This window comes from Heterocephalus glaber, unplaced genomic scaffold (genome assembly GCF_053883595.1).
Source record: "Heterocephalus glaber isolate CG9 unplaced genomic scaffold, H.glaber_assembly_v1.0 deba00000470, whole genome shotgun sequence".
NCBI lineage: Eukaryota > Metazoa > Chordata > Mammalia > Rodentia > Bathyergidae > Heterocephalus > Heterocephalus glaber.
Window position 1 is genome coordinate 18,554,903 of NW_028258145.1, and position 72,089 is coordinate 18,626,991.

The 72,089-nt window shown below is 38.5% G+C and overlaps 1 protein-coding gene and 1 non-coding gene across 2 annotated transcripts; both read right to left on the bottom strand.

Annotated features, from left to right (window-relative positions):
* Nucleotides 1–3,500: 3,500 nt before the first annotated feature.
* LOC101700626 (CD2-associated protein) lies at nucleotides 3,501–36,129 on the bottom strand. The gene is made up of 3 exons (XM_004844752.3): nucleotides 36,034–36,129; nucleotides 7,555–7,693; nucleotides 3,501–5,907 (listed from the first exon to the last, which is right to left on the bottom strand). Exons 1-3 carry the CDS (start codon nucleotides 36,127–36,129, stop codon nucleotides 3,785–3,787), a joined length of 2,358 nt encoding a protein of 785 aa, XP_004844809.2. The 3' UTR covers nucleotides 3,501–3,784.
* Nucleotides 27,598–27,704, bottom strand: LOC147829799 (U6 spliceosomal RNA). The gene has a single exon (XR_015448566.1). It is a non-coding gene; the product is annotated as a U6 spliceosomal RNA (small nuclear RNA).
* Nucleotides 36,130–72,089: the final 35,960 nt, after the last annotated feature.

Sequence of the window (72,089 nt, forward strand, 5' to 3'; positions counted from 1 at the left end):
GAGTACAGTGACCCCATGATCCAATCACCTTTCTATAAGTTTCATAATCCAGTCAAGCTGATGATTAAGCTTGACTGTCACAAGATTCAAACCATAGTAGGTAGGGTGATTCTCATCCCAGAGGGCATGAACAGTAGCATAGGTTGGCAATAACCTCTATATCTTCCATATGGCTTTGAGTTTTATTAAATGTGATTATGTGGCACACCCCTCAGGGAGAAACCAATTTCCTTGGATTCTTAGTACAGCATCTAGGGTAGTGCATGCCCTTGACATTTTACTTTCAAAGTGATTATCACACTTGTGTTAATCTATAAGCCTGAAAATAATCCTCAAAGTCTTGATGCAGCGCAAGATCAATCTCATATTTCACTTTGTCAGCAGTGAATGTCTGGCATGGCTGAATAGGATGGGAGTGAAATGAGCTATTGGCTTATTGAACGAGTGCCCTCTGGAGTCATCTGGGAATTCATCAGATTTTAACTAGAAACTGAATTTTTGTTGACTACAGATCAAGAATGAGATTAAAAAGTCTCTCATTTGATAGCTTATAATGTATAGTTTATGGAGAATGATGTAACTAATGAGAAATATTTGGTTAGAAATTTAAAAATTCTATGTTGCAGTAATAATCAATTAGATGTTTATGACCCTTTTCCCCATACTTTTTCACATGTATTCTGTTTCCTCAAGTATCTCCCTCTAGTCTTGTTTATTTTTTTCTCATTCTTCTCAGCATTTTTGGAAAAAGTAGTTCTTCCTCTTTTTTCATGGCATTAGAATGGAAAGGTCAGTTATTTACCAAATATCGACTTTCTACCAGTTTCTGTGGAAGGCAGTGTTGAATGCAGCACTTTTCCTATCATCACAAAGTTTTCAGAGTAGGGAAAAGAAAAAAATTGAACATTTGGGAGCCAACTGTACTCTGTAAAATGACTGGTACTTCAAAAGGAGGAACAAAAAATGTGAGACATAGAATGGTCCAAATTTAAAACTTGTAAGGAAGATATACAGGAAAGGCATGAATTGGCTAAGAATTGGGTCCCTGTGCTGTTGCTGCTATTGCTGCTGCTGCTTCTGCTGCTACTGCTGGTGTGTGTGTGTGTGTGTGTGTGTGTGTGTGTGTGTGTGTGTGTTGCAAGGGATCGATCTGAAGGGTTCTTTTAATTGATCAGAATGTCTGAAAACTGAACCATGGGCAAAAGTTGAGAGGAAAACTGTCATGATAGCAGACATCACACTTCAGTAATAAACACTAACCCTGACTAACCCTGACCTGACCCTAACCCTAACTTTAATAGTTATTTTTCTTGCTCTTGTGATTTATCTATTTCAGGTTAGCTGTGGCTTCTGTGCCAGTGTTTCTTGACTTCTGGACCCTTGGTGTTACCCTTGGTGTCACCATCTTGAATTCTGCCAGTTGTCTTGTCAGTGAGTTTTTGCACTAGCCATTAAATGCTTATGATTTACTAACAGGACTGGTCATGCAGGCTCAAAGAGCTCAAGCTCATCTGAGAGTGCAATAACACCAAGTGTTCTGACAATAGAGAGCTGGAGATGTTTGGCATCAGTGACAAACTGAAGTACAAAACTTGGAAGAGTGAAGCTAGAGACTAGTGAAAAAGAATTCAGTCTCTCTCCCGAGTTCCAGGAAATAGCAGTGAGAAGTAGCAAAATGAACACAGGAATTAAAGTGAGAACTAACAAATTTTAATCTCAAATCAGCAGCTTGACCAAGTTTTCTGAGTCAAAATTTCCTTCCAAGACCAGTTTTATAGGACTGGTTCTTTAAGCCTCATGACTGGCTCTGCACAACAAATTGTGAGTATTTAATGGCTAAATTTATATGATTATTCTGACAATATTATTAAAGTTTTACGTATAATAAAGGTGAAGCAATATATTAAGAAGCCCATCAAGGTTTCTTGTTCTTTTCTGCTGTAGTATTTTCTCCTGTTCCACCTAATTACTTGTGTTTTCTCTTAGGTAAATGAAGAAACATAGCTTCAGTTTGTCTCAGAAAGTAGTCAGGCTGAGTCTGAAAAAGGAAAAGGAAATAGAAGGCTGAGTGACAAGTGAGTGGCTGTAGTTCTAATCTAGAGATGTCTCTACTCCTGCCAGTATGCCTTCTCCCTGTGAGGGGAGCATTTTGCATATATATATATATATATATATATATATATATATATACACACACACACACACACACACACACACACACACACGTATTTTTTTTTTCTTTGGTGCCAGGGATCAAACTCGGGTCCTTGCTCTTGTGAGCCAGGTGACAGAACCACTGAGCTAAATCCCCGGCCCAGAATTTTGTATATTGACAATGATTGGAGTGCACTGTTGGTATTTGGTAAGTGCTGAGCATGGATGAGCTAATTTTCCTGCAATGCTCTGGGTAGTCCTGCACAATAAAGAATTGCATGACTCCAATTACTGGTGATTGAGAAAATGAATGGTGGAAGAAGCCCCTGTGAACTGCCAAACATGTTCTTCTGGCTGTGAGCTCCAAGAAGCCTTACAGTAAAGTTAATCAGCTTTGTGAGATTGTGGTTTCAGACTTCTTTTATTTCTTAGGAATGTAGCATTGCAAAACAGTGATTGTTCAATGAAATACTTGATAAGCAAGTACACAATCTACTGTATTCCTTGCTCTTTAGCTGCTCTTGCACAACAGTGTTCCTTAAGATGTTTACAGGAATAAAAGGAAGACTTAGGTGAACTCATAGATAGTATCAGTGATAGTTCAGCTTAATTGTCAACTTGACTGGCTTAGGAGCCACCTAGGAGATTAGTAAAGTGCATTTTAGGGTATGTCTATGTGGGTCATGGAGGCATGCCTTTGGGGTCTGTACCTGGTCCTTAGGCCCTTCCTTTCTGGACTGTTCCCCTGCTTTGTTTCTTGGGCTCCATGAGCTAAGGAGCTGTCCTTTGTGATATTTTAGCACCATGTTTCTTCCTTGGAGCCAGTGGGCCATGTACTAAAACTTTTGAAACTGTGAGCCAAGTTAGCCTCTCTTCTTTTTTTTTTTTTTTTTTTTTTTAATGTTTAACAACCCAATATATTTAATCAAATTCCTTTTATCCTATAGTGCAAGCAATAGAAAATACTCTAAAAGTTGAAATTCTTATTATTTCATTAGTTATTACTTATGCTTGGGGGAGTAATCTAGTTTATAACTAGGAAACTCTGATTTCATCACCCAAAATATAAACAGCACTGCAGACAAATGGGCACAACAGTGTCATCTTGGATAAGAAGCTTAAAGTAAAAATATATACATATGTATATATGTATATATGTACACACACAGTTTATATCCCTTATGTATTATGGGGAAAGCAATGACTATATAGTTACTATAAAGCTAATTTGTCCCTCTCAAATAGTTTATCTTACAGATTTGGAAAGATATCACCATATTTATAGTATATCTCTCTTTAAAAATAATACTACAAGTTTCAATAAAAAAACTATTACGAATTTTCTTTCCTTTTTATACAGACTCAGCAGTATTTTCAAGCAAACAAACAAGCAAAAATGTTCGCAATCCCAGCACAGTAAGAAATAAGGCCTCGTTTCATTTCATATTGGCAAAACAAAATATATATATAAAAATTTTACCCTCCCCCAACTTTTCAATAGATATTATAGTTCATATACTCATATTTCTGCATCACATCACCAACATTGATGTTTTAAAGCCCAAGTCAGTTGAATTCATAGTGTTGCTTCTGAATCCTTGGAATGTTAACACACTGGGTCCATGCCACCTCAAGAAGATAAGACAGCTTTTTTTAGCTTCTCTATTTCCACCTCTAGATTGCTTCTCAGTGCCTTCTCTTCTTCCAAATCTTTTCTCAGTTTTTCCAGTTCTTTCCCATGATCCTTTTTCAGTGCTTCAACAATGCACATCAATTCAATAATCTGAGCTCGAAGTTCATCCACAGAAATTTTTTTCCCATCATCTGTTTCCACTTTAGCTTTGACTTCTAATGGAGTGAGGAAACCAGCTGCACTGGCTTGAGAACCACTTGAAGGTGTTGAAAGGTGCACAGAGGGCTTCGGAGAGTAGCACGTGTCCTTTTTGAACTCAGATGGTTTTAGGTTGGCACTATCATCTTCTTTTGGTAACTTCAAGGTTTTTTCTGGGCTGTGAGTTGGAGAATGTCCACCATTGAAGCGGCCCGGGAGCCTGCGGCCAGGCATCTTTGGTCTATTTGCAGTGAGATGTAGCAAGTTCTGTGAGGAGGCTATGTCATCAAAATTTACAACATCTGTTTCTTTAGAGCTTCTTGCTATAAGTGAATCAAGGTCTACTGATTTTGGTCTAACTGACAACTGTTCAGAATCTAGCTTTGGTTTTGATACTGGCTCAGTTTCAAATTTTGATGAAATGGTAGAAATTTCTCCATTAATCTTGGCTGAAGGAGGTGGTGGAGGAACTGGTTTTTCAGGCCTTTTTGGGAAAACTGTTCCAGGAGATCTCAACAAACTGTTGGCTTTGGTGGGTGGAGTAGGCTTCTTGGGTGGGACTTGTGGAGCAGCTGGTTTAGGTTTCTGCTCCAGCAGTGAGTTTTCATCTTTTTCTTCAGGCTTTATAGGAAAAAGCTTCTTTTCTGCAGCTAACGTGTCAGGCTTTGGAGCTGGACCTTTGGTAGGAGGTGGTGGTTTCTTTGGTTTAGGAAAGTCCTTATCCAGGTCACCGATCTGAATGGCAAAGTTGTCTGGAAACACTCCTTCCTTCCCATTCAGCTCACCCTTCCACCAGCCAGCCTCTCCAGTCTCCTTACTTATCAAACGAATTATCTCCCCTTCTTTAAAAGAAGGTTCATCTTCATTAGAGCCTTCATAGTCAAATAATGTTCTACAATATTCCTTAGCTTTAATTTTACCTTTGGTGTCTGTTTTTGTTATCTCCACATTCTGGGTTTTGGGTCCTAGAGACTGCATGATTAAGGGCTTTTCTGGCTTTTTCTCTTCTGTTTCACTACTGGATGTTCTTGTCCTAAGTTTCAAAGACCCATCTTTGAAAATGTCTCCAAACCCAATTCCTCGAATTTTCTTTGGCTGAGTGACTGTTCCTGGTGCAGTCTCACCACCATTCCCCGGGGAAGGTAAAGGCGAGGTTGGCGCAGTCAGAACAGAGTCTGGCTCATCCTGGGCTTCTAGAGAATCACTGTCGTCTGTGTCCTCCAGCTCCTTCACGAAGTTTGAGGGAAACAATCCCACCTTGTGGTTCAGGGTTCCACTCCACCAGCCTTCTTCCACCTCTTCATTAATATCAGTGATATCTCCCACCTGCAGCTCCAGCTCGTCCTCATTCTGTGGAATGTATTCAAAGAGAACTTTACACTGACGCTTCTTGGTCTTCTTCTTAATGTTTTTGGTTTGTGGATGAGGCTGAATTCCTCCAGCTGGAAGGCCATAAGTGCGTATTCGTTGTACAAGACTTGCTACATTTCCATGCCTTTCCCGTTTGATGGGCAAATTGTCATCCTTAGTGTCTGTTTCTCGTTTAATTTCCTTGACAAAATTATCAGGGAACATTCCTCTTCTCCCATTTAGTTCCCCTTCCAGCCATCCTTCTTCTTGTAGTTTTTTCACATTCCTGATGATTTCCCCAACTCGAATAGTTAATTCATCATCATGTACAGCATCACAGTCATACTCCACAATATAGTCAACCAAGCTGGGGTCCGCGGAGTCCGCCGCCGCTCCCCTCACAATCCGGCCGCTCAGAGTCAGGCGGGCTGAGCAGGCGCCTCCATCCACACCGCGCCGCCCGCCCTCGAGCCCCGAGCGCCGCCCGCCGAGCCCCCAACTCTGAGGAGATTGGAGCGCCGCCGGGAAAGTGCGAGCGCGCTCGACGCGGAGGTCTCGCGAGAACAACCTCTCTTAAACTGTGGGCATTAGGTAGTCTCAGTGATGGGAAAGCTTGCCAATACAAAAACTTGGTACCAGAGAAATGGGGTCATTGCTGTGACTGTAACGGACTATGTGGTCAGAAGTCTTTGGAACTGGGTTTGGAGAGGAGTTTGAACAAGTTTGGGGATATGGGTTAGAGAAGCCATAGAATGTTGTAATCAGAGTTTGATGAGTGATTCTTGTCAAAGTTCAGATGATGAGAATGCTGATAGGAATGTGAAAAGTGAAGGCTAGGCTTATGAGATTTCAGACAGGGAAACTTTTGGGAGTTGAAGTAGAGGCCGTTTATGTTGTATTCTGGCAAATAACCTGTGTATATCTTGCCCATGTTTTGAGACTTTGAGGGCGGCTGAGTTTAAAGGATATGGATTGATTGTTCTGGTAGAGAAAATTTCAAGGTAACATAATATTCAGGTTGTGCCATGGGTAGGTACTGCTAGCTTCTTTTACCAAGATTTATAGTGAGGATTAGAAGCCAAGTGCACAGCACTTTAAAAAAATTTAGATGTTGGTCCAAAAAGAAGCTCATGTAAAGTTTAGGCCAAAGGACGTATGGTTGCTGAAGGGGTTAGCACCCTTAAAAAAGACATCAAATACTTACAATCAGGATAAGAAGAAAATACCTTGAGGGTATCTCAGGAATCAACACTTCCCCACTTATTATAGGCTCAAAGGTATAATAGTATAAATCTTTCCTTTGAGAAGAGAGATGTTGACACCCAGCTCAAGAAGGCCTAATTAGGGAACTTGTTGCACAGGGTTTATTTCATTGTGCTTAGCCATCCAGCACCTAGAGGCTGCTGAAGCCATGGTCCAAAGGGACCTGGTTAGTGCATGGGCTCATGGCACACCTTGGTGTTTTCCATGTGATGCTGGTTGTTTAGGTATGCATAATGCAAAAGTTGGGGTTGTAGAAGCTTCCACCCAGATTTCAAAGGAAGGCCTAGAAGTCCTGGAAGGTGAGTGCCTAAGGCTGTGTGAATGAAGCCAAAGATGCTGTGGCGACCCCAGGGAGTTGGAGATGCCAAGAATGTGGAATGCGTGTCAAGCAAAGCCATTGAACAGTGTCTGGATCCAACCCAAGAAAGAGGCCATGTGGGCTACAGCTATCAAAGGCACTGCCTAAGCCCTCTGGAATTCACCTCTTACCACCATGTGCTCTGGATGACAGACATGGAGCTATAGGATTTAATAGTTGCCCTGCTGGTTTTGGTCTTGCTTAGGTCCTATTACTTTCTATCTGCCATTCCTCCCTTTTATAACAGGACTCTTTACCCTGTGCCACTGCATCTTGGGATAAGGTACTTTGCCTTTTAATTTTTTAAGTGCTCACAGCTCAAAGTTTGCCTTGATTCTAAGCAAAGATTTTGGATGTGGACTTTTGAGGAATGCTGGGACTGTTGGAAATTTGGGGAAGGGACAATTAAGTTTTCAGGTGTACTACTTGTATCATGGTAGGCAGAATTATGAATGTTTTAACATCTTCATTTGGAGGTTAAGTGTGGTTTAAGGAGAAGTGTTTGGGTGTTATGGTGACAAGGGGTGGAATGTGTCAGTTAAGTTTAACTGTCAACTTAATTTCTTTAAAAGTTATCTAAGAGATTAGTAAAACATACTTTTGGCTGTGTCTTGGTGGATCATTGGGTCTATATCTGGCCTCTGGCCCCTTTCTGAATTCTTCTCGTGTTCTGTTTCCCACCTGCTATGAGCCAAGTGACTTTGCTCAGTTGCACCCTTCTGCCTTGATGTTTCTACCTTGGAGCCAGTAGACCATGAGCTGAACCCTCTGAAACTGAGTCAAATTAATTTCATTTCCTTCAAATTGTGGGTATCAAGTATTTGGCCCTAAGGATGGAAATGGTGACCAATACATTACCTATAAGTATATATAATTATTATTTATCAATTAAAAATAAAGTCAAACTTTGAAAAGAGTGAAGATGGACATCTGGAACATATCATTATTGCTGCCTGCTTCTTGCTGCTTTGACTTTTTATCAGGAAGAGGACAATCCTGGAGGGACAGAGCCTGATCCTTGGCCTGGGTTCCTTTTTTTGGCCTATGTATTTTCATTGATTTGTTACCTCTAGTCTTCTTTTCAAACTACTGATTTTCAATGTCAAGCTCAATTATGATTCAGGAGGGAAAACTTTGATAAAGCCCTGAGCAAATCACAATCTCTGTCCTTTAAATACCTGCCTCATTTATTATCTGAAACATCCATCTGGACTGCCTGCTTCTTCTGAGAGATCTTAAAGAAAAGATGAGATTTGAATTTAGGAAAATTTTATTCTGCAGGTAGAAGGGAGGCTAAGGGTTAGAAATAAGAACCTTACACTTCTAGATATAGTTAATTCTGCTGTAATTATTGTTTTGAAAATGTCAATTTGTTCCAAAAAGATTGAAGAATTAGGGAACAATTTGAGCATAATGCAAATTTTACATTTATTTGTGAATGACTGAGTCCACAAGAAACACTACAAGAATGCAGAAGCTGTCCTCTGCTTAATTGAGTTGTGGTGAATATATAAAATGGACACATTCATGTCTACCAGCTCCCTCAGCTCACCATGTTCATTATGAGCCACATCCATTCTCATCTGGCCTTTCAACATTCAGTCTGATTCCAGATAATCCTTCATCTACCATTTTGTAATGATTCACAAGCTATATCCTTTCCAGCACCCCATGTTCATAGGCAAAATCAGGTTGTTGTCAAGGTAAGCAGTCATAATTATTGCAATATTTATGTATTTCTTGGCCATTTAACATGAGAATGGCTGACATTTTTATTTGGTTCCTATCTTTTGCTTATATGTCACTAACAGTGTTTAAATTTTTGCACCCCTAGTTTCATTTCCCCCATAAACCCTGTATTTTACTGCATAATTCTGCATAGCCTGTTGATTTTTAGAAATGCATATGTCATATGATAACAGAATTGACTGTATTTTTGCAGTTTGAATTTGAGGCTACCTTAGATTACTCAAAAAGAGAAGAATGTGGGCTACAACTTTAATCCTGCTCAACATCGGCAAAACCAGATTACATAGATTGCATAATAACTAGTGAAGATCTTTATCAAGAAGAATAAAAGAGAGAAATTATTGGGAAAATCAAACCTATGGATTGGTTCAGTAAATATATATGAAATGACTAAGAAATTACTCTGTGATGTATATGATTGCCTTCTTATTTTTTCTTTATTTCACAAGCCAGGGAAGAGATGACCCTCAACTCTACATACCTGTCAAAAATTCCTCTATGGAATAGTCTCATCATGAGTTCTGGTTATTCTTATTAATTTATGTCTTTGAGATACTGTATTATTTCTTTACATATATTTCATATATGACAAATTATAGAATAAGAAACAGTGCTTAAATGCACTCTAACATCATGAAGACAATACATAATAAAGACCTTTAGTTTTGAAATCACACCTAAATTTCATCTTTTGCCTTAAACGATATGACAGTGCAAGTTTAGATATTGAGTTTGTTTTATATAGCAAATGAACTAAAGTCCATTTAGAGTATAATAGAAAAGTCTAAGAGTAGAAGACTGAGGCGTGTGGAGTCCTTCTTCCAGCCCAGTTTCTGTTTACTCTTTCTATCTACTTTCACCTTTTCCCTTTGAGCTTTGTCCTCACAGTCTGATCCCCAATCTATTTGGTTAACAGTTTCAGTCTGTGGTTGGCTGACTCCAAGGCAGGAGCACCATGGTGGAAGAGTACAGTGGAACAAGCTGCTCACTTCACATCAGGTGTGAAGTAGAGCACAGAAGAGCACCAGCAGGAGGAATTGTACTCTCCCAGTGACCCAGCTCCTTGACCTGGGCCCCACCTCCTAACAGCACATTCAGCTTTGAACATTAGTAGATTAATCCACTGATCAGGTTAGCACCCCTATGAACCAATCATCTGTCCAATAATCTCTTAATCCATTCAACTTGACAATTAAGATTGACTGGCACAATCTGTAGGTATAATATTTTCTTGTTGATATTTTGGTAAAACTTGCAAAAATGGCCAAGGAGAAAATAATTATTTGACTAAAATTTATACACACACGTGTGTGTGGAGAAAGCATGTCCCTGCACATGATATAAAGACCCATGTCTGGAAGCAGGGAGATGGAACCACACGTGTACTATATCCATTTATTTGGTCATCTTTGGCCAAGAACATTCCTATGAATTATTTGTGTAAACTTGGGGTTTCAGATGGAGTTTTACTGGAAGTATGAAGTCTTCTTGAGAGTAAAGAAGAAATTATTACAGGATAGCAAAATTAAAATTAAACATTATAATTTTATTATATTATTTAATTTTATATTGTATTATAAATTGCAAACTTATATATAAATTAGTTATAAAACTAGTTTATAGTTATAAAACTATAAATTAGTTAGTTTTCCTCTTTCTAACTAGAGCAACCAGAGCTTTGTGATCAGAGTCCTGATCCTGCGTAAAGGTGTAGAGGAAGCTTTTTGTATGAGATTTTTCACTGTCTTGAATGTCTGGCGATTACGTCCACAAAGCATCATTTATGTTCCCTACTTTATCAGAGCCTTTATGATGGGGGTCACTTCTTTTTCATCTTAATTTTTACAGTTTCATTTTGTGTTAGTCATTTGAAGAAAGTGTTTTCCATTTCTTCTTATTTGCTAGGAAAATTGTTTTTCTGTAGTTTTTCTAAATTGAATATGGAACTACCAGGCCATGGGGAGTACACACATTGATGTAAGTGAAATATTAGACATCAAGATGTGGTGTGTGTGTGTGTGTGTGTGTGTGTGTGTGTGTGTGACACACAAAATACATCTAGTGCTTACTGGCAAGTGCTATTCATTCCAAACTGATTAAGAAACTACAAGATGTAAACAGAGTCTCTTTAAAGAAAAACATCAAAAGCCTCTCCTTTTTGTCCCTTTTGATAATGGTGATTTCTTTTGGTTAATGTATTGTACTGTATGACAGGCAGTTGAATTCTGATCAGGCTGAAATGAAGGAATAATATCACAGGATGTGTAATCCACTATATTTTTGAATAGTGTTAGAATCCTCATTTTTCTGTTTCCAGGTTTGGCAAAAGCACCATCGGGCCAGTTGATTATCCTGATTTCCAGACTAGACTGGTTCCAGAGTGGCCATGGTTCCTGTTAGGAGAGAATCCTGAGGAAGTTAACAATAGCCATTATTATAGGAAGAGACCTCAGGTAAACTCTCAAAGATCATTTTCCTAGTTTAAAGAGCTTTCATTGTTTATGAGTTATTTATTCATTCAGAAAACATTCACAAGTGCCTATTTTATGTCAGGCACAACAGAAAAGAAAGATATCTTGAGGTCTTCACACATATCTAAGCACCATTTACATAGTTAGAAACTTGAGCAGCTGCCAGATGAGTTTAAAAAAAGTCTAGATAATAGCAAAACTGAGGTTGGATATTTTAGGGACCATGAATGAAAAGATTCATGGTGTTGCTATGTCTTCCTGCTAGAAAGTGAGTAATTGTGTCTTTCAAAAATATGCATGTTGAAATCATAACCCTCCATGTGAATTTACTTGGGAATGGATCTTTTGAGAGAGTGGAGCCCTCATGACCTAATGAAGGTTCCCTTTGTTAGGGAACCTTGGATGATTTTCTCACCCTTCGATCACTGAAGACATGGGAAGATGACTATCTATGAACCAGAAAGCAGGCTCTTACCAGACTCGAATCTGTTGGCACCTTGATCTTGGTATTTTTTTGGGTGGATCATGGAGGCATGGCCTTGGGTCTATGTCTGGTCCTTCACATCTTTGTTCCACCATGCCTTTCTGCCATGATATCTCTTCCTTGGAGCTGGATGATAATGGACTGAAACAATGAGCAAATTAAACCCAGTTTTTACATTGCAGGTATTTGGTATTGTGTATCAGCGACCAGAATGATCTGAGATACATGGAACACTACACCATTTTCTAGAGTCTAAGGAAGAAGATAAAGCTCATTGTGGAATTTAGCCACAATCATAAAGGGGAAAGGAAAGCACGAGTGAGAGCACACGAGCACTTTATGAGCACACTTAAGGAATCCTATCCCATATTGGTAATTCTTAGGATCTCCAATGACTGCAGGAACAGGAATCAGGAATCTCTAGATTTTTGAGCAAAGCTTGCTTGGCACACCAGTAGCAATCTTGTTATATTGCATCAGCTTTAGGGGCTGGGAGAGTTTTCTGCTAAAGACAGCTGGCTGACAGGAGCCCAGTAAAGATAGTGGGGACCTCGGGGAGCTACCAGCAGCCACTCAAGGTGTGGCTAAAGTATCTCTGTGCTCCATGTGGCTGGCGTTGGATTTCTCCTTAGGACATAGATATTGCAAGATGCTGAGCATCTTCCAAACATCATACAGGACTCCTTTGAAATATCCCCAAACTCACCATTTGTGTCAGTTCCAATAATGCTTTTAAGTAACTGTTTTTTTAAAAAAAATTTTGTTAGTACATGTTTTCAGTACATGACATTTACGTTTACATTCATCTTAGGGAGTAGGTACATGTACATAGCATGGCTTCTTTTTTTTCCCCTTTGTCACCCACCTCCCTCCATCTTTAACTCCTCTTTCCCCATTTTCATTCTTATTATTATCTTAATTCATATGTTTATGACACATGATGTTTACATGCTATGTTTGTATTTGTTATGGATGTGCCCTCTTGGGTAAAATTTTTGGGTTTGCTGACAATGGACCAAGGCTTGGTTTGCATAGGTGCCTAGAATGTCTAGGACCTACTCAATCCTTGTCACAACCTTGAGTCTCTTTTTGGGCATCATCCTTTGAATCTCTGGAACCCTCTCTTGGGCCCACCCTTTAAATGTCTCCTTCTGCCAAAGCCACTCTTCCTCTCTCAACTCAAAGACAGCACTTTTCTGAGAGATGGGCATTGTGCGAGTCAGGAAAGTGGTGCAGAGTTCCTCCTGATCAGGAGGCTTTTCCTTCCCTGCCACTCTCCTCTTCCCACCCTTGAGATTTTTATCGCAAGGAAGTGAGGACACAGTGAATTTCAGCTTCATCCTTGCCATTCTGGACCTTTCTCCCTCTTCTCAGTGGTGACACAATCTCTTCTTTCCTGGGCAGCTGTGCTCCCTGTCCTCAATCCTCTGCACCCAGCGCTCTATTCTTTCTTTCTTTTTGGTAATGGGATCGAACTTGGGACCTTGTGCTTGTGAGGCATGCACCGGAACCACTGAGCTAAATCCCTGGCCCCATTGCTCTATTCTTAAATCACAAGTTTTGCTCTGGATATGTAGATGGCAGCTTTTGGAACATTATTTTCTCCTTCAACACAGTGAGAGTTTAGAATTACTGTTTTACCCTTGACTCAAAAAAACCAATTTGAAACTCAGTGTCAGACTTTCCTTTATTTTAGACTGGGTCCTCCCTCTCCTGATTCAGAGGATGGTGGAGAATAATAGAGCAATAAAATTTTAGGGAATGGAGGACATTTTAATTTCATCTCTCAACATGTTATCAGTGAAACCAAATTTATGAAATACTTGTTAATTGATTACTTTTCAGATTCCTTAGAGATTTCAAAGCTTCTTCTGAATGCTAAGGCTGGCCCTTTGAACAAGCTAAAGCGGTATTTCTTCAGCTTGAGTAATGTGTCACATGTTTGTATTACTGTGTTACCTAAATATGTACCCACATATATTGTACTCTAAGTATAAGCTTCTTATATTGGTAGCTCTTGATTCTAAATGAACCCTTAAATGGAAAGAATGCATTAATTTTACACATTCAATTGCCATTCTAATAACATTGAGAATACTGTTAATTTAATATGGTTCATAATGTTTTCACCAAATGAATCTACTGTTTATAAGCTGAATATGGCACCAGAAATATAGTTTTAGTTTATTGTGGTTGATAATGTTTGTTGAAGCTATCACCTATAAGATGACTATGACACTGATGGCTATAGTTTGGATTATTTGATAGTTTGCACTTGGGAAGGTCTTTCTACTGTTCTGTGTGAAGACTTAATTATCTCATTTATGTGTGTTTGAGCTACTGGAAAACATTGGTTTGTGAAGTACATCAAGCCTCCACTTGGCTCAAGTACCTCCTTTACACATTGAAACTGTTATGTTAATTTATTGTTAGACACACCAATTAAAAATTAGACCAAGTACATTTAATTTTCTTGATGCTCAAGAAAAAGTGTCAGTGTGATGAGAGGATTTCTCAAAAGGTCATGAAGTTCCCTTTGTCCTGATATTCACACCCTTGTACAATCCCCAGTGCTTGTTTGTGGATTGGATCTGGTGACTTGCTTCTAACTGATAGAACACAGCAAAGATAATGAGATGTCACTTCTGTGATTAGGTTACAAAAATCTGTGATTTCTATCTTGCTAGAAAACTCTATTGCTTTTTTGGTATGTTTACTTTGATTCAGCAAGCTGCCAGTTTGCAGAGGTCCATGTGGTAAGGAATTGAGGGGTCCCCCAGCCAACTGCCATCTAGCAATTGAGGTCCTCAGCATAAGCTTAACAGTCACATTCATGCAAAACTCCCCACAAGTGACCATAGAAGATAAAATGGGTTTCTGGAGGGCATAAACCCTGAGTTTTCACATTGTCTCCTATTAGTGGTGTGACTCTGAGCAAGTTCCTAAAATATCCTGCACTTCAGTTCCTTCATCTGAGATGCAGTGATAATACTGGTATAACTTCACCATTCTTGTATTAATTCGTACATTTACTAAATATTTATGAAATATCTGCAATGTGCATGGGACTGACTTAGGCACTGTGTATAAGGAAAAAAAGAGTTCCTGTCATAACAGAGAGAATTAAGTAAGATATTTGATGAAAATACTAAATAATTTCTAAAGTGTAATAGTTAAGAAAATGGTCACAAATAATAATGACAGTGATATTATTTTAACAGTGCAGCCTCTGACTTTTTCAGATAGCTGTTTATCACCCCATCCCTCCATGTAAGTTTGCTGAATATACAAGATCAACAATTTTTTCCTTTGGAGCAGAGATCACATTTTCTATGTCAGTCTGCATAAACTCGTTGCAGCTTCTGTGTTTATAATTGTCCCTGGAAAGGCTCTCAGGGCCCCAGCGCCAAGCATGCTGAGGTTGTTAAGATGTGTCTCCCCTCTCTCTCTGTCACACAGATGAGTGTGTCATTGTTGTGTAATTAATGACAGGGGAGCCAGGGCCCAGAATTAACACACACCAATCAAGGCCTTGTCAGCCTGGGTGGTGTCGATGGGATTTTTGTTCTTTTAGCAATATTTATCAATACAAAATGTTGCACAGTCTAGTGGGGGAAGGGAAGTGCCTTTGTGGCACTGGTGATGTGGTTGTTTACAGCAAGCCACAGGGGCAGCCTCAGCACCATCCACTGATTAATTCAAGGCTCTGCAGGCTGAAGTGGATGAGGGAGCCAGAGGAAACATCTTCAGTTTAAAATGTGTGTGGTGAGCAGATTCCCTCTGATTCTGAGCAGGTCTTAACCTCTGCAAGCCCAGGGATTTAAAATGTTTTGCTCACCCCAGGAATAGGTTTTTACTGAGCAGTTTTTGGGTATCTAGCAGTGAGACAGGCTTATGGGCAATAGAACAGGCTGTGGCTCTTGAGTTCACAGATTTAATGTTTAGTTGATGAGGAATGTGATTCCCTGCAGATTGGGCAATCAGAGCTAGAAGGAATCTTAGAGTTCTTGCAGGAATCCTTTCCATGGAGTGACATTCAAATGCTTATCGTTATTTTCTTGGCTATGGTTGGGTTGGTACAGAAGAGGGTCATAGCATATTGTTCTAATTCCTTATGTTTGGGAGGAGACAAAGAGGAGTGTGAAGTGAGTTCACTGTGCACTGGTTGTCAACTTGTCTTAGTCCAGTGAGACAGAACATGCACACAAGTTATATGAAGTGGATTTACTGCCTACAGATAGACAGTGAGGAGCAACAGAAACCTGATTCATCAGGAGCTCATCTTCCAATGCTCAAGAAAGCTGCTTTAGGGCAGATGGAATCTTAACTGCATGTGCCCCAGTTCTACCTCAGCTGAAGGACTCAGAAAGCAACCCACCCGGGGTTTTAAACCTTGGGAATAATGTCATTTGCTAGGCTAAATTATTCATGAACAATTCTGTTTCTAGTGGGGACTGGAACAAAGCCCAGGCTTTCCTGGATAACCTTGTATTTCAGAATGCTACATTCCTAGTACTTTCTGCAATTATTTTTGAGAACTGCAAGTGACAAAGAAGGGAGAAATGGGTTGGTTCAAGGCCTCTTTCAAGGAGAGTAAGAAAACATGAAAGAGAAAAAAAATGACACCTTCCTCTTCTCTGAAGACTCAATGAGAACCAATATATGATAATAATAGACTATTGTGTGCTTCAATTCATAATTCATGGTCATCACACCACGTATGTTGGGTTGTTAAGTTCTGGGGCATTGACAGCACTCTCCTTGCATAACTATATTTAGGTCCTTATCACCCATTAATACATCCATATTTTAAATGTTATGCACAACTTCACCATTTCAAAACAAAAACTCTTGTCCCTTTCCTACTCCCTCCCCTGTCCTTCCAGTCATATTTTTCTGTTTTTCCAGAGCCACATTGTATCACTTCTGTCACCCTCTTACCATGAGCCTGCCTGATTTTCTTACTCCTTGGGCCCTATGTTACAACTTCCCAATGCTCTCCCTACTTGTGATCCATTCGGCTATCTGCTTCTCTTCTCTGGCTCCCAGATAGCTGTGTGCTGTGTAGGTGGGGAAAGCATACGAATGTGCAGGTGTGGATGCTAATTTTAGCTCCGTTCTCAGTGCAGTTCTGCAATCCTCTGATGTGGCCCATTTGGTACCCTCATCTGTTGCTCACAGCAGTTCTTATACAACTCTAGCCACCCCAAATTTCTTCTGCACTAATGGCCTTGCTTCTCATTATTGTAGAGTATATCGCGCCTATTAGCCATGAGCTATCTCCATTTTCCTCTCCCCCTTCACTGACTACTGTAGATTAACTCATGTCACAAAGTGTCTTTATTAAAATTTCCTCCAAATCAGTTCCTGAGGGAAGGATTATAGTGCTGCAGAGTATTTGGGAGATGATAACAGGAAACACTAGGAAGTAGACAGGAAAGAAAACTAACAATGACTGTGTTATCAAGCAAATTTCCTTTATACTGGCGCATAATTCTATTGGGAATTCTGGGAGCCAACACAGAACACATGCTTCAGTTTCCCATCAAGGGATGAAGGATTCTTATGCATTGATTCTCATCAATCTGCAAGTGGAGGCTCCACCAGGGACTGTTAGCTTTCCACAACCCCTGGTCTGATGCAGTTTTCTTCTCCCAGAAAGATTTTGTGCCAGCTGTTTAAACTTTTGGAATTGTCAGACGGGACCTAGTAGCTCTGACATAGTCTGCAGTCTTTTTCCAATATATTATTTATCTAGAAATATAAGGCCTTTTCCAGTAGGTGATAGTTATGAAGATAAAAGTCAATATTTTTTAGATAAGAAAGAACATAATTCTCCATCAAGTACCTGGCTCTTGCTTTGGAAAGTAATGGCTTTCAAAATTCTCTCTCTCTCTCTCTCTCTCTCTCTCTCTCTCTCTCCGTGTTTACAAAAGTTTACAAAGGTTTACAAAAGTCTTGGTTTTCAAGATTATCTGTGTTTTTGTATGTATGTATGTGTGTGTAAGTACTTGTATGTACTATAATTTACAAAAGACTACTTATTGCCTGAGCCTGTATTTTATCTTCTTGGAAGTAATTAACTGTGCCTATTATTTTGCTCTACATTTAATGTAAGAAGGGAGGCATATAATGATGATGATCACAGTGAGGACAACAATGGTGATGAAATAATACTTGAGAATACAATAAATTGGGAAGTACTGAAAAATATTATTTCACCATTTTTTCAATTTCTTTTAAAAATTTTTATTAGCACATGTTTGTAGTACATAATGATTACATTCATTGTAAGGAATTGGTATGTGTACATAGAACGTCTCAATTATTTTTGCTTCCTCTCCATTTCATTTATTTATTTAGAGACAAAGTCTTGCTATGTAGTTAAGGCTGGCCTTGAACTCACTATGTAGCCTAGGCAGGCCTGGAACTCATGGAGATCCTTTTGTCTCAGCCTCCCAAGTGCTGGGATTACAGGTGTGCACCACCACTCCTGGCTTCTCCCACTCCATTTTATTCATTTATTTATCTTATAAGTCATTCTAAAGTTAATTTTCATATATACAGATTAACAAGCAGACTAATAGATAAAACAAACATATAAAACTAATAAGACAATTATACTAAATCAAGATACATTTTTAGATACATTGTCCATGCTGAATAACAATTTTTTTCTCTTTTGTCCTATTATCTATCTTTTATTTTGCACTGTATTATATGTTGAGTTTTTCAAATAAGAAAATCCATGTGGTATTTCAGTTGGGGTATCTGATTTACTTCACTTAATATTTACTTCACTTAATATTTCCTGAAGCAGGAAACAGTGAGGACCCCAGCACAGATAACTCTTTAACATGAAGAGTGGAGCAAAAAGCAGCTTTTAATGATGCCTGCAGCTCAGCGAGTGACTCCTGTCAATCTCAAGAGCCCCAAATAGAAGTTTGTGCTTTCTTATATATCTCTTTTTTACATCTATGAGGCTTAATTCCATTGCAGTTTCCTTGGGAATATAGCAAGCAGAATATACACAAAGCAGAGCAGTGGAGAGAGGGAGAGCAAAGAGTTCTGGAACGGCTTTCTGAGTCCATTACCTTCCAGATTACAGAAGTTGTCATGCCTACTCAGGTACATTCCACAAAGAGCATAGTTATCTAATTAATCCATAGTTGCTTAATGCAGTTGATGCATAGTTGTCCTATTCCACATGGAGGGGTGGCCTCCCCTCTCACTGTGAGCCTGCCCCTGCTAAGCATGTCACTGATGCTGACAAAGACATGTGCTGGACCAAGTGCTGACTCTGAAACTGTGGTCCACCAGTGTCCCAGGTGATGCTTAGAACTAATTCAAAGCTACTCCTGTTCTGAGATCTCTATGTCTTGCAAGATTTTGGACAATCATGCCTTAAATTTTATTTCTATTTTTTGCTTCTAGCCCTTTTTCGCCTTAAGAGTTAGGGACTATTTACAGTGTATTGCACACTATGACCCCTTCTTGTTCAACAACTTTCTTTCCCACTATTGTCCTTTAATTTGTGAAGTATTTCTCTAGAGGGTGGTTGGCCCTGCATGTAAGAGGCTACCATCAGCTCCAGGCTCTGCCACCTGTACCTTCCACATGTCTGACTCTTAGTGTGGGCAGAGCTTACTACTTTCCTCCATCTTCAAAAGAAGAATCTTCCTTTTTTAGTTTTCTACACTTGTGTCCCTTGATCCTCTGTTCTGAAAGACTGCTCTATCAATTTTCCCCTCTCTACTACATTCTTAATTCTTCTGCTTTTCTGTTGTACCACCTTCCTATGGTTGATAAACAGACTCAAATGTTACATTTTAGGAGCAACTCTCCCTCCACTCTGCTGCCACTTTCAATTTTCCTCTTTTCTTCGCAGCGCAATTCCTTGAAGGCATAATTTGCACATACGGTCTCAACATCCACATCTTTCACTCACTCTTCATCATTCAGCAATCTGGCTTCTGTCCTTCCACTCAATTGAAACTGTTTTAACAGGAGCATCAGCAGCCTCCTTGAAGCCAAATCCAATTGACTCTTTTTCTGCCTTTGTCACATTTGACCTTACCACAACACCTTACACTGTCAACCATTCCATGATTTGTGAAGCCTTTTCCTTTCTTAATTTTTTTCTCATTCCTTTGTGATCTCTTAAATATTCCATCCCATTACTTTTTGTGATTTCTTTTCATTTTCTAGAAATCACCCATACTTTTCCCTTTAGGGTTCCGTCCTTGGGAGGATTTGCCTTTTGGTCCACTTGTCATTCTGTATGTTCTCTTTGGATAGGCTTCAGCTTTTCCTGGGTCATCTTGCTTCAGATCCTGTATGTTGATCATTTTAAGTGTGTGTGTGTGTGTGTGTGTGTGTGTGTGTGTGTGTCTTCATCATCTCTGCTAAGGAATCAACTTGAGTATGCAACCACCACCTGGGTAATACACAGGCAAGTCAGCTGGAACACAACTAAATATAAACTTACTGACTTTTGCTATATTCTTGATAATTCCCCTTTATTACTATTCACAATGTATTAGCAGTCAAGTTTAAAATCTCAGACTAAATAATTTTTGGTAATTTTCTTTATGAAATGACACATGTAAATGGTACCCAAGCCTGACCTCTTTGGTCTCTGTGCTATTTTTCCATTAAGGTTACAATTAACTAAAATAATCAATTTCTAAAAAGAGAAAAGTTTTGTTTTGGTTTATGGTTTTAGAGGTTTCCATTTGTGATTGATCAACCTCATTGCTTTGGGCCTTTAGCGAGGCAGCACTTTATGGAATCAACACATGGCAAAGTGAACCTCTCACTTCACACCCAGGGAGAGGAAAGGAGGAAGAGGAGGGGCTGAGGTCTCTTCAAGGGCATCCTTAACTGTGATCTAAAGACCTCCCACTTGGCCACACCTCTTACAGTTTCCATCTCCTACCAGTTGGGCCACTCTGGAGAACAAGTATTTGACCTTTGGGGGACACTCCCTACCCAAACTATCTGTGTATCTCATCGTCCTTGTATTCTGGTGTAGATTTCCATCACTTCTCATCATTTGACCCAAAGTAGGGAGATGAATAAGTGATTCATTCACTTTGTAAATAAATAAGTAAATAAATAAAGTCATTCACTTTGCACTGTGCTGGTATAGAATGTGTTCACCAAGTACCACCCACTAAATTATGCCTCATAATTAGTTTTCCTTCACTTTTCCAACCTGTTCTAAAGTCTTGTCTAGAACAATATTTTGAAAAGCTTAATAAATTATGTATACAAAAGCCTTTCATGAACTCTAGAACTTATAGAACAAAGAACTAACCTATGTCCTATTCATCTCTATGTCTCCAATTCTTAGTATTATGTTGAATAAATGAATAGATGAAATGTATTGGTTACAAGCTGACATTTATCTAGTTTTGCAGGTCAAACATTTCCCATTATTTTGCTTAGTCCTAAACTTGCTCCATGCAAAAGTTCACATTTTTAGGGCAGTAAAACAATTCTGTATGATGCTATAATGGCAGATAAATGACATTAGACATTTGTCAAAACCCATAAAACTGTTTAACTTTGTATAAACTATAAGTTTAGTTAGTATTAATCTATCAATACTAATTCATTAGTTATAACAAATGTACTAAATTATGTAATATGTAAAAATAGGACTAATTGGAAGGGCAGGTGAAGGAGGTAGGGGATATATGTGAATTCTCTGTACTTTTTGTTCATTTATTCTATACATCTAAAATTGCTTTAGAAAATAAGATCAATTAACAAAGAATAAGTGCCTGAGGCATTTAGGGCTAGAGAGTTTTGTTACCTGTAAATCAGAGAAGTGATGTGATTTTACACAGTTAAAAAGAGACAATATTCAAGTTTCCTTACCACCATACTTTCCTTTAAACCATATCCTCTATTATTTCTTTCCTGCATTAAGAAAGGTATGTTGTTAGTAAAAAATGACTTTTAATCTCTGTTCAACTTTTTGTAAGGAACATGGTAATCTCATCATTGATATTCTGCTTTTGGCATTTTTGGAAAGTAAAGTCTTAGGCAGAGTGGAGTTTATTAGGGACTGTGAGAATACCCTTCACAAGACTAATTTAGAGTCTTTATGACTCAGTGGAGGCTGTCAATCCTAAGTTATTTGACATTTAATTTCTGCTGATGTAAATTTTATATGACAAATAGTTTCATTTAATTGTGTCACCTCTGGCTTATATACACCGTAAAAGATTTCAATTTTAAGAGGCAGAAACAAAAGAGCCCTCCTTGGTTGAGAGGGGTAATGTCAAGAAGTCTTGCAAGGGCATGGCTGGTTGGGAAGGATGAATGGTTCTCTGGGGGAAAAGACCTCTGGAAGGAGGCTAGGCACCTTTACCTGTGCCTCTGCTCAGAGTACCTGGGCTAGCAAGCATTGCTTCCTCTCAGGACCTTGACTGATGTACTCTTCTTCCCAGGAGCCAGTGCATACACCTGCACCTCTATGGGTCTTCCTTTTTGAAAGATTTCCACAGAGCATGTTGCTGTACATTACATTCTGGTACACATTAATAACCACATTTATTGAACATTCCCTGACTCTTGATATTAGTTTCTCCAATTAAAACCACTGTGTTAGAGCTTATGGCATGAATCATTCTCATTAAATATTGGGAAAGTACTGGCTTCTATTTACATATCCAAAAACTTTACTGAGCATTTACTATATGGCATGTTCTACAGTAGATACTCTGGAAAATGAACTATGTCTACTCTCAAGAAGCTTTCAGTTAGCTAGGAAGATTTGATATACCTAAAAAAAGAGAAAACAATATAAGGCATATGTGTGCACAACACTTCATGGTTTGTTACAGATTCTCACTGTCTCTTCAAGAGGGATCACTGGGTGAGGAGAACAGATATCACTTCTGCATTGTATTGGTGAGGGCTCTGAGGTTCATGAGATGAAAGCTGCTATTCTGCTTCTGAGGTCTGATGTGCTTTCTCACCACACTTTGTGGGTGTCTATACACACTTACCATGAAATCCTCCAACAAAATATGAGCTCTTCCAAGGTGTCAATAACAGCAAACATGCTGTTTTTGTAGATGCCATTGCTGACAAAGCCTTGGGCTTGTTGGTGGGCATTTTGTACATTTCTAATGCTAAGAAAATCAATGTCAAGAATGGTTAATATTGGTTCAGTTTATGCTAATATAAACATTAATATCCCAATAACAAAATACATATAAATTTTACTAGTACATTCCATATGTTAGACATTTCTCATTTTCAGTTTCATATTCCTTTATAGAATTAACCTTTGACTATTTACTAGTTCTATTCTCTATGTGAAACCTGTGATACCTGATGACTCTCAGTACTTGTGGGAGTTGCTCTACCAAGCTCATTGTTCACCTTTTTTCACACTTCCCTGCCTTGTTCTCTGCCTGGGGAGGGTGTCTGCTATGAATCCTGTCCTCTGCAGGCTCTTGTGTCCCCAGGAGGAGGCATTGTACTGCATTTGGCCAATGGGGGTGGCTAGCAGGGAATTAGAGATGAAATAGAGTGAGGCTGAATGTTTATTCCCAGGCCCTATTATTTTGAGGCCATCATGAGCTGGCTTCACTGTTCCTCTGAATGTGGTCTCCACACCTTCCTGGCTCTTCTCTTTGTCCCTTGTTAATCTAAGGACATTAACAGCTATTTACAAGAAAATATGCCAATTAACAAAGGAAACACATTATTTGTAAACAATCTCCTTATTAAATCTCTTGTCTAAGATCAGGATATTTCAAGGAGGATTTAATAAAGAGACTGTTTACAATGTGTTTCCTTTGTTAAGGGAAAAAATTGATGCTAGAAATATATATATATACACACATGTATATACATATATATGTACATTTTCTATGAATATAGTGTATTACATTTATTGATTTGTGTATGTTGAACCATCCCTGCATCCCTGTGAGGAATCCCACTTGGTCAGGGTGTATGATCTTCTTGATGATCTTTTGCATTCTATTTGCCAGTACCTTATTAAGGATTTTTGCATCTATGTTCATTAGTGAGATTGGCCTATAGTTCTATTTTTCGGTTGGGTCTTTCTTTGCTTTGGGGATCAAGGTGATGCTTGCTTTCAGGAATGAATTTGGGAGTATTGCTTCCCTTTCAATTTCATTGAAGAGTTTAAACAGTAGTGGCAGTAGTTCCTCTCTAAATGTCTTGTAGAATTCAGTGGTGAAGCCATCAGGGCCTGGGCTTTTCTTAGTTGGTAAGTTTTTAATTATGTTTTCAATTTCATTGATTTATATTGGGTCGCTTAGAATTTTTAGGTCATCTTCATTCAACTTTGGTAATTCACACATATCTAGGAATCTGTCCATTTCTTCTATGTTTTTCATCTTATTGTTGTATAGGTTCTTGAAGTAGGTATTGGTGATCCTCTGGTTTTCTGCTGGGCCTGTTGGAATTCCACCTTTTTCATTCCTAATTGCATGGATTTGGACCTTTTCTTTCCTTTTTCTGATAAGGTTGGCTAAGGGTTTGTCAATTTTGTTTATTCTTTTGAAGAACCAACTCTTGGCTTCATTAATTTTTTGTATTGTTCTCTTAGTCGCCATTGCATTGATTTCTGCTCTGATCTTTATAAGTCCTCCTTTCTATGAACTTTGGGTTTGTCCTGTTCTTCTTTTTCTAGAAGCTTGAGGTTCAGCACCAGGTTGTTTAATTGGGCTCACTCTGTTTTCCTAATATGAGTATTCACTGCTATGAATTTCCCTCGTTAGACTGCTTTCATTGTGTCCCATAGATTCCGGTATGTTGTATTGTCATTGTCATTTAATTGAAGGAACTGTCTGATTTCTTCCTTAATTTCCTCTGTCACTCATTGCTTATTCAGAAGTGTGTTCTTCAATTTCCATGTGTTTATGAAATTCTTGTGGTTTCTTTTGCTATTTATCTCCAGTTTCATCACATTATCGTCTGATAATATACAGGGGATAACTTCAATTTCTTTGCATTTACTTAAATATGTTCCATGAGCGAGTATGTGGTCTATTTTGGAGACTGACCCATGTACAGCTGAAAAGAATGTGTATTCTGATTTTGTGGGGTGGAACACTCTGTAAATATCTGTTAAGTTCATTTCTTCAGAGTTTGATTGAGTTCTAGTATTTCGTTGCTTATTTTTTGTGTAGTTGATCTATCTATTTGTGACAGTGGGGTATTGAGGTTCCCCACTATGATTGTATTAGTGCTTATATGATTTTTCATGTCTGTTAGTATTTGTTTTATATCATTGGGGACACTAGTGTTTGATGCATAGGTATTTATGATTGTCATTTCTTCCTCTTGGATTGTTCCCTTTACAAGGATATAGTGTCCTTTCTTATCTCTTTTAATCAGTGCTTGTTTGAAATCCACTTGATCTGCTTTTTTGGGGGGATTCCTGTTGCATGGAGCATTGTTTTCCACCCTTTAACTTTCAGTCTATGAGTTTCTTTTTGAATTAAGTGTGTTTCTCATATGCAGCATACTGTTGGATCTTGCTTCTTGACCCATTCTGCCAGTCTATTTCTTTTGATTGGTAAATTGAGACCATTAACATTGATGATTATAACTGATACATATTGACTTATCATTGTCATGACTTTTTCTTTTTGTTGGATTCTCCCCCTTTACCTTTAATTTCCTGTCACACTGGATGCATTCATTCTGCTGGGCTTCCTGTGGTTGTGATCCTCATCGTCTTTTCCTAGGATATTGTGTAAAATTTTTTGGAGTGCTGGTTTGATATTCATGAAGTTCCTAAGGTATTCTTTGTCATAAAAGTATCTTATTTCTCCACCAATTTTGAAAGATAGCTTTGCAGGGTACATCAGTCTGGGTTGGAGGCTGTTTTCTTTTAGGGCTTGGAATATGTCACTCAAGCTCTTCTTGCTCTGAGGGTTTACATTGAGAAGTCTCCTGTGATTCTGATGGGCTTTCTGTTGTATGTGATTTGCTTCTTTTCTCTAAGTACTTGTAGAACTTTGTTCTTCTGTTGGGTTTCTGGAATCTTAAGAATTATATGCCTATGTGTAGATTTTTTTGTGGTCAAGGCTATTTGGAGTCCTATATGCCTCACTTATCTCTATGTCAAGTTGTTTTCCCCTGCTTGGAAAGTTTTCTGCCATTACTTCTGTGAATAGTTTTTATGTCCTCTGCACTCTCTCTTGTTTCTTCATTGACTCCAATCAATCTTATGTTATTCTTCTTTGCATCATCTGGCAGCTGCTGGATTGATTTCTCATGGTTTCTTAAAATTTTAAAGCAATTTTTCTTTTCCTGGTCATTAATTGCACTCTTATCTTCTATATTTGAAATTCTGTCCTCACATTGGCTCATTCTGCTGTGTAGCCTTTCAATGGAGTTTTTAGTTTCCTGGAAATCTGTTTCCATCTGTTTTATGGATTCCATTTGTTTCTTATGTTGGGATTCCATCATGTTCCTCAGCTCCTCTCCAGATTTATTAATCATGTCTTGCACTATGGGCACAACCTCTGCTGTTATCTGAGAAATTATTTCTGATTTCATTTTTTCCAGATCCTCTTTTGTTGCTAGTTCAGGGAGTCCAGGTGGTTTAGTATCAGAATGTTCCATCTTGTTTCCCTTTGGGGTTGCTGTAGGTGATCTGCAAGTTTGGTTTTGAGGCTTATTACATGTCTTCTCATTTTGACAGGGGGTCGGGGGGTGCTGCTGGTGCCAGCATGGCTCACCTCCTCTGTGGTGGGAGCAGTGCTACGGTGGCCCAGAAGCCTCCTCCTCTGCACTGGGAGTGGTGGCATTTCGACCCAGAAGCCTCATCCTCTGCGGTGGGAGTGGTAGTACATTGGTCCAATATATATATATATATATATATATATATATATATATACACACACACACACACACACACACACATATATATGTATATATATATTATATACTTCTACAGAAAATATATTTTTTAAAAATGCAGTTATATCACAAATAATAATAGGGTAGATATATATTTTATACACTGTTACAGAAAATATATTTCTACCTAAAATATAATTACATTACAAATAATAATAGGAAAACATACCATTTATCAAAGACCTATGGAAATATTATCTGTATTTTATAGATAGGGCTATTGAAGCTCAGATAGGATAATTGATTCTTAGCATCAATTTTTTTCCTTAGGGAAAGTTCATTTTCTTTTTGTGTCAGACATAAGTAGTATAGATTGATTAATGTTCACACTGAGATTTAGTTCATCCCAAATTATTCATCCATCAAAATCTGACTATCCAAGCTAGGGACAATCTCAGTTGATGTTCCTACCATGAGGAACCTTTTAGATTAAGGATTCTGGATTGATAACACCACATTGTATCATTAAATGAATCTCTCAGCAAGATGTGAAGTAGCTGAATGTATATTCCAGTTTTGCAAATCCCTGTGTTAGATACTTCCAAAATAAAATTAAATAGTCCTTGGTCATTGTCTTTGAGAGGACCCAAGTCCAATAAGAAAGAACAATGAGGAGGTGATCTATCAAGATTATAGTTCTTGTCTTATTGTTTGTCTTTCCAATGTTAATATAACTTCAGCCCATTGCATCATAAAATTTTGTTAAATTTGAATAAATTAATTATGAGCAACAGCAGGCATGAGATGTAAAAACATAAAGTAAATTAGAAATTGACAAAACAGAGAGCTCATTGCAGCCTTAAAGTTTCATGGAGGTGGAGGAAATTGATCTAGGCCTTAATAAATGTGTGGATTTGGGTAGACATAAAGGGGCAGGGACCAGATCAGAGGGGATTATCTAATTACTTGCCTGGTATAGACTCGTAAAATTTATATTATCAAGTGAAATAGTATGAATCTTAATAGAAAATCATTTGCAGACACAAATTTGCATAGACTTGATTTTTTTTTTTTAAATATGGAATGCTTCACGAATTTGCATGTCATCCTTGCACAGGGGCCATGCTAATCTTCTCTGTATGGTTCCAATTTTAGTATATGTGCTGCTGATGTGAGCACAACATAGTCTTGATTTTAATAAGACTCAATTTACATAGACAATCCAGAAGGTCATATTATTTTTTTTTGTTGTTTTTGTTTTTTTGAGATAGAGTCTCACTATGTAGTTCAAGCTGGCCTTGCACTCACTATGTAGGCCAGACTGGCCTCAAATTCATAGCAATGCTCCTGCCTCAGCCTCCTGAGTGCTGGGATTATAGGCATGCACTACCATGCCTGGCTCATGTCATTGTTTTTGTAAAAACACAACCAGCAGCATTTTATGTAAAAACCTGCTGTTTACCATAACTGCACTAGCATAGCATGCTATCTTTTAAAAATATTTGTTCATCATAACTATGACAGGTCATATTATATCTTAATTTTAAAAAATATATTATGTGAAAATCTTAAGCAAGTGCAAGGACAAAGTGAAATAAAAGCAGGTTCTGAATACACTGAAGAAAGGAGTGACTAGAAGGGTTAAAGAGGTATAGCAAAGGGGAAAGAGGGCACTCTGAGTAAGTGTAGGCCATGTTAAAATGTCTGTCTGTGATGTAGACAGCAGGGGGTTAATAAGCCATGGTAAATGGCAAAGTGCAATTTTTAGAAATCCTGATGTGAAAGGGTGTGCTCAGTGGGTGTGAAGGAGTGGTCATGTTGAGTCTAAACATATTTGCTCTAGGCTGTGAGCCGGAAACTCTGAGCAGGAAAAGGCTTGAGGCAAGAGTTACTGCAGGCAAGAGCACTAGTGGCTGAGAGAGGAGAGGTCAGATGCAGCTGTCAACAATTGAGAATGAATTCGGATATCACTTAGTGCCAGCAAATGGCAGGGGTGCTTAAGGAAAAGTCCTGGCATTGTGGGGGAGAAATAGGACCTAAGATGAAAGTGGAACATTGGAGAACAGAAAGTATGGCTTAGAGGAAGAGGCTACAAGAAAGAGTCTGTACTGGGATGAGGTGGTATAAATATTAGAAAGCCAGTAGTTCGTAGAGGCTAAGTATAGGGCTTGCTCCTCTATTTATTATTGATTTGATTTTGGACAAGTCACTTTAACATTTCTGTTCCAGTTTCTTCATGTGTAAAATAGGATTGTTGTGGAGTTTTAAGCGAGATGTTATGTTTAGTAGGAACAGAAAATCAGAATCAGAATAATCAGAAACAGTAGAAGGCATAAATTTCAGGTTTACATTTGTTAGGAAAGGTGTTTGATTTTCCTCAGGTGACAAATGTTTACTTGTTCTCCTTATACTATGTATGCACATAATGTTAGAAAGTTTGGTTGATGGTAGTGTTTTATTATTGTGACTGGAAGTGATCTTTTTTGTTGTTTTTATTGTATTGTTATTTTTGGAAATGATGTCTATATATTGTTGGTATTGTTTTTCCAAGAAAAAGGAATGGAGTACAGATTCCAGGACTTTTTAATCCCTTCCAGAAATCGTTGTTGGAAGAATGTTTCAGTGTTCTTTCTGGGTATCTCACTGAACCAGTATCTTCTGAAAACTCCTAAGTTCTTGGAACTGTGTTATGAACAAAGTAACTGCTAAGAAAGAAGCAATGCAAGGATCAGAGCAAACCTCAAATGTTTTCTGCAGTGTCTGTATTATTGAGAACAAAGAAAGAAAAACCTGGATTGACTTTTTGAACCTAGCCAAAATATGACTCTTTCTGGTAAGCAGCTATGGATATCAGCCTGACTTCTGCATTTCATGAGGTTCAGGGATCCCTAAATGTCCATCCACAGCCTTGGCTTAATCTTGACTTTCTGCTCTTCTACGGGAGTGGGGGGGGGTGGTTATGTGGGTGTCATTTGTTTTTATAGGCTTCGCTCCATAAGGTGAGCTTATGAGCTTTGCAAAAACATCAGCCTCTGTTTTAGTATGGTTTGGCTCTTCAGTTTGTCGTTTCTGTTTATCTGTTTAGTCATGTGATTTTAGTGTCCTTGCTTGGTGTGACCTGAGGAGAACAAGTAAACATTTCCTGACAAGTGTAAGTTCGGACTTCATACCTCGTGTTGTTTCTCATTATTCTATGTGTAATAGCCAAAGCTGTGTGGGATCCCTGTTTTGTAAGGCGACAAAGGCTTTTATCTATTGGATGAACAGAGATAGAAAGGCCAAAAGAACTGGAGCCCAGACTCAAGGTCTTCATTTTAGTTGAGGAATGAGAAAGAGCTTCCCAACTTTGGGTTTCGGATAGTGAGCCCTCCAATGTAGATGAAACACGGTTACAGAGTACATCAAGCCCTTTTTCAGCTGTATTCATCTTATAAATTAGTTCATAACATTTACTCTCTTGGAAGCATCTTAGCAGCACAGGCCATTTCTGACAAAGAGAGCCTGACAAGGTCCCAGACCTGCCTAGGAAGAGGGCGGGCATATCCTTGCCACCAATTGGGGGCCCTTGGGAATCAAAGAAAATGTGACACATTCTGTGCTTGCCTCTGTTTGTGTTGGGGGTCTGCTTGGGGGAAGAGGACTAAAAAAGGGAAAAAGAGGTTTGGAAAGATCATCACATATTTTAATTGACAATGTTGATCTCGCAATATGATTGTGGGTTATCCTCAGATATATGAAATCCTTTCAATCAATCATCTTGGATGATTGGGAAGACACCTGGTGAGGAAGGGCTAGATCTGGGATTATCACTAAGCAGTTCTTTGCCTTACAGGTTCATCTGAAGGGAGGGAGCTTGGCCTTAAGAAAGAGCAACTTAGGAAATACTGTATGACAAAAAGGTGTTTCTTTCACAGAACAGTTATGATTTCTTCTTTTCATTACTCAATGAGCTGATTTATGTGTTCACAAATTGTTTTGTGGGTTCAGTGGGTATAGGATTGGGATAGAATATTTGCCTTTCAAATGCTAGAAGCACAATCCATTGGATATTCATATGCATATATTTTATTATATGTGCTCTTATATATTATATAAAGCCACTGTTTAAATATTCACAACAGCTAGACTAACTTATCTCCAGACCATACTTTACTCACCCCGATTGCAAGCTTTTTTTTCTGAGTTCCATTTTCTACACAATCTTACAAATACAGTTTGCTTTTTCCTCTATTGATTCATCCTGTAAGTATATAATTGAGTTTCTTCAGATCTAAAAATCTTTCTGTGTATGTTCCAATTTGTAGTTTTTTCTTCTTGAAATGTGAGGCTTAAATTTAAACACAACATATGTGGTCAAATAAATGTTTATTAAAAAGAAAACAGAGTAATCATTTTTCAACCTTCAATATTATGTTTCTGTTGATGTCATTGAAGATGGGAGCCACAACCCACAGTGAGTTCTTTGCCCACTAAAACTTCTGGAACTTTTCTGCACAGCCCTCTTCTTACTCTAGCCTGTTGTGCAGGTGAGTGTTTAGATCCAAGTTTAGGAATTTACATTTGTCTTTGTTGAATTGATGGTATCTTGTAAGCTTCAGTTCATCACCCTGGGGATTATAAAAAATTATTCTCCTTTTAGCCTAATGCATTTGATGATCATGGTTGGGAACTTATACAAATACTGAAAAAAGATGTAACTAAAGATACCTTCCTTCTAGAAGGCTGTGCTGATGCCACTGGCCTTGAGTCCCAAATGTCGTTTAGGGCTTTAGCAATCCAAGGAGCACTGAGCTCCAGCCTGACTTGAATTTCCAACTCCTCTACTCGAGCCCTCCACTCTCTGCCCTGACCACCCTCCCTCTCTCCTCTGACCCTGTGCTCATGTCAAGGACTGGCATGCCTCCTCCTTATGCTGCACCCTTCTTTTGTGGATGCCCACATGACTCAAGCCCACATTAATATCAAACATTCCTTGACCACTCTGTTTTGCTTTTTTAGTATTCTTGGTACTAAAATGATTACACTTATAGTTATTAATATTGCCTGACTCCCCCCTTAGCATGTACTTTGAAGCACTGAACATATTATATACACCATTTCATTTATTTTCATAGAATATCTGCATTGAATTTTATTAGCGGGAAATCTGAGACAGTTTAAGGCATCCATGAAGCTTACTTGAATGGTCATGACTTGGATATAGATTTTTCTGATTTTCAAAACCTGTACTCTTTTCACCCCACCACCAACTTTGGGTGGAAAGAACATTAGCTGGTTGGTTATAAAATGCAAAAGTTGAGTATAAAGATTGACTTTACATTTCTATTTCCCCAAATAATATAGATGCCTTAAAAATGACTGTGAATGTACATGTATCCTTAACATGTATGTATTGCTTGAATAAGTAAATTAATGAATGAAAGAGATGTTACACAATATTCTTTTTCTTCCTGATAGTATGCAAATTTTTGGAAGTAAGACAGTTTTCAAGGTAAGACAGGGGCCAGGGATTTAGCTCAGTAGTTCCGCCGCCTGCCTTGCAAGCGCAAGGACCTGAGTTCGATCCCCAGTACCAAAAAACAAAACAAAACAAAACAAGGTAAGACAACTGATAATATGTGGTCACCTTGAGTACTGGCAAACAAAATCCAATGAGCATCATGAAAGTTTCAGAAAGTACATCTTTCTTGGAAACTTTCATCAAGTTACACTAATGGATTTGATACACACTGGAGAGAAAAATCAATTTTCCCTTTGGATGTATTTTTCTCAGCAGTTTGATCTTTTCCTTTCAATCAAGTCAAAAGTATTTTAAACATTTGGGGGTCTTTGTTCCATTCTGAAAGTAAAATCAATGAAATTAATAGGGTGAAATAGGGTTTGTCAATTGAGTAAGAATCTTATTAGGAATCTTGCATATTACCTCCTCTATTTTGGCTCTCTGAGCATATTTTACTTAAAAGCATTTATGCTTCGCATTTGACAAACTTGACATCTAACATGTTGAAGAGTGACACTGGGATATGGCATGCCTAGGTTTTATTGTTACTCTATTATCAGGTGCCAGGTTCAACCATATTTCTTCAAAATCTGTCATTTGTATGGAGATATAGTTATTTTTTTATGCCATTCAGATATACAAGCCCTGCAAATTTTGTACTTTTCAATTCAAACTCTTTGGCTAAGGTTTGGTCTCAAAGCCCAAATTCCCTGGGAGGGTTATATGACATGATTTTTACCTTAGCCTGACTGAAAGTTTGTGCTAAAGGAAAAGAAATGTAGTAGCATGAAAGCCACCAAAAATGAATAAGGGAGTCTAGAATTGGAAATCTTGGGTTATATAAGACAAACTGTCCCACCTTACAATATTGACCAAGGTGAACTTTTCATTAGTGATTTAAAGGATGCTTAGGTGAGGTCTGTTATCGGGGAGCTATCATCTTCCACTGCGGTGGGGGGTGGGGACTCCTTGAATTACTTTCCACTGCTGTGTAAAAAATTGTTGCAGACTTAGTGGCTTAAAAAACCCACTCATTTACTGTTCCATAATTCTGTAGGTCAGAAGTTATGTGGGGTTGGCTAGGTTCTTTGCAGAAAGTGTCAGGAGGCCAATGTCAAGGTGTTGGCTGGGCTGGGCTCTTATCTGGAACTTCTGGGAAGAATATTCTTCAGGCTCTGCCAGCTTGTTGGCAGCATCAGTCCCTTTCCATTGTAGGTCTAAGGTTTCCATTCTCTTGCTTGGCATCAGGGAGTTGCCCTCAGCTCTTGGGGCCTGTTCACAATATTTCTCATGTAGTTTCCTCTATCTTCAAAGCAGTAATGATGCACTGCATCTTTCTTACATTTCTATTTTCATGACTTCTCCTTCTTTTCTTTTTTTCTGAGGAGAAATATCTATGATTTAAAGTGCTAATATGTTTAGATTAGATCTATCCAGAAATTTTCTAAATCTTAAGGTTAACTGAGTTGGAAATTTAACCACAATCACAAAAATCTCTTCACAGCAGTGCCTATGTGACTGAACAGAACTTTGTTTTGGAGGGGATGACTTTAAATTTTTGCCTGTCATACTCCTGTTAGTCATTGCTTGGCCCAGCAAATAGCATACTAAGCTCTGTCTTGTGCCTGCACTCAAGGAAATGAAGAATTAATCTACTGGTTGCTCACAAAGCTCTGGAATCTCATCAATTGTGATTTACTTTGTAAACAAGCAGTTTGTAGTCCACTTAATTTTCTCCTTTAAGACAACTACAGAACAATTTGATTTTCCTATATGATTTATTTTTTCAGGACTGCCCTTTGTAAAGGATCGTATTTGTGCATGTGAGACAGGAGAGAAGGGTCCAATGTTCTCCCTAGAGGTACTTTTTATTTTTTTTCTCTGAAGCGTCTTCAGATGTCTCACAGATGGTCATGGCTGCATCAGACACCCTATGTCACTTAGGAGACATTTGCCGTGGCTCTAGCAAACTTCAGTCATAGCTCCATCCCAGATGACTCCATGTTACAACCTCTCTGGATGACTCCTCTATACAGCTGTTCTCAATCAGGTATGTGAGAAGCCCCTTCCCTACTCATAGCTAAACAGAAAGTCTGACACTGCATATGTGTCACCCCACTTTATTTTCTTATATAGGCAACCTTCTATATCCTTAGTGAGTCAGTCTATGTACTGTTCCCCCTTAAGCTGCAGCATAAATCTTAATAAAACTTTGTCTTCCTGGCATATTTTTGCCTATTAATTATTTCTATATTGGGTAGACAGGCTGAACTGAAAAGCTTGTAATACTGAAGGGACATGGTGCCAGAAACTGCCAACAGCTGGGGGAGGTAACACTGAAGGAGGCTGGCAGCTGAAACACAATGGAAATCAAAAGAGAATTGTTGGGAGGAGCTGCCATTTCTGGTCACCAGAAGAGTCCCCATGGCCAGTGGTAGCTGCTGGTTGCAGCTATCAGGACAAGGGTAGAGTTCCACTAATACTAAGAACTGATGGCCACTGCCTTCCAAAGTTCAGGGCTATTAACACTAAAAAAGCTAAACTTTGCCTATTTGTGTTTTCTATCTGAATTGAGCTAAAGGACTCTCAGCTAATTAGTGTCACATGTATGGACTTGTAGTTCTTTCATGATGTACCAGAGAGGCTCCCATGCATGTCTCTGATTTGTATTTAGTAATGTCCACTCTGTCCCTGAATAATGTCTGAAAAATGGTAATTCAGACTTTCTTCTTGGGTGCCTGGCTTCCCATAACTACATAAAGGAAGTTTTTCCAGTATAAACAGTGCATCCACTACAATAACCTTACTAAAACTGAGCCAAATTTGCTTCTCATTGGTCTGTTATAGCCTTAAATAGAAAAGGCCATTCGAACAGGTCTTTTCTTTCCTTCTTATCCCTTCCTCCTCACCTCTTCCTATTACCCTCCTCTCCTCTGTTCTTCCTCCTGTCTTCCTTCTCCCTTTGTCCTCCTCCACATCCTCCTCCTCTTCATTCTCCTCCTTCTACTTATAGCTCACATTTTGCTATTTTTATTTGCTGGAAAACAGCATACATTTTAGTCAGCTGAATTTCAAACCATAACCTCTCTGTCAAACAAAAATAAATGCTGCTGCCTTAGATTTGTTTTCCTCCTCCACAGGTGCATGTGACATTCTTTTAATGCAAATTTCAGTCTGGCTCAATAGAAGTAGTAGCTGATGCTGGTCACACACATCTAGAAACCTGCTCAACACACTGGGAAATGTGCTCTGTTGAGCTGCATGGGTTTTCTGTTCACCTTTCAGAATTGGATCATGCTGTGGATTGAGGGGAAGTCTATGAGGAACACACTCAGATGATATGCACAGGGTGGGCCACATGAGGCTCCAACATTTGCCTGTAAGAGGAATTCTGGGATGGCAAAAAAACCAGGGATCCTCATAAGTGAAAAACCACAAACTTATATTTTTGTGTAGTGTGAAATGAAAGATTAATCCAAGCAGAGGCTGAGATGATAGGGGGAATTTCAGTGCCTTTGCATCACAAACAGGCCTTGAAATATTTGTGTATGTAACATTTTGTGTACTCTAAACTTCTTGTAGTTAGAGTGTATGGCATGCATTTCAGATGCATTGAGATGATGGGTGGTTGGGGTGACTATGACAGTTGTTGGCTGATAGCTCTTAAGCTGCGGGACATGAGTAACTCTGTCTTAACACTATGCAGGCCATCCTGGAGGAAATTCAATAACTTCCACATGATTTCTGTGAATTCCTGGGGTTGTGACTCAGCACTCAGATCTGAACATCACCCTTCTTCAATTTCATTTCCTGTGACTGTGGCTGTCCCATTCCTTCTGCTCTGTGCTTATCTAGCTGTAGAACTCAGCATCTTCCCTTGCTCTCCCCCTAAAACATCACAAAGCATTAAAAATGTAGAATATTTTATGGAGGCAATGAGGAGAGGGCTACATTAGTAACCTTAATTGGGATATTAGCTATCCCTGTTCCTAAATATCATTCACTTACCCTGTCACTGATAATTTCTTGCTGGCCACCTTCCTGCATAGCCAGCTTTCTGTCATATTTCTTTGCCCTCTTTCCCACTCCATTCTCATCCCCCATCTTTACTTCTTTCCAAGTTCCCCAATTCCTGTTTGTCTGGTTTGTAAAACTATTCAGACATCAGTTTGATTCTAAGTCATTTTCTAAGCCATGGCCTCAATGGGTGTATTCAGAGAAGCTTTCCTAAATATAGTCCTGCCATTTAGAATAAATCTACACATAAGACAGTTCCCTTATGGGAATTCTTTGAATAAAATGATTTTCATCCACTACACATTACTTATTACCCGAAGGGCATTTATTATAAAGTTGGATAGCTATTGGAGGTACAAGTTGTTGATGGATTGCTCTACCTAGACTGTGAGGTTTCTTACTCCTGAAACCTTCTGTAACATCATCTGTGAACCCCCTCATAGCTCCTAGTGCAGGGATGATGCTTAGAATATTGTTATGGTTTATATCTAAATGTCTCCCTAAACGCTAATGTAATCATAGGTGGGATTTTTGGAAGGTGATTGGATTATGGGGGGATTATAGCTGACTTGCTGCTAGGGGCTGGTCAGAAAAGGAGGCTCAGTATGGGTATGACCTGTAAAGTTAGATCTCCCTTCCTGGCTCCTTTTGTGACTCCCCTTTTTTCCTGGCTGCCATACATGAGGAGCTATTCCTCTGCCATGCCCTTGTGTCATGGTGTCCTGCATTGGAACCAGCCAATTATGGACTGAAATGTGAGCCAAAATAAATTTTTCCTCCAAAATAAATTTGTGGGTGTCAGGTAATTTGTCCTAGCAATAAAGTGAGTAAGACAAATAAGTTAAAAGTGGTTTGACTAGTGTTCTCTTTCTTGATCTCTGTGGTTGTTATATGTGCTTATTCAGTGTGTGATAATTAATTGAGTTGTGTACTTCTGATTTGTGTACTCTATGGAGCATCCCTTTTATTTTTATTCTTATGCTTTATAAGAAGTACACAAGATATCACAGTCATTAACTGACAGGCTTGAGTCTGGGGGCTGTCAGTGAGGAGCTTCCTTCATACTGAGCCACCCCTCCTGAGGCTGTATAGTGGGTTGCAAATCTTCTCTAGGGATGTGAGACTCTACATGACATTACCAGAGTTACCTTGCTTCCCTAGGGGTCTCTCCTGTGTTCACCCACATCACTGCCTGGACCTGATCTTCAGAGCCCCTGAACTTGGCACTTTGGTTGCTCTCAGAGACTTTGTTCACATCCAATTCTTCAGGTGAGCAGTATTCATTTAATTTCTTTTCTTGAGTATTATTATTATTTTGGCAGTTACTCCACCTCCCTCCAAGTTATGGAGGAAGGGTGTAGGACAACTGATCAGAGGCTGTTGTCTGCTCCACCTTGGATAGGGGCTGTGAACTTTGGTTGCATTTCAATCACCTGGGGAGCTTTCATAACTTCTGAGCCCTAGAGCTTCACCCTTCTGTTCTAGGTGCTTCAACTCTAGTTGGTTTGAGCTACAAGTTTTAATAGGTTCTAGGTAGATTCTCATGTGTGGCCAAAGGTGACACACTGGTCTTGGTTTAATCACTTCATAGTATGTGTTGCATAATGAAGATGTCAACTAGAAGTGAGGAGTAAGGTGTGGAAAAGTAACATCTGAAGTTTATCTCTGCTTGGGATAACTCCTGCTGAGGCTGATGGAGAATTATAGGTTGTTGCCATAGTGGTGAGTAGGTCAGTGATTCCTTGTATTTTGTTGAATCCTTGCCCATGGATCAAATTGAGCTGAATAGCTTATAGCAAATTCGGATGTATCTCTAGGTGCACAAATGGCTCTTTTTATTTCCTTTGCTACTTTTGTTCATGCTACTTTGAGTTATGTTTTGGTTAGTCACAGGAGTGAGTTAGGAAGAAAGCTTAGCCTCCCTGGGATGGGTGGGCAAGGAAGGGAGATAGGATGCGTGAGACAAACAGGCTGAAGGAAGGTGACTCAACTGCATAAGAAGGTCATAATGTAGTTGGAAGTACAAAGCACAAAAGCCATGACTTAGGCACATGATCACTGCATAAAATATAACTAAGTGTAATGAGTAACCAGTGCAGAGCATGGCCAAGCCTGTGGAAGCCATGCAGTCATGTGTATGTGATATCTGCCTGTATGTAATCAGCTCCACTTGCAAGGTGGGAAAACAGCTCCCTGGAGAGAGTAGGGCTTCAGATCAGGTCCAAGCCAATATCAGGGCAGGGCCACCATGGAAGAGGGGAGCAGGCAGAGAGGGAACAAGACTGTGCATATCCAAGACTGTGGATTCAAATGAGACCAAGGCAAGTGGATCACCAGTGGATATCCAGGGCTTACTCAGCACTTTAAGTCAGGTATCAGCATGAGATCCCATGAACTGTGGATGATATTCCACGTCTAAAGTTAGGACTTGTACTAAATTCTGAAACTCACGAGATCCTGTCCCTGCTGCTGAGCACAGTGTCTGGCAGGACTGGCCTGTGAGCAAGGCCAGCACCAGGACTTCAGCTGAGTCCACTGGTGGGACCAACTGTAGTGGGACAAGGCAGCAAAATGTGTCAGAATTGCTATGGGAGTGTAGATGAAGCCTGGGGTTTCATCATCTCTCAGGATTGGACTCAGTTGGCTTCTTTCTTTTACCTCATCTTCTAGTTTTTAAATGTTTGCCTGTCACCTAGTGACTGGAATGCTCTGGTCAGTGATGTCTGTCTCAAGTGCTGGAAATGTAGCTCCCTCACTCATCACATAACGTTTTAACACCTGTCAAACTTCATTCACTGATCATCTTGCCTTGGGTGGCCATTGAAGAGTTGGCAGGAAAGACTGAAGTTCTGTGTGTGGATTTCTGGAGCAAGTTTTAGGTCACTGACCTGCCTCTTAAAGTCTTCACCGAGCCACACCACCCATCCACATGGCTCCTGGGTGTCCTCGTGGACTTCCTCTTTTCTCTTCTTTCTCTTTCTCTCTCCCTTCCCCTAGTCCTTGCTCATATAATGGAGGAGCTATGTCTTTTCTTTAAAGATCAGTCTGTAAACACCTCTTCCAAGAAGCCACTACATATTATCCTAAGTGGGAATTGCCTTTCTCTCCTTCTTGGCAGCACAGACTAGAGTTTCATCATAGTGCTGGCTACAAGCTGCTCTAAGACCAACATTTAATGAGTGTCTACAATTTACTAATGTAATCATTAATATAATTAGCATTACAATGTAGCCAATGTTAGTTACATTGTGCCAAGCTATTAACTACTTTTTCCAAAAAATCTCATTTATTACAGTCAACAATTCTATCAAGAGGGTATTAACCCTATGTTACAGATGAGGAAAGTGAGTTTTAGAGATTTAAGTGGCTGCAGATATGGTATATCAATCTAGATGCCCTTGTCTGCTCCCTTGGCCTAGGAAGTCACAGGAATATGTTTTTATAAGATTTGATGAGTATTTATTGCGTCCGCTAGAGTTCATAGTATTGCTGTTTTGAGTGACACTATGACCCTGTTCCTAAATATGCATACTGTTTTTTGGATTGTTTTCTTTGACTTATGTAAATGAGGATCATGCAGTCTTAGGAAAATGTAATGATAAATGGTTCTAGTGAAGAAGGCTTGAGTGATTTGCTTATTCAAGTTTAAAATGTATAGTTGAGATCCCTGTACAATTTAAGGCTGCCTCTAGGGTGTATGGAAATGAGAATGTATTTTTAGTGGGGTACTTATTTATGTAAATAGTTTGAGTCACCCCAAATCAGCTTGTCAGCTCCATCTGGCAGCCCAGTCTTGTGCGATCCCACAAAAGGAAAACCATCACAGGCAGCAGAAATGATCTACCCTGAACAGCAACTGAAGCCCATGGAAGTCTCAGGCTCAGGGTACCTCAGCTCGGTGCCCTGACCTTGTCCTCACAGAAGGGTCTGAGAAAATGTAGAGAAAAATGCTTCAAAGCAAGGAAGTTTCATGAGATGGGGGTCAGCAAGATCCTGCTTGCCTTGGTGTAAAATATGGTACTGCCTGGAAATATATAATATACAATAGAGGTTATGATAAGTGTGAGAAAGCTTTTCTATATCAAACTGTATTCAGTAGTTACTTCATAAACATGAAAATTGCTCTAAGTTTATAATCAATCTCTTGCTTTCTGACTTAACAAGATCTGTGATTGGACAAACAATTGGCCAGAACCTGTTTTCCTCATACATATGAAAACATCAATGGCTTTTTGCCAGGGTAATGTACAAGAGTGCTATTCAAATTATAATAGCCTGCATTTATTGAAACCTTATTGTGTAGCAGATCGTTTTGCCATACTACTTGGATCAGTGATTCTCAACCCTGGCTACATGGTAGAATTTTTGAGCAGATTTTAAAGGTACCAGTGACCGTGCCTCACACCCTCACTCCAATTTAATTGTCCCAAAGTGAGACACAGGCATCCATCCTTTTCACCCTTCCCCAGGTGATTCTCATGGCAGCCAGACTGAGTACTAATAGAGAGAAAGAGTCTGGCATCTGGCAAGCTTGTGTTGAATCTCAATCAGGGCGGCCCAACCTTGACAACAGCAAATAAGTAAATGTACCTGAGTGCATTTCAAAACTAAGTTCTTCATACATAAGGAATTCTCTGATAACTATTTTACCACTGTGTATCTATTAAGCTAGTTTGAATTCAGAATCCCCTCTGTTCATAGTGTTGACCATAGTAACAAATACATGGGGAAGGGAAGGATGGGAGGTTGGGGGCAGATGATGGGATAGTGCAAGTGGTCTGCTATGGTGGAGATGAGCAAATCACTGAAAATGTCTGAGTGCCAGGAAATGGTGATAATAAAATACACACTGACTCTTATTTGGTTTTATTATTCTTAAAATTCTCCATAAACAGTGGAATCTCTTGTTGCTCTCACCTGAGAAGGACCACCCTTATCCTGCTCCCTTGGTATCTACCACTTGGTATGTTACCACTGTTGCTCTTAAATGTATTTCTGAAATGGTAAATGTGCATACGCTAGTATAAAAATAAAATCATTCCTGCATTACATATACTACCTGTGGTAAAATAATGTTTACATATATATTATTTGTATACTTAGAATTTATTTATATACTTAAATACATGAAAGTTATACAGGCAAAATATTTCCTATGATAACTTTTTGAGATCACTTCCCAGACTTAGTGAAGAATTAGTTGAGGCAGAACTTGGCCCCGAGTTTACTGTGTGTGACACCATGTTCTCAAGCCTCCACAGTACTGCCTTTATCTAAGGGAGTGAGAGGAGGAATCCAAATATTTTTCAATATAGTACCCAAATTTATTCTCTCCATGGTCCTTTTTTGATTCTTTCCTCTTTGTCTTCAAAGTCAGGTGTCTATCAGTGATGCACACAGTTCTTTGGACCCCATTTGACCCTGTGATCTGCACAGTTGTGGTGCCTCAGCATATCAGGAACTGGACTCTACCTCAACCCCCGCCCTTCCATCTGTAACTCCCACCATTAGAAGCCTGGTGAACTGCATCAGCATCCAGCAGTCTCTCACACGCCTCCTGCTTTTCATCTTGGGATGGTTATCCTCAGGCAGAGCCATGGCTGCAGAGCACATAGAGTTGGCACTAGTGCACTCTCTCCCAATCCAGTTCCATCTCTGGAGTGCTGCTTTGGTTGTCATAGCTTAAATAATACAAAAAAGGTTGATAGTATTAAGAAGAATTTGATCTAAATTTAATGGCTATGTGACCTTGGAGAGGTCAGCAAACCTTTCACGTAGATCCTTTTGTTTGTAAAATGGGGAAATGTTAAGACTGAATAGAAGGGTAGGGTGGAAAATATGGTAGAAGATTATTCATTACCAGGGCTACACCTTCTTGCAGGAGAGGCATGATGTATTTGTTCGCCTGTATTTTTCAGTATGAGATGAAAGCCTAAAGTCTGGAGATTTGTATCATGTCATCTGTGTTTGAAATTAAAAAAACTAAATGATCACTGTTAAGGACTGAATTGTGCCACCCACCCCAAGTACAGTGAACCCTCGAGTTACAATGACCTAACATAAAAACAACTTAGGTTACTACCAGAATTTTAGTTTTAACTTATGAACAAAGTCTTGAGTTAGACCTGAATGCTGGATACTTATGCTTCCAGATGGTCTCAGATACAGATTTAACCCTTAAAGAGTTTTGGAAGGAACATTACAACATCCTTTCATGTGTGGAGTTCATTGAGAAATTCTGGGCCAAAGTCTCTCTAAGGACACTGAGATCTGCCTGGATAAAGGAGAGAGGCTTTGAAGCCTGTGTAGAGGAGACTGAGCCTTCAATTGACCAACTTGTGTTACAATCAGCCCTTGGGAATCAATTGAGTTCGTAAGTCAAGGGTCCACTGTAGTATGTTGAAGCTGTTCCCCCAGTGTGACTTATTGTGTGTGGAAATAGGGCTTCTAAAGAAGTCATTAAAGTTAAGTGAGATCATAAGGCTGAAGCCCTGACCCCTTACAAGAACATAAAGAGAGAGCAGAGGTGTATGTATGTGTACAAAGCCAGGTATGATTAGTATGAACATGGGCAAGAAGAGTGCCCTCAGGGAAATGAAGCCCAAAGACACCCTGATCTCAGACTTCCAATGTTCTGACTTTGAGAAAGTGAGTTTCAGTTGTGTAAGCCAGCTAGCCTTGACAGCCCTAGCAAATTGATGCAGTCACCTTTGTGCTACAGATCTTCATAGGTGAGTGTATTCATTTCATCATGGCCAGGCAGCAGCCCTTAGCTGAGAAACCGGCAAGGCTGGATACGGCAGTGCAAGGTAATTCTCATTTCATTATAAGAAAAAAAGAGGTCACCTTAATGTACATGAAAAGATTTGCATCTTTCATGACCCAAACTGCATAAATACCACCTTTTTGAAAGAAAAACATATTGGTTTTCTCTTTGTACTACACTCCTGGTCTTTTGTGTCTTTTAATGAGTTCGATTCTTTAAAAACACCTTGACCTTTGTCCCAAATTTATTTGTTATTCAAGCTTTCTGCCTGGCATGGATCCTAGGTGGAAGCGTGTGCCATCTCCCCTTTTAATTGGACTTGGTATTGAATGACAGATCAAATGATCTTAAATTATTAACAATGACAAATTGCCCTCAGGTGACACTTGTACATAAAAGGAAACACTTCCGTTAAATAAATGTTATGTCATCAAGAAACTCATTAATTCTTCTGCCAGTGATCTTAGGTGTATAATTTTTCTCATCACTGTTAATAACCAGCAAAGTTATAATTGCATATGGAGCTTAATTAAAATTTTCATCTTATTAATGAGTGCCCGTGCTTCAGATCTCCTATTAAATGATTTATAAAATTTAGACCATACTTTTAAAAAATTTTTTGGTACTGGGGATTGGACTCTGGACCTTGCGCTTGCAAGGCAGGAGACAGAACCACTGAGCTAAATCCCTGACCCTAGACCATATTTCTTGAGGTGCCAGTTATTAGTAGACATGAGAAGATATGGACAGACATGAAGCTGGATTATCAAATCTCAGTATGCTGCAATTATTAAATATTGGATATTAGAGAATTGGCCTTATACATTATTTAATTGATATTTCAAGCTGATTTTTATTTTACAAATTTACATATCAACATGCAACTTGACATAAATAGTAGAATGGATTGCCTATTTCCAAAATAAATAAAGCTTTTACTTATCAAGCAAGCCTATGTCCTAAATAAATCAGCTTTGTTCGCTTTTACAACTTCTTCCTTTCCATTTATACAAACAGGAGCACAGATTGGCTGTGAGCACATGAGCCTCATATTCTCTTCTTCCTTCTTCCTGGGCACTCGCCTACACTATACCTGCATTTCCTTCATGAAGATGGAGAGAGGAGCTGTGTGACAGGTTATTGCCAATGTCTATGAGCAGAAGTCATGTTTGTCTTTATAAGCAGAGGCAACAAAGACAGGGAAGAGTTCTCCACAGACTGCCTTCTGTCATCTGCCTTCCAGATGAGAGAATCTAGAGGTTGAGGCCCTAGGAAGCAGTGGAACCTCTAGTTGTAAGGATCCTGAGCCCTTGAGTCACTCTGTGGAGCAGAGACCACCTACTCCCAACTGTGATGGAAGTGAGAGATTAGCCTTTATAAGTTTTAGCCAATGATACTATAGGATTATTTTATGGCACTTAACCAGTCCTGATACATGTATTTACTTAATTTCACAGGTAGTTATAATTTTTTATTCTTTTTACATTTGACATTACTGGATATAGTTTATTTTTTTTGAGACAAGTAATTTTTAGTTTAAATTTCCAATGCTGTTGTAAGGTTTGCAATAAATGACATTCTTTTTTATAGATTTGTACCCTGAAAACTGTAAAATGCTGCCAAAAGAAATTCAGGAAGACACAGTAAGTGGAAAAACATCAGTGTTCACAGAATGGAAGACTTAATATTGTTAAGATCTCAATACTACCAAAGTGTTCCATAAATGCAATCAATTTTCTTTCATTTTTAAAAAAATTAACTTTATTGGAACATTTTAGGTATACAATATAATGACATTCATCATTGGAGATTTGTAGTTACAAAATATGTCTTGATTCTTTTTTTCCCACTTCCCTTACCCTCCCTTCAACTCTTCCTCACCATTAACAAAGACTTTGTTTCCGTTTTTTCCTTTTCTCATATTAATTCTCTTCCCCTCTTTCCTTTCCCCTACCCCTCCTGCTCCCCCTTCTCCTTTTCACCTTTTCTTCCTATTTCACATTATCTATTATACATTTTGATCCTTATTTACACTTTCATCTTCTCACACCAGAGAAATTATTCGGTATTTATACATGTGCATTCTATTTATTTCACATAAGAGTATCACCTCAATGTGCATCCATATGGCTATAAATGTCTCTAATTTCTCATTTTTTATGGTTGAATAGTACACCATTTTATTAAAAAAACACATTTTCTTTATCCAGTCTTCAGTTGATGGCCAATTGGGTTGCTTCCAAGTTTTAGCTATTACAAATTGTGCTGCTATGAACATGGGTGCAAATATATCACTGTGGTATGATTGTTTTAATTCTTTGGGGAAGATCCCCAGCAGGGGAATAGCTGGGTCAAATGGGACTTCCAGTCCAAGTTCTTTGAGGTATCTCCATACTGATTTCCACAGTGCTTCTACCAGTCTACACTCCCACCAGCAGTGGAGTCAGGTTCCTCTTTCCCCACTGCCCTGCCAGCATCTGTCATTGGTTGATTTCATGACGGCAGCCATTCTTTCTGGAGTGAGGTGAAATCTCAGCGTTGTTTTCATTTGCATCTCTCCAATGACCAGTGATGTTGAACATTTTTTTCATATGTTTGTTTGCTATTTCTGTTTTTTTGTCTGAGAAATATCTGTTCATTTCAGAGGTCCATTTTTGGATTGGGTCTTTAAATTTGAGAGGTCTGATTTTTAAAAATTCTTTGTAGATTCTAGATGGTAGACCTTTGTCTGAGGGACAGCTGGTGAAAAAGTTTTCCCACATTGTGGGTTGTCTCTTCACACTGTTGGTGGTTTCTCTTGCTGTGCAGAAGCTTTTTAATAAGAAGAGATCCCGCTTGTTGAATGTTTGTGCTAGTTCATGGGCAACTGAGGTTTTGTTCATAAAATCTTTTCCTATACCAATGTCTTCAAGAGTTCTACCTAACCTCTCTTTCAGCTGGTTCAGTGTTTCTGTTTTAATATTTAGATCTTTAATTCATTCTGATTTTAGTTTGGTGCATGGTGAGAGATATAGATCTAGTTTTAATCTTTGGTAAATTGAAATCCAATTTGTCCAGCACCATTTATTAAAGAGGCCGTCTTTCCTCCAGTGAGGGTGTTTGGTTCCTTTGTCAAAGATGAGGTGACTGAGTGTGTCTGGAGTTGTTTCTGCATCTTCTAATCTATTCCACTGGTCCTCAAGTCTGTTTCTTTGCCAGTACCATGCTGTTTATTTTTAATCACAGTAGCTTTGTAGTATAGTTGCAGGTTGGGTATTGTGATAACCCCTGCCATGTCTCTGTTACCTAGAATTGCTTTTGTTATTCTAGGTCTCTTCTTATTCCAAATGAATTTTTGGATTGTTTTCTCGAGGTCTATGAAGTATGCTGTTGGGATTTCAATTGGAATTGCATTGAATCTATGTAGCAGTTTGGGAAGTATGGCCATTTTCACTATGTTGATTCTTCCTACACAGGAGCCAAGGATGTCTTTCCATTTTCTGATATAGTCTTCAATCACTCTTTTCAGAGTGCTATAGTTTTCAGAGAACAGATCTTTAATTTCCTTTGTTAGGTTGATTCCTAGGTATTTCAGTTTTTTGAATGCTATTGTGAAAGGAATTGTTTGCCCTATTTCTTTCTCAGTGAATCTGTTGATCATGTAGAGGAAAGCTATTGATTTTTGTGTGTTGACCTTGTGTCCAGATACTTTACTGAACTTGGTTATAAAGTCTAGAAGACTTTGGTGGAGTTCTTAGGGTCTTCTATATAGAGTATCATGTCATCTGCAAATAATGACAATTTGACTTCTTCATTTCCTATCTTTATTCCTTTTATTTCTTTCTCTTGTCTAATTGCTGTGGCTAATGTTTCCAAAACTATATTGAACAAGAGTGGTGATAGTGGACATCCTTTTCTTGTTCCTGATTTTAGTGTGAAGGATTTCAGTTTTTGAGCATTTAGCATGATATTGGCTGTTGGTTTTTCATAGATGGCTTCTATCAGTTTGAGGTAGAGACGATCTATTCCAATTTTTTGTAGGGTTTTTATCATAAATGCATGTTGGATTTTGTCAAATGCTTTTTCTGCATCTATTGAGATGTTCATATGGTTTTTGCCCTCAACTCTATTGATATTGATTTATTAATTTGCATATGTTGAACCATCCCTGCATTCCTGGGATAAAACCCACTTGGTCAGGATGTATGATCTTGATGATCTTGAGCATTATGTTTGCCAGTATCTTATTGAGGATTTTTGCATCTATGTTCATTAGGGAGATTAGCCTGTAATTCTGTTTTTTGGTTGGGTCTTTCCCTGGTTTTGGAATCAAAGTAACACTTGCTTCCAGGAAAGAATTTGGAAGTATTGCCTCCCTTTCAGTTTCACTGAAAAGTTCGAACAGTAGTGGCAATAATTCTTCTCTAAATATCTTGTAGAATTCAGCAGTGGAGCCATCAGGACCTGGGCTTTTCTTTGTTGGTAAATTTTTAATTATGTTTTCAATTTCACTGATTGTAATTGGGTGTTTAGACTTTTTATATCTTCTTTGTTCAACTTTGGTCATTCATATTTATCTAGGAATCTGTCCATTTCTCCTGTATTTTCCATCTTATTGGCATATAGGTTCTCAAAGTAAGTATTGATGATCCTCTGGATTTTTGCTGGATCTGTTGTGACTTCACCTTTTTCATTCCTAATTGCATGGATTTTAGCCTTTTCTTTCCTTTTTCTGATAATGTTGGCTAAGGGTTTATTGATTTTATTTATTGTTTTGAAAAACCAACTCTTTTGATTTGTTGATGTTTTGTATCATTCTCTTTATCTCCATTGCATTGATTTTTGCTCTGATCTTTATAATTTCCTCCCTTGTACAAGCTTTGGGTTTGTCTTACTCTTGTTTTTCTAGGAGCTTAAGATTCAACATTAGGTTGTTTATTTGAGCTTGCTCTGTTTTCCTAGTGTTCACATTCACTGCTATGAATTTCCCTTGTAGAACTGCTTCCATTGTGTCCCATAGATTCCTGTATGTTGTATTGGCATTATCATTTACTTGAAAAAACTATCTAATTTCTTCCTTAATTTCCTCTGTGACCCATTGGTTGTTCAGGAGAGTGTTATTCAATTTCCATGTATTTGTGAAGTTCTTGCAGCTTTTCATGCTATTCATCTCCAGTTTAATTTCACTGTGATCTGATAATTTCACAGGATAATTTCAATTCCTTTGCATTTACTTAAACATGTTCTATGAACTAGTATGTGGTCTATTTTATAGAAAGACCTGTGTGCAGCTGAAAAGAACATATATTCTGATTTTGTGAGGTAGAACAGTCTGTAGACATCTTTTAGATCCATTTGTTCAAAAGCTTGGTTCAGTTCTAGTATTTCGTTGTTGATTTTTTGTCTAGATGATCTGTGTATTTGTGACAGTTGGGTATTGTGGTCCCCCACTACAATTTTATTAGTGCTTATTTGGGTTTTCATGTCCCTTAATATTTGTTTTGAATACTTGGGGGCATTAGTATTTGGTGCATATATATTTATGATTGTCACCTCTTCCTCTTGGATTGTTCCCTTTACAAGGATGTGGTGACCTTCTTTGTCTCTCTTAATTAGTTTTGGTTTGAAATTTACTTTTTCTGGAAAAAAAGATAGCTACCCCTGGTTTCTTCTAGGTTCCTGTTGTGTGGAAAACTATTTTCCATCCTTTTACTTTCAGTGTATGAGTTTCTTTTTGAACTAAGTGCGTTTCTTGTATACTGAATATTGTTGGACTTTGCTCCTTAATCAATTCTGACAGTCTATTTCTTTTGATTGGTGAATTGAGGCCATTAACATTGATGGTTATAACTCATATGTATTGACATCATTGTCATGTTATTTTCCTGTTGTTGGCTATTTTTTATTTTTTCCCCCTCTCCTTTTAATTTCTTGCCATGCCTGATGAATTTGCTCTGTTGGACCTCATGGAGTTTTGACCTTCATTGTATTTTTCTAGGATATTTTTTACATTTGTTTGGAGTGCTGGTTTGGTATTCATGGAGTTTCTCAGGTGTTCTTTGTTATGGAAGTATCTTATTTTCTCATCAATTTTGAAATATAGTTTTGCAGGATACATCAGTCTAGGTTGGAGGTTGTATTCTTTTAGGGATTGAAATACCTCACCACAGGCTCTCCTTGATTTGAGGGTTTGTGTTGAAAAGTCTTCTGTGATTCTGGGCTTTCCTTTGCATGTGATTTGTTTGTTTTCGCTAACTGCTTGTAGTATTTTGTTCTTCTGTTGGGTTTCTGGGATCTTTTTTCCCCATTGTTTATTGGTACATTTTTGGTATAAAATACAGTTACATTCATCATTGGGATCTTGTACTTTACATGATGTATCTTGGTTCTTATTACTTTTTCCCCTTCTCCTGCCCTCCCTTCACCCCCTCCACCCTTCCCTATTTGCAAAGGCTTTGTTTCCATTTTTTTCCTTTTCTCATATTTTTTCTTTTCCCTTCTTTCCTTTCACCTACCCCTCTCACTTCCCCTACTCCTTTGACCTTTTCTTCCTATTTATTACACAATATCATTTATACATTTTTAAAATTACAATATCAAAATTTAGAGGACATTACCACAGATTTTACAGAATTTAAAAGGATATAGAAAGCATATTACAAAAATTTTTTTGAAATCAATTTGACAACTTCTAAGAAGTACCTTGGAAGACAAATTAATGAAACTGACTCTGGAGGAAATATAAAATTTGAATAGCACCTATTAAAGAAAGTATATTCCTTGAGGCTGGGGATTTAGCTCAGTGGTTTTGCCTCCTGCTGCACAAGCACAAGGACCCGAGTTCGATCCCCGGTACCAAAAAAAAAAAAAAAAAGAATGTATATTCCTAGCTTGAAAACCTACCTATATGACAACAACAGGCTCATATACATTTTACCTGATGAATTATACCAATCATTTAAAACAGAAGAAAGAAGGAACACTTCTCCCCTCATTTTAGGAAATCAACATTGTGCTAATACTAAAACTGGATAAAGATAATAGAAGAAAAAAGTATGAACATAGATAGAAATTTGTTTAACAAAACAAACTATTGGAAGTCAGATCTGGCAGTATGTAGAAAGTGGTTTTATTATAGGTATGGCAGTGTTGGTTCAGCATTGTCTGGGATCTTGATTATTATATGTCTAGGTGTTCTTTTTTTTTTTTTTTTGATCATGACTAGTTGGAGTCCTATATGCCTCACTTATCTGTATGTTAAATTCTTTTGCTCTGTTTGGGAAGTTTTCTGTCATTAATTCTGTGAACAGTTTTTTTTATGTCATTTGTACTTTCTCCTGATTTTTCATAGACTCCTATCAATTTTATATTATTCTTCCTTGCATCATCTAGGAGCTGTTGGATTGATTTCTCATGGCCCCTTACTAGTTTTAAGAGATCTCTCTTTTCTTGAACACTGACCATCATCCTGTGTTCTATATCTGATATTCTGTCTTCAGATTGGCTCTGTCTGCTGTGTATACTTTCAATAGAGTTTTTAATCTCCTGGATATCTGTTTGAATCTGTTTCATGGATTCCATTTCTTTCCTATGTTGGGTGTTCATGATTTCCATTTCTTTCCTATGCTGAGCATTCATGGCTTCCATCATGGTCTTGAACTTATTTTTTAAAAAATCTGTTTCTGTTCTTGAGTCTCTAATAATGTCTTTCATTCTGCTCACCATCTCTGTAGTTATCTGGGAAATTATTTCTGTTTTGAATTTTTCTAGAGCCTCATTCATCTGTTTTGTTACTTTCTGTGTTATCAGTTCAGGGTGTCCATGTGGTTGATTTTCAGACTTTTCCACCTCATTTCCCCCAGTGTTTACCTTTGGTGACCTGGAAGTCTGGGATTGTGCTTTGCTTAAATGTCTTCTCCTTTCTATTTTTGTTGTTGATACTGTCCTTGGTTTAGTTCCTGGATTGATGCTTTGATATTGCTTATTGTAGGTATCTTTGTTAGCTGCATTTAGAACCCCTATGGAATGATAGCTTCTCAGAGGTGTCTTCCAGATATAGCTGGTCTTAAGGTTTTGAGTCTCCAATGACTCTGAGGCAATATCATTTTCATTATAGCAGAAGGATAACTGTTTAGATCAATCACAACACCTTAGCCCAAGTGATACATTCAGCAATGACAATAGTATAAAGTACAGCTTAGAAAATGACAATTTGTGATAGTTATTAATCTATCACCTTTAACCGTGTGAATTAAATCAAATTTGAGGACCAGCCCAAAATATGTTTATAGTGAATAAACTCTTCAGTATAGCAACTTTACCCTTTGGGATGGGGTCTTAGAAGAAGTTGGAGAGGGAGGGATAGTTAGGTAGAAGGATAGGGAAAGGTTAGAAGTGAGGCCAGAGAATTCAGGAATGATTATGATATAAATAAAATATGTACCCCTTACAAGATCACTCCTTGACACTTAATAGACAAGGGGAATTCAAGAAAGACCTGCCAGGCACCCAGTAGAGGCATGAGTATCATATTCAAGCTCACCTAGCCATGGATGGAGCCAAACAGAACAAGGTATTGCACAATATACCCTCCTATGTATTGCCTATATGATATATGGATCAATGAATTTTAGATGAGGGATAAGATTATCATGCTTTGTGACTGAATGATTAAGTGGTAGAAAGGGCATGGTGGGGGAAGTCCATGGTATCTGAGGCATGGGTCATCTTGAGCAGAGAAGAGAAGAAGGGAGATAGAGATCCTTAGAAGTGAAGTGGGAGATAAAGCTGAAGCAATTCAGTTCAATGAATAAGTATTATTTTTACTATCATTCACACACAGTCCTTGTTAGTGGGTTCATGAGAGAAAACAATATGAAAGTCTTGTTGGGCTCTTAAACCAATAAAGGAAATTACAATTAGTGAAGAAGAAAGAAGCTTTGGAATTAGTCTTGGGTCCAAGGCTTGACTGTTACCTCAAAATAACTTTTCTCCTCTGCGAATTAAGGATGATTATTAATGCATATGTTTACTTAGAATATAACCTGGGGTTTTACCCATACAGATTTTATTGAATTGCCTGATATGTTTTGGATCTATTAAATTATCTTAAGACTATCATTAGTTGGGGAGACCAACTGTCAAAATAGTTCCATTACATCATGATTAACTACAAATGTAGAAACACATACCAGAAACAGTGTTAGCTAAGAAGGATGCTGGGGATACAGTTAACCTGAAAGTAGACTGAAGTATTGGCACAAGTTCTCAACCCTTTCTGTGTCCATGACCTTTGCCATGTGACTTATGTATGTAGTTCATTCCATCTCTGTAGGAAACATAATTCTTTGTGCATTTACTTTGGTCAACCATGCTATTTGCCTTGACCATGGGTGTCAGGAAACATGAGGCAAACAGAAACTTGAATTGCACTCTTAGAATTATTCCTATGGTTATTGAACTTCTACTAAGCCATGTGAAGAACATGTCCTGCTTACCTGATTGTCTCTGTAGGAAGATGAGAGATGGCTAGACACAGGGAGCTAACTCAGACCCACAGAACTGAAACTTGAAGCACAGTTATTTCTCCAGACCCAGCTTAGATTAGTAAACTCTTAAACTCTCAAGCAAGAAATAAATGTTCATTGTTGTATGCCAATTAGAGAAGTTTTTCTTTCCACAGCAATGTTTGGATGTCATGGGATGTTCAGGGTGGTTTTTTAGAAGAAGTAATATGTAAATTGGATTTTAAAGAAAGAACAGGAATTTATTAAGACGAAAATGGTATAAGGATGTTCCAGAAGAAATAATGTCAAATACAGAAATTCTGAGGTAAGAAATACTGTATATGATTCAGTGTTTGGGCCCTGATAGGAACATATGCAGTTAATTAAGGAAGCATGGAAAAGGAGACAACGACATGAGTTAAGCAGAGACCTTAGGTTGGTGTTTGGTATATTAATCTATAAGTGGAAAAGGTGATTGAATTATTTACTAACTTAAATTATGGATTAACTACTGCAAGTTACTTTGTCACTTCACTTCTCCAGGCTGTGGTTCCCGGGCTTTTGGTTTTGTTTTTAAAGAGTTTAGATTAAATGGCTTCTATCAACTGTAATAGTCCATGGTTTTACAACAAAATAGTAGCCCTAAATTCTTGATTATTCATTTTGCTATGGGTTCACCTAAGGCAATTCAGTGCATTGTATAGTATCTGAGAGAGCATATCATACTGAAAAGTTGCTTCTCACCTCACATGTACACAAAGCCCTAAGGGATTTTTGAGTTGAAAAAGGTGTTTCACTCTACAGTGTCCTTTTTGGGGGTTGACTGACATAGTTCCACAATTTTACAGGTTTATTTTGAATCTATAGCTACTGTGATAGTTCTATGATATCTGTTGGTAGGGTTTTGAATGATCATCTGATATGCTATAAATCTAACTGGATTTGTACTGCAGGAGTAGAATCCTTTATGAGTTCATGGTCATAGATAACCTATTCTCATTCAGGTTTTCAGGGCAAAATTCTGTAAATCACTGAATCAAATAATTGTTCCCTGAGTAGTAAAGTAAACTCAATAGTAGCCCATGAGAAATTAGCTCTCATTCTGAAGAGGAGATGAATTGGCTAATTTCTTAGATACAATGGTACTTCCATTTATGAACACTTTTGTTTGTGAACAATTTGGGTCACAAATAAAAGTGTTTGTCAAAATTTTGTTTTTGCTTGCAAACTCTTTTCAGTGACAAACATGACCACAACCATCTTTCCCACACAAACATTAGTGTGGCCATCTTTTCCAAAATTGTGAAAAAAATTAAATTTGTGAACTGAGGTACCTCTGTATTTCCAAAGATTATAAAGCATCCTAATGGCGAGCAGCTCTTAACCCTTTTTGTTAGAGGTTCACTTATATGAGGAAAAATATAATAAACAGTTTTCTTATTTGCACAGTTTCAGAAGGAGTAAATTATCCTGTGTTTAAATAGCAAAGAAATGTAAGCTGAGAATGGGTGGCACATGACTGTAGTCCCAGCACTCTGGGAGGCTGAGGCTGGAAGATTGCAAGTTTGACCCCACTCTGGACAACTTAGAGACTTAGTGAGACCTTGTCTTAAAAATTAAAAAAGGTCTGGGGATGTAGCTCAGTGTGAAGGCCTTGGGTTTAACCCTCAATACCTGAAAACCAAAAACAAATAAAAAACTCTAAAAAGTTACTGTAGAAGCAAATTTTGGGGGACATTTTGTATTAGTCTTTTAGCAATGGTTATGGGCAGGAAAGATGTACCATCTTTTATTATCTCTCTCTCTCTCATCTATACTTATACTTACACCTACATGTATATATCTATATTTATTTATATCTACATCTAACTTAAAGTCTAGTCAATTGAAACTAATCAGAAAGATACCCTGATAACATTTTTACCACTAGATGTAAAGAACTCCCCACAAAAAATAATAATAATTGTCCAAGAAAACTCATAGTTGGGAAGCAGGAATGTCAGCAAAGGGAAACCATGATCTACTGAATATAATATTGGTGAAGTTTTGACAATCTTGTCTTACTGTATTACTAAAGATCTCCATGTGTATGTTGACATTAGCTTGGTTCTTCACAAATCCACCAAGAATTGCCAAGTAGAGAGACCTAGCAGAATACTGATTCATAGTACCTGGTAAGGCACTGTGATACTCAAGTTCTCATTTGGGTTTCTATTAACTTCTAATGACTACTTAAGTGGTCAGTAGTCATAGATCACCTTCACCATGCAAACATGCGCCTAGTCTGAGACTCATTCATTTCCATATTAAAGAATGTTTGTAATCCAGGAGGAAGATGTCATGAGTTTTGTTGTACAAGAAACACCTGACACTTGCTAGTACTTCATTTTTATGTAGAAATGTTACTGAGCAAGGGCTCACTGAAGATTTAGTATTCTGTACAGGAATCCATTTTCATGTAAAATACATCTTAATGTCTCAATACATCATTTCAGGTGTTTAGAACCTGGAGACTCAAAAATGACTTACAAATCATGTTTTTAAAACAACTTTATTAAGGTATACTTGATAAACAATTGCACATATTTAAAACATACAATTTGATGAGTTTGGTTATATGAAAATACATATGGCACCACCATCACAATTGAGATTATGAACACATTTATTATCTTCCAAGATTTCCTTGTGTCTTTGTGTGTGTGTGTGTGTGTTTGTGTGTTAGGAACTCTTAATATGAGATCTATTCTCTGAAAAATTTTGACATGCAAAATGTTGTATGGTTAGGTATAAGTTCTGTAAAACTTATGTAGTAGAACTTAAATTTTGTATTTATTGAGCAACTGCTCATTAATATAGCTATCACCTGAGACAGAGAGAGGGAGAGATTATTACTAGTTGGTTACCAAATATCATGGTTTTTGCAAGACGTTTTAGATATGTTACTGTGTTTAGACTTTTAACTAGTTTGTGAGGTGTGTGCAATTTAGCCTAATTTATAGGAAGCAGAGGCTCAGAAAACTAGTTAATTTGAACTAATTTATACAACCAACAAATAGTGGAGCTGGGATTTGAAGTAGTATCTTTTAGTTTCAAAAGCCCGCTCTGTACACATTGTTGTCTCCCAGTAAAGTTGCAGACATTCTTCCCCAACCTTTAGAACACATACTTTCCAAATGGTCAGTTCATAAATCTGGTGGATTTGTTCCTAATTTTACCTTTGGTCTGGGGCTACAGCAGGCATAACTGCTGATTAACAATGAATGGCTTGAATTCAGGTTTAGCACATGGCATGAGCATCTCAAAAGCTCTTTAGAAATAGAATTTACCTTCTTTCCTTTTCCTTACCCCTAACCCTCTCATTTCCCTTTCCCCTTCCCCTTTGGACCTTTTCTTCCTATTTCACATTATCTGTTATACATTTTGGTCCTCACTTACATATTCAGTTTTTCATACCAGAGAAATCTATTCAGTATTTACATGTGTGTCTTATTTATTTCATTTAAGAGTATGGCCTTGATATCGATCCATTTAGCTATAAATGTCTTTAGTTTATCATTCTTTATAGCTGAGTCTTTGTAAATAGGGAGGGGTGGAGGGGTTGAAGGGAGGGCAAGGGAATGGGTAAAACGTAAGAACTAAGATATATCAGGTAAAGGTACAAATTCCCAATGATGAATCTCATCATATTGTATACCTAAAATGTACCAATAAACTTAATGAATAAAAAAAGAAATAGAATTTACTAATTCCAGGCTCTCCACATGACAATGGAAGGAAAATGCTTCTTTATTTCTTTTTTATATTAAAGGAATAGAGAACTTATAAGTGCCATTAACTAATCCTTTGAAAAGAAAACCCATGAGAGGAACATTTAGCTTCTTGAGGAGATGATCAAATTTCAAAGCCAGCAACATCACATTTCATCTCCCTAATTCCACAAGTCTATCCCACTCAGGAATGTCACTGGAGATAATTCTAATGTTTCTGAGAGAAGACTGTCAAAGAACAGGTGATGAATAAGCCATAATAGTAGGGAGAGTCTTTAGACAATTCCCTTGGAGTATGGTACTCCAGAGACAATTCTACAGGGAAGACAGGTGAAAATAAATATCTTGCTCTTGTGAGCAGAGAACTAGGAGCCCTGGCAAATAATTTATGTATGTTTCTATAATTACATATATTCATACATACTCATTCACATGCTCCTAATTTTAAGAGAACAGGGAAGTAAATAAATTGATTTGTAATTTGATTGTATTTGATTCAGCTGGTTCTCCAAGTTCCTTATAAAGGTCCCAGTGTAAATTTACACTCACAGAATTCAGCTAAAGACCTCGGGGAGTATTAGATTTACTGATGTTGGAGTGACTGAAGCATTTATTCATTCATTCAAATATCTCATTTATTCACTCAACAATATGCCCTGCTATCTCCAGGCTCTCTGTTAGGTATAGCTGACACCTGATTTAATAAGCAGTTGAATCTGGATCTTTTATCCTTGTGGGGATGAGAGATCATAAAGGCACTGATTAGAAGACAACGTGGCCAAGTGCTGAAGGTAACCAACACAGCCTTGAGCTTCTAGAATCATTTCCTAGAAATGGAGAAACCTGAGGTGCTGTTTGAAGCAGGGTTAAGAGTTATTTGAATGATAAAGCATGGAAGCCATTCCAGGTGGGGCACAGCAAAGACAAGGGCTCTGGCCTTTAATGTTTCCAAAAATTTTGTACCATTAGAAGGAAATGGGGAGAGTAGTTGAAAAAGATGTTCCAGGCATGAAACAGGGAATATGATGGTAAATAAGGAGGAATATAAGGGTAAAACAGGTACCATTCAGATAATTGTAAGATTTAGGTGCTATTCATGAAGAGAATACATTGACAAGAAAAATTGGGTCAGGAATATGTGTCAAATTAGTTTACAGATATGTCTATGAAGTCATAGAATTTGTGCTGAGCTAAAGTTTAGCTACATAATCAAACTACCAACAATCCACACATACAATTTAATCTATTGTCCAATCTGGCATAAGACTGGCTTTTGGCCTCTGTTCCTTTGGATGTGCCTGTGACTCTACTTAGAATGTCTCATCCTCCTCTCCTCTCTTCTTTTTCTGCTTAGCCAAGCTTGTACTTCTCTTTTAAGGGTCATCTCCAATGGGGATGTCTCTGTGAAGGCTTCTATCCACTTGTGTTTTCTCTCTGTGGAAAACCTCATGCCCATCCTCATTTCCCTGGTAGAGGTAAGTCCTACCTCTGCCTTAGTTCTCATCACATTGCATTGTGGTTATATGTGCAAGTGTCTGTCTCTGCTGACATCTTGGGAGCTCCCTGGTGGCAGAGGCAACCCTTATTTTATTTGCTTTTGTAACCTCAGCACCTAATAGGACTTGGCACCAAAAGGACACCTAGTAAATACTTAATGGATTGTATTCTTTCCTCAATGAACTTGCCTCTTTCCTTGAGTCCTCTTTTCTTATCTGGAATTCTATTTTCATATAAGAGGGACTATAGTTTTCTAAGTGAGGCAAGAGGGAACTACACGAGGAACTCATCAACCAAGTAGTTGGTCATCTACTTGGTGGCTCTACCCTTGGGAAATAGGGGATTACAGTGCCATAGAACTTAATCCTGTTTCTCACAGAGGATGGTGGTGGTGGTGGGGTGTCCTAAGAGAAAGTATGGGCAGAAAGTTCCTGTTTCCAGTTCTCTGGTACTCTGTACTTTGTAGGCACAGGTAGTGACAGAATCTTTTGAAGCGGAGGAAGCCAGACAGCTTATAATCACCATGCAAGGCATCACTCTGAATCTGACCCGAGAGACAAAATTTCAATACCTGAACTTACAGAACAAGTAGTCAGCTTCCCCTTGTAGAATTTTGGGTGGAAACTTTAGTGAACTATCAGTTGGGTGTCTCAATCTTTCTCAGTTCCACCTGGATATTCATGAATTCCCATTAAGACTCAAAATCATAGTGAATCCATAGGATTGAAATGTTAGCAACAACTTGCTTGGTTGCAGAAAGTTATGCCTGCACCAAGTCTAGGCTTGGATACTCTGTGTCAAATGGTCAGACTTGCAGGTAAGGAGATTTGGATTGATGACAGCAGGATCTGACTTTGCACAGCACCCAGTCCCACCCAGTTAGTGAGGTTGCCTAGCCAATCATTCTTATAAATGTGTTTAGGTTTTAGGGAGGATTAGACTATTAGGCAGTTCTGCCTGACAGTTTCCCATAAAGGACCTGAAAACTTGGGGCTTTAGTTGTAAGCCCAATCTATTTTCTAAGTAGCTTCAAACTGTGCCTCTTTTACCTTAGCCTCATGGCTCAGCTGTGCTTTTCATACTCTATTACATTATCTTGGAGTCTATTCAATGACCTCATTTTCCCTTATTGTGATAACTGCTTCAGTGTGCTTGCTATTTTCCTGCTTTTGTTTTTCCCTGACTGTTTGTAAAAATTAATAATGCTCTTGGAACTCGAATCTTGGCTCAACGTGACCTCTTACTATCTCTCTGTTCCTAAAATGTCTCACCTTTCCTGAACTGCGCCTTGTACCTTCCCAGGGCCCTCTCAGAATACACATGTCTGTATTTGCAGGAGAATGTGATCTCTGCCTACATTCTCTTTGCTACTGCAGAAGTCTCAGTCAGGCAGAGCAGCCAGGGTCAACACTGATCTCTTTGCTTTAGATAGACAATGGCCACCATTTGTTACTGATTCATTTATTACTCTATAGTTTGTGGAATGAAAGTATAAAGACAGGGCAGAGGAATTTGTTCTGGAACACAGCCAGGGAATACAGATCTGTCACTTGCTCCTTCCTGAGGCAGCCTGGGCAGAAGCCAGGCCACTTAGCTCAGGGGAGAAATAGAGAACATCTAAATGACAGGCACAGGTTCTGGAATTGCACTGCCGAGACCCAGCAGCTCAGGCTTCACAAAGAAGAGGTGCACAATGACAACAGGAAATGGAGAAACCAGTGGAGCCTGTGATAACATAGAGGAGAAGATACTCAGAGGGACAGACACATGGATTGACTTGCTGGAGATGTATTTGCTGAGACCATGCTGAGAATCAGCATCACAGATTCCAAAAAAACCCATGTTAGAGAAGCACATGGGAAAAATGAGTAAGTGGGAAGAATGGTAGCTAGTGGGTCATACATTCCCACACAGATAACTGACTCCATGTAGCAGGTTGGCCCGTGTTGCAGAAGCTTTCTTTTTCTTTTTTTTTTTTGAGAAAAGCAAGCAATCCAAATGTTATGTACACTTCTTTCATGATTTTTAAATACTGTGAGATAATTAAAATTGTTTTCAAACATACTCAAATACAAAAACATCTGTAGTCTGGATGTAGTCTTTAATCTAAAGAAGTTCTGTATTTTAGGGATGATAATAGCTAAGGCTACTGAAGAATAAGTGCATTTCTCCAAGGTCCAATAATTGATTCATGGAAGGGTAAGCACCTTCCATAGCTCTGTAACCCCCCCCGCCCCCCACCATCATCTCTCTCTTCAATTCAACATCATCAGCACCTTATGGGGATGGGAGGAACATGTGATGTTGCATTCCCTCCCCAACCAAAGGGGATGTAGTGGAATAGGACTGCTGTTCCTTTGTTTCTTATTTCCTGTTTGCTTGGCTCCTTCCCTGTGAGGTTGGCCCCTGTTCATTGGAGTAAGAGACCTGGGTTGCATTTTAGTTCAGGCTTAGCCAATAATATATAACCCCAGAAAAGTCCCCTCTCTTTTGATCTCATTGTCTTCATAATGAGTCTGTCAGCCTAAGTAACTTCCAAGTTCCTAGTAAGTCTAAGCCTAGTGAAATCAATCTTGCTTTGAGTATCTTTCTGAGTCTTCATTTGAAGACTTGGTTACTACTTTTGTTGGATCTGTTCCATCCCGTCCCCCAAGCATCCACACTGCTGTTCTGAGTTCCTGGGTCCTCCTGCTGTTCCTCAGAGCTAGACTTCTCTCGGCATGCAAGGTAAGTGTCCCTTTCTGTTTCCTGTCTTAAGATCCACTGCACATCCATTTTATCATGAGGACTCACCTGCCCAGGTAGAGAACTAAAGTTACTAAATATTGGAAATGGGTAAACAAATCTCTCGTTATACAAAACATAAACTGAAGAATGTTAGAAAAATATCAGAACTAATAATATAACTGAATAAAATGTCCATTTACAAAATCAACACAGAAATAGTCAATGGTTTTCCTCCAGATCAGCCATCACCAGTTAGAAAAAAATATACAAACCTACACAAAACTCTTCTAAAATGATCTTAAAGAGAAATTTATATGACTTACATGAGGAAAGCTGCAAACTTTTACCATGGCACATTAAAGAAGATGAGGATAAATGCACATGCGAGAGAAACCATTTTGTAATTGACATTCCCCAAATTAATCTAGAAATAGAGTGGATGACTTCCAATTCAGTACACTAATAGAATGCTAGTAAAAAATCTCAATCATGTTTTAGGGATGGTGTAGGAGCTCTTATAAAATGGTTTCCAACTATATCCAGAGGAATAAAGTAGTATCTTGCAAATGCATTCGAAATTCAGTAACCTCTTTCCTTTTTGATCTAACATGTCAACATCCCTCATGTAGATCACTGAACTTGTCTAATGACAATCCTTGTGCTTCAATCCTTATTCTCTTTAGTTTGTTCTCAATGTAGCCTCTGGAGTAGTCCTGTTAAAAGTGTGAGTTAAAATTATGTCGCCTTCCTGATTAAAATCTCTCAATAGCTTCCTACCTTTTACAGAGCAAAGACAAAATGACCTCAATAGCCTGCAGTGTTCTATGTGTTCTGACTCTTCTGTGGGGCTTCTTCAATCTCCGCTTTCTCCTCCTCTGCCCACTGTGTTTGGGAACACCGTTTTTTCTGGGTATTTTGATAGACAGCCTGTATGTTCCTTTTAGCAGTGCTGTTACTGCTGCCTGGAATTCTTTCTTATCAAATACCTACATGGTTCACTCTCATACAGCCTTTGGTATTTACCTCACACATCATGGTCTCAGGGAGACCTTTTCTCTACATTTTATTTAATATTCTAAGCTTCTTTCCTCAGATATTGACCACTATTTTTCTTTGTAGCAATCATATCTTCAAGCTAATGTGTATTTTACTTATGTAAGTTCATAAAGGCAGGCTTTTTTTTTTGTCATTTTGTGTTAATGTGAAATTCTCAGTGCTTGTGCTTCGCTAATGGAAAGTTACTTAACAATCACTCAGTGGATGAGTAATGATGTCCTTTAGGGTAAAGTAATCTCAATAGAAAAACTTTGAGAAAATTCAATACCTTTTCAAGATAAAACACTAAAAAAAACTTCTGGTAGAAAATACCTTCATTATGATAAAATATTACCTACCAAAAACCTACCTACTGCAGCTTACATTATCCTTACTCATGAAAGAATAATGAATTTTCCCCGGAAATTAAGAACAAGATAAAAATGAATCACATAACCCTTCTATTTAATTTTTTTTATATTTGTACATTTAAGATATGCAATATAATGACATTCATCATTGGAAATTTGCACCTTTACATAATCCATCTTGGTTCTTATTTTTTCCCCATTCCCCTGCTCTCCCTTCAATCCCTCCACCCCTCCCTATTTACGAAGACTTTGTTTCCATTTTTTCTTTTTCTCATATAAATTCCATTCTTTCTTTTCCGCTATCCCTCCCATTTCTCCTTCCCCCTTGCACCTTTTCTTCCTATTTCACATTACCTATTATACCTTTTAGTCCTTATTTACACTTTCAGTTTCTCACACTAGAGAAACTATTCAGTATTTACACATGTGCATCCTATTTATTTCACTGAAGAGTATCACTTCAATGCAGATCCATTTAGCTATAAATGTCTCTAGTTTCTCACTTTTTATGGATAATACTCCACTTTATAAAAAGAACAACATTTTCTTTATCTAGTCTCCAGTTGATGGGCAATTCGGTTGTTTCCAAGTTTTAGCTATCACAAATTGTGCTGCTATGAACATGGGTGCACATATATCACTGTGGTATGATGGTTTTAATTCTTTGGGGAAGATACCCAGCAGGGAAATAGCTGGGTCAAATGGGACTTCCAGTCCTAGTTCTTCGAGGTATCTCCATACTGATTTCCACAGTGGTTGCACCAGTCTACACTTCCACCAGCAGTGGAGTAGGGTTCCACTTTCTTCACAGCCCCACCAGCATTTGTTATTGGTTGATTTCATGATAGCAACCATTCTTTCTGGGGTGAGGTGGAATCTCAGCGTTGTTTTCATTTGCATCTCTCCAATGACCAGTGATGTTGAACATTTTTTCCTATGTTTATTTGCTATTTCTACTTCTTTGTCTGAGAAATGTCTGTTCATTTCAGATGCCCATTTTTGGATTGGGTCTTTAAATTTGGAGGGTCTGATATTTTAAAAATTCTTTATATATTCTAGATGGTAGACCTTTGTCTGAGGGACAGCTGTTGAAAACTTCCTACATTGTGGGTTGTCTGTTCACACTGTTATTGGTTTCTCTTGCTGTGCAAAAGCTTTTTAGTAAGAAGAGATCCAACTTGTTGATAGTTTGTGCTAGTTCATGGGCAATTGAGGTTTTGTTCATAAAATCTTTTCCTACACCAATGTCATCAAGAGTTCTTCCTAACCTCTCTTCCAGCTGGTTTAATGTTTATGTTTTAATATTTAGATCTTTAATCCATTTTGATTTTGGTTTAGTGCATGGTGAGAGATATAGGTCTAGTTTTAATCTTTGGCAAGTTGAAACCCAATTTTTCCAGAATCATTTATTAAAGAGGCTATCTTTCCTGCAGTGAGGATGTTTGGCTCCTTCGTCAAAGATGAGGTGGCTGAGTGTGTCTGGAGTTTTTTCTGCATCTTCTAAAGTGTTCCATTGGTCCTCTGGTCTGTTTCTTTGCCAGTGCTATGCTTTTTTTTTTTTTTTAATCACAGTAGCATTTTAGTATAGCTTCAAGTTGGGGATGGTGATACCCCCTACCTTGTCTTTATTGTCTAGTATTGCTTTTGGTATTCTGGGTCTCTTCTTGTTCCAAATGAATTTTTGGATTGTTTTCTCAAGGCCCATGAAGTATGCTGCTAGGATTTCAATTGGGATTGCATTGAATCTATGCAGCAGTTTGAGAAGTATGGCCATTTTCACTATGTTGATTCTTCCTACCCAGGAGCAAGGGATGTCTATCCATTTTATTTTTTTTCCATTAAGGTTATTGATACATTTTAGATATACAATACAGTTACATTCATCATTGGGATCTTGTACCTTTACATGACGTATCTTGGTTCTTATTTTTTTCCCCTTTCCCTGCCCTCCCTTCACCCCCTCCACCCTTCCCTATTTGCAAAGACTTTGTTTCCTTTTTTTTCTTTTCTCATATTTTTTCTTTTACCTTCTTTCCTTTCACCTACCCCTCCCACTTCCCTTACTCCATTAGACCTTTTCTTCCTATTACACAATATCATTTATACATTTTTAAAATTACAATATCAAAATTTAGAGGACATTACCACAGATTTTACAGAATTTAAAAGGATATAGAAAGCATATTACAAAAATTTTTTTGAAATCAATTTGACAACTTCTAAGAAGTACCTTGGAAGACAAATTAATGAAACTGACTCTGGAGGAAATATAAAATTTGAATAGCACCTATTAAAGAATGTATATTCCTAGCTTGAAAACCTACCTATATGACAACAATAGGCTCATATACTTTTTAACTGATGAATTATATCAAACATTTAAAGCAGGAAAAAGAAGGAACACGTCTCCCCTCCTTTTAGGAAATCAACATTATGCTAATACTAAAACTGGATAAAGATAATAGAAGAAAAAAGTATGAACATAGATAAAAATTTATTTAACAAAACAACTCTTAGAAGTCAGATCTGGCAGTATGTAGAAAGTGGTTTTATTATAGGTATGGCAGTGTAGGTTCAGCATTGGAAGATCCACCCCCATAAGTCATCATTTTAACAGAGGAAAGGAAAAAGCCATATGATCCTGTCAGTAGTTGCAGAAAAAGTATTGGACTAAATTCTACAGCTGTTCATGGTAAAAGCTATCAGGAGACTAGAAGTAGAACAGAACCTTCTTAACAGATTAAACATGTGCTCCATATGTCAGCAAAAAAGCCTTATATGAATGGAAAAGACACAATGCTTTTTTCCTAAGGTGGGGAACAAGGGCAGATATGTGTACTCTGCATCTGTCCATTAAACTTTGAAACCTAGGCCCCACCAAAATAGTCTGGCAATAAAATGACACAATTAGGATAGGATTGGCAAGGTATAAGTAAAATCTTTATATGTAGATGGAATGACCATCTACAGAGAAAATACTAAGAAATCTCTAGGACCCCCTAGAACTTATATTTGAATTTAGCAGGATTAGAAAACACAAAGTATATATAAAAATTCAGGTCTTTATATACTTTCTATAAATGAAGAATTGGATATTGAAATTTAAAAGTTATGTAGGAGTACAAAGGACCTAGAAAAGCAAAAAAGAAAAAGAAATAGTGTTGGAATACATTTATTACCTATTTTTTTTTTTTTTTGGTATTGGCAATCAAACTCAGGACCTTGCATTTGCGAGGCAGGTGGTGGAACCACTGAGCTAAATCCCTGGCCCTTATTACCTAATTTTAAGACTTCCTCTAAAGCTAAAGTAATGAAGGGAGTGTTGGCATAAGGAAAAACATATAGCTTGTTGGAATAAAACAGAAAATCTGGAAATAGAACCACACATATATGGTCCACTGAGTTTTGAAAGGATATTTAACATTAACACTTTATAGAACATAAACTCAATTCAAGAGCAGAGGAAAAGATAGTGTTTTCAGCAAATGCCATTAGGACACCTGTTATCTGTATGCAACAAATTAACCTCAACCCTTTATTTCCGTACATAAAGATAACTTGAAAGGATCTATGAACCTAAATATGAAAGACTAAAACTAAAAAATTTTAAGAAGAATTTATAAGGGAAAATGTTCATGAATTTAGTGTAGGTAAGAATTTCCTAAGGTACAAAAAACATGATGTACAAAAGAAAAAAATTGATAAATGAGATTCCATCAAAATTTAGAGCTTTAGGCCGAATCACCCCACTGCAGACAGGCAGCCACCTGGTTCCACACTACAAAGATGCAGAGGACACCAGACCACCAGACCAAGGTACTGAGTCCCACTGCTCCCAGCCCAGAGGAAAGGGCTTTTGGGCCACCTTCTGTCCTGCTGTTCCTGGCCCAGAGGAAGGGGCTTCCAGGCCACCATCCCTCCCACCACTCCCGGCCCAGAGGTAGGGGCTTCTGAGCCGCCATACCACTGCTCCTGGTCCAGAGAAAGGGGCTTCCTGGCCACCATCCCTCCCGCTGCTCCATGAAGTGTGCTGCTGGGATCTTAATGGGAGTTGCATTAAATCTATATAGCAGTTTTGGAAGTATGGCCATTTTCACTATATTAATCCTTCCTACCCAGGAGCAGGGGATGTCTGTCCATTTTCTGATATCATCTTCAACCTCTCTTGTCAGCGTGTTATAGTTTTCAGAGAAGAGGTCTTTGATTTCTTTTGTTAGGATGATTCCTAGGTATTTCAGTTTTGGGGATGCTATTGTGAAAGGAATTATTTGCCCTATTGCTCTCTCAGTGAGTCTGTCATTGGTGTAGAGGAAAGCTATTGATTTTTGTGTGTTGACCTTGTAACCAGCTACTTGACTGAATTTGGTTATTAAGTCTAGAAGACTTTTGGTGGAGTTCTTGGGGTCTTCTATATAGAGTATCATGTCATCTGCAAATAATGACAATTGGAATTCTTCATTACCTATCTTTATTCCTTTTATTTCTTTCTCTTGTCTAATTGCCGTGGCTAATGTTTCCAGAACTATATTGAAAATGAGTGGTGATAGTGGATATCCTTGTCTTGTTCCTGATCTTAGTGTGAAGATTTCAGTTTTTGACCATTTAGTATGATATTGACTGTTGGTTTTTCATAGATGGCTTCTATCAGTTTGAGGTAGAGACTACCTATTCCAATTTTTTGTAGGGTTTTTATCATAAATGCATGTTGGATTTTGTCAAATGCTTTTTCTGCATCTATGGAGATAATCGTGGTTTTTGTCCTTGGCTCTATTGACATAGTGTATTACATTGATTGATTTTCATATATTGAACCATCCCTGCATCCTTGGGATAAATCCCACTTGATCAGGGTGTATTATCTTCTTGATGATCTTCTGCATTCTATTTCCCATTATCTTCTTAAGGATTTTTGCATCTATGTTCATTAGTGAGATTGGCCGCTAGTTCTCTTTTTCAGATGGGTCTTTCTGTGCTTTGGGGATCAAGGTGATGCTTGCTTCCAGGAATGAACAGTCGTGGCAGCAGTTCCTCTCTAAATGTCTTGTAGAATTCAGCAGTGAAGCCATCAGGGCCCAGGCTTTTCTTAGGTGATAAGTTTTTAATTACATTTTCAATTTCATTGGTTGATATTGAGTTGTTCAGAATTTTTAGGTCTTCTTCGTTCAACTTTGGTAATTCATATGTATCTCGGAATCTGTCCATTTCTTCTGTGTTGTCCATCTTATTGGCATATAGGTTCTGGAAGTAGGTATTGATGATCCTCTGGATTTCTGCTGGGTCTGTTGTAATTTCACCCTTTTCATTCCTAATTGCATGGATTTGGGCCTTTTCTTTCCTTTTTCTGACAAGGTTGGCTAAAGGTTTGTCAATTTTGTTGATTCTTTCAAAGAACCAACTCTTGGCTTCATTGATTTTTTGTATCGTTCTCTTTGTCTCCATTGCATTGATTTCTGCCCTGATCTTTATAATTTCCTCCCTTCTGTGGGCTTTGGGTTTGTCCTGCTCTTCTTTTTCTAGAAGCTTGAGGTTCAGCATGAGGTTGTTTAATTGGGCTCGTTCTGTTTTCCTAATATGTGTATTCACTGCTATGAATTTCCCTTGTAAGACTGCTTTCATTGTGTTCCATAGATTCCGATATGTTGTGTTGTCATTGTCACTTAATTGAAGGAACTGTCTGATTTCTTCTTTAATTTTCTCTGTGACCCATTGTTTATTCAGAAATATGTTGTTCAATTTCCATGTGTTTATGAATTTTTTTGTGTTTCTTTTGCTATTGATGTCCAATTTCATTGCGCTATGGTCTGATAATATACAGGGAATAACTTCAATTCCTTTGCACTTACTTAAACATGTTCTATGTGTGAGTATGTGGTCTATTTTGGAGAATGACCCATGTGCAGCTGAGAAGAATGTGTATTCTGATTTTGTGGGGTGGAAGACTCTGTAAACATCTGTTAAATTCATTTGTTCAAGAGTTCAGCTGAGTTCTAGTATTTCTGTACTTATTTTTAGCCTAGTTGATGTATCTATTTGTGACAGTGGGGTGTTGAGGTCCCCCACTACAATTGTATTAGTGGTTATATGACTTTTCATGTCCGTTAGTATTTGTTTTATATAGCTGGGTGCACTAGTGTTTGGTGCATAGATATTCATGACTGTCATTTCTTCCTCTTGGATTCTTCCCTTTACAAGGATGTAGTATCCTTCTTTGTCTCTCTTAATCAGTGTTGGTTTGAAATCGACTTGATCTGCAAAGAGGATAGCTACTCCTGCTTTTTTTCGGGTTCCTGTCGCATGGAGTATTGTTTTCCACCCTTTAACTTTCAGTCTATGAGTTTCCTTCCGAATCACGTGTGTTTCTTGTATGCAGCATATTGTTGGATTTTGCTTCTTGACCCATTCTGCCAATCTATTTCTTTTGATTGGTGAATTGAGACCATTAAAGTTGATGGTTATAACTGAAACGTATTGACTTTTCATTGCCATGACATTTTCTTTTTGTTCAGTTCTCCCCCTTTACATTTAATTTCTTGTCATGACAGATGGGTTCATTTTGCTTTGCTTCCTGGGGTTGTGCTCCTCAATGTCTATTCCTAGGATATTGTGTAAAATTCTTTGTAGTGCTGGTTTGGTATTCATGAAGTTCCTAAGGTGCTCTTTGTCATGAAAGTATCTTATTTCTCCATCAATTTTGAAAGATAGTTTTGTAGGGTACATCAATCTGGGTTGGAGGTTGTTTTCTTTTAGGGCTTGGAATATGTCACTCCAAGTTCTTCTTTAATTGATGGTTTGTGTTGAGAAGTCTGCTGTGATTCTGATGGGCTTTCCTTTGTATGTGATTTGTTTCTTTTCTCTGACTGCTTGACGAACTTTGTTCTTCTGTTTTGTTTCTGGCCTCTTAAAAATTATATGCCTATATATAGTTTTGTTTTTGATTAAGGATATTTAGAGTCCTATATGCCTCACTTATCTGTATGTCAAGCTCTTTTCCCCTGCTTGGGAAGTTTTCTGCCATTATTTCTGTGAAGAGACTTTTTATGTCATCTCCATTCTCTCCTGTTTCTTCATTGAGCCCAATCAGTCTTATGTTATTCTTCTTTGCATCATCTAGCAGCTACTGGATTGATTTCTCATGTTCCCTTATAATTTTGAAGCAATTTTTCTTTTCCTGGTCACTAATTGCAATCTTATCTTCTATATCTGAAATTCTGTCCTCACATTGGCTCATTCTGCTTTGTAGACTTTCAATGGAGTTTTTCATGTCCTGGAAATCTATTTGCATCTGTTTTATGGATTCCATTTGTTTCTTATGTTGGGATTCCATCATGTTCCTGAGCTCCTCTCTAGATTTATTAATCATGTCTTGCACTAGGGGCACAATTTCTCCTGTTAGATCTGAGAAATTATTTCTGATTTCATTTTTTCCAGATCCCCTTTTGTTGCCAGTTCAGTGGGTCCAGGTAGTTGAGTATCAGAGTGTTCCATCTCATTTCCCTTTGGCGTTGCTGTAGGCGATCTGGAAGTCTGATTTTGAGACTTATTTACGTTTTTTCTCATTTTGAATGTGGGGGGGCTGTTGGCGCCTGCATGGATTACCTCTTCTGAGCTGGGTGAGGTGGGTCAGGGGTTTGGAGCAGTGATAGGGATGGTGAACCAAAAGCCCTTTCCTATGGGCTGGGAGCAGCGGGAGGGATGGTGGCCAGGAAGACCCTTCCTCTGAACCAGGAGCAGTGGGATGGTGGCTCAGAAGCCCCTACCTCTGGGCCAGGAGTGGTGGGAGGGATGGTGGCCCAGAAGCCCCTTCCTCTGGGCCAGGAGCAGTGGGACAGAAGGTGGCCCAAAAGCCCTTTCCTCTGGGCTGGGAGCACTGGGTGGAATGGTGACCAGGAAGCCCCTTCCTCTGGACCAGGAGCAGTGCGATGGTGGCTCAGAAGCCCCTACCTCTGGGCTGGGAGCAGCGGGACTCAGTACCTTGATCTGGTGGTCTGATGATCTCTGTGTCTTTGTAGTGTGGAACCAGGTGCCTGCCTGTCTGCAGTGGGGTGATTCGGTGTGTTCTGTGTGACTCAGGACCTTGGTAGGGCATGGACAGACCTACCTGTGTGCAGTGGGCTGATTCATCATGTTCCGTGCAACTTGGGACCTGGTAGGCCATGGGCAGACCTGCAGGTCTGCAGTGGGGTGATTCGGCATCTTCTGTGCAACTCAGGACCTCAGTAGGGCATGGGGAGACCTGCCTGTCCGCAGTGGGGTGATTCAGCATCTTCCACGCGACTTGGGACCTCAGTAGGGTGTGCCCTGATGGATTCATTGTGCAGGGATTTCTTGGGTTATGATCCTTGTTGTCTTTCCTAGGATATTGTTTAAAAGTTTTTGGAGTGCTTGTTTGCTGTTCGTGAAGTTCCCAAGGTGCTCTTTGTTATTAAAGTGTCTTATTTCTCCATCAATTTTGAAAGATACTTTTGCCAGGTACATAAGTCTGGGTTGGAGGCTGTTTTCCTTTAGGGCTTGAAATACATCGCTCCATGCTTTTCTTTCCTTGTGGGTTTGTGTTGAGAAGTCTGCTGCGATTCTGATGGGCTTTCTGTTGTATGTGATTTGTTTCTTTTCTCTAACTGTAGAATTTTGTTCTTCTGTTGTGTTTCTGGAATCTTAACTATTATATGCCTATGTGTAGATTTTTTTTTTATCACAGCTAGTTGGAGTCCTGTATGCCTCACTTGTCTCTATGTCATGTTCTTCCCCCCTATTTGGGAAGTTTTCTGCCATTACATCTGTGAACAGGCTTTTTTTGTCCTCTGCACTCTCTCTTGTTTCTTCCTTGACTCCAGTCAGTCTTATCTTATTCTTCGTTGCATCTTCTAGCAGCTGCTAGATTGATTTCTTGTGGCATTTAGTTGGGGGCTGTGCACCCCAGTTTCTTTTGTCTGCACAATCTTTGGCTAGGGTCTCCTCGCACTTATCAATAGTATCTGGGTGAGCCTCTGGGTATTGCTTGTGTGCCTGTACAGCTCTTCTCTAGGCAGGTACCTGGCTGTGACAGATGGTATGGCAAGCCTCTCACTGAAGCCCGTGTCCCTATGCAGCCCCTTTCTGGGTGGGCCTTTGGCTTGGGTGGGTGTGCCTGAGCCTCTGTGGTCAGGGTGGAGCCCTGGGTGGGCCCACTCACAGCTGTGCTGGTATGGGACACACAAGTGTTCCACTTGATCTGATCTCACTTAGGGATGGAATGGTGGGCCTCCGGCGGGAGCCCGCCTGCCCATGAAGCCTCCCTTCTATTTAATGTTGTACTAGAGGTTCTAGTCAGAACTAGTTAAGAAAAAGAAATTAAAGGCATACAGGTTGGAAAGGAAGAAGTAAAATTATGCCTATATGTATCTGCTGATGATATAGTGATGATAACAATAGAAATATTTTTGATGCCAATGTTAACACTAATACTTTATGTTTTGGTAATACTGTTACCTTTCCAAAGTGTTTTCTTATTTCTTGATTCTTATACTTTCTCTAAGTTAAATGTAAACAGTACAAAGAGGTAAAATGAGTATTTTCTCTTCACAAAATTACCAGTAGAAAAATTACTGTTAAAACAGTCTTTAATGATGATTCTCTCTAAACACACTGCAAAACCATTTGTTACCAAAAATGCTATATGGAAACTTCATCCTGACCACACATGAACACCTCCCTCTAATACTCTCTGTCCTAGGGCAAGGCCTGTGCTCCAGAGAACACATCTTGGAGGTTATTGTTGTATATGATGCTCACTATGGTGACACTAGATACAGGAAAATAGATTTGTCAAGTAACCCTAAAAACTGCACTAAATACTTTGGCCAATATACACCCTTATACTGTCCATCTAAGCAGTAGTAGACAAATGTAATCTAATAAATTTAATATTGTCTGATCATTATGGTATCAAAAAAAGGCTGTTTCCTTAGTCACAGTGTAGGGAATGTGTGCTTGGTGCAGTCTCTTCACCTGGTCTGGTGAGCTCATCCTTGCCCTGGCCCTGGAGAATGCCAACTTTCCCACCATGCTCAGTCACACTTCTTGCTTCTGGTTGCTGAATCTTACCCTACCAAAGTTCAACATTTTGAAGTCAGAACATTTCTTCCCACATCCATGTAAAATGATACTCGGGAGCTGCTCCAAGATCTGAGCACTATGCAGTCATCCCTGGCAGAGTCCCCCAGGATCTTCCTTTCTTTGCTACAGACAGAAGATGATTTCCCTGCATAGATTTAACCTGTTAGGAAAAAGCAGCTTTTGGTAGGCCTTTTCAGAACTGCGTTCTTGCTTAGTCCCTTTGACCTTTAGGAACACTGTCCTTTCCTGTCTTTTGTAAAAGTGACTTCATGACATCACTCCCATTTAATTTTCTCACATTTCA

What these genes read in the sequence shown, in the direction of transcription:
- LOC101700626 (XM_004844752.3), bottom strand. Translation starts at nt 36,129, where the DNA reads ATGGGGGATGAGAATGGAGTGGGAAAGAGGGCAAAGAAATATGACAGA. An exon ending in AAGAAATTATCAGTGACAGG is followed by an intron (nt 7,694 to 36,033) that starts GTAAGTGAATGA and finishes ACTGGCTCCAAG; the next exon opens with GTAGAAACATCAAGGCAGAA. An exon ending in CCACCAAGACACAGCCAAAA is followed by an intron (nt 5,908 to 7,554) that starts GTATGTTTTACT and finishes CCACAGTTTAAG; the next exon opens with AGAGGTTGTTCTCGCGAGAC.